The sequence below is a fragment of the Agelaius phoeniceus genome, chromosome 2 (genome assembly GCF_051311805.1).
Source record: "Agelaius phoeniceus isolate bAgePho1 chromosome 2, bAgePho1.hap1, whole genome shotgun sequence".
Taxonomy (NCBI): Eukaryota; Metazoa; Chordata; class Aves; order Passeriformes; family Icteridae; genus Agelaius; species Agelaius phoeniceus.
In genome coordinates, this window is record NC_135266.1 from 109,939,864 (window position 1) to 110,004,808 (window position 64,945).

General features: G+C 37.0%; 1 long non-coding RNA gene across 1 annotated transcript; it reads right to left on the reverse strand.

Moving 5' to 3' along the window:
* Positions 1-3,118: 3,118 nt before the first annotated feature.
* LOC143693487 (uncharacterized) lies at positions 3,119-33,078 on the reverse strand. Its single transcript, XR_013181191.1, has 2 exons — positions 33,041-33,078; positions 3,119-3,246 (listed from the first exon to the last, which is right to left on the reverse strand). It is a non-coding gene; the product is annotated as an uncharacterized LOC143693487 (long non-coding RNA).
* Positions 33,079-64,945: the final 31,867 nt, after the last annotated feature.

Genomic DNA, 64,945 nt, shown 5'->3' on the forward strand with positions numbered 1-64,945 from the left:
CATGCTTTGTTTAACTAGAAATAAGGACCGGCATGTCAGAGGCACTGAGGGTTCTGGCTTTCAGAATATATTCACAGTCTACAAGCAAAAAAATTAAAAAGGAGTAACTTCTTGAGTCATGAATATGTGCAACTCTTTTTGTGACAATTGTTTTTTATTTGTCTCAAAGAAGAACAAACTGGACCTTTTGCATAACTAGAGGTAAATGAAAGGAATAACAAATCCAGAAATAGACTTTTTAAAATTTTGTACATTTTTTTACATTTCTTTTGAAAATAGCACTTAAAGTCTTTTTTTGAGTTCATATTCATCCTGAGATATGTTTGCACAAGAGCCCTTCTTCTCAACTAAATTCAGTGTTCTTGTCATCCTTCATACTTCATTCCATTTATATTTTAATATATTTATGGTTAAAAAGCAAAGTCTATTCAAGACAGAGCTTCTACCTTTAACCACCTTACCTCAGAATCCCCATTTTTTCTGCAGAGTGCAAACACCTGTAATTTGTGTCTCCATACAAAGAGGCGAGGATCTCGAATTCAAAATCCATGACATAAAGGACAAACGAAACAAACCCATCCTTCTGTCTCAACCAAACTAATTTAAATTTCCTAATATAACAAAGCAGCTGTGAATCTACTGCCTGGAGGCACAGGCACTGTGGCACACTTAACAAATGGCCAAGCAGATGCCCCTGGTATGGATCCTCAAGAGACAGGAGGTGTTGTTTTTGTGCAACACATTGGTATTACCTTTGGTGCCTCAGAAAATTACCACTGAGATCCCCCTGCATAATAGCCAAAGCTGCTTAGGTATTCACACCAAGAGCCACAAAGTTTTATGTATTCTAGTCTGGAGCACAGCTGCCTACTTTTCTTAGTGTTCACCATTTTTGTGAGGTCTTAAATCACCCCAAAATTGCTGCTTACTTCAGGATTTGCCATTCCTGAGGCTTCAATCTGATTTCCTGCCAGCATCAGAACAGGCAGCCATTTGAAAATGGCTGTAACACTTGTTGGGCTGGCTGAAAATGTTTTCTCAGGTGTGATATTTCCTGCTCCAGAAGTTTAAAGCATCTTAATGATGGAGGAGTGCTGGGGGAGTTCTCACTGGCAGCTTCCCTGGTGCCATTTTGAAAAGGCCTCTGTGATCTATTTTCTAAGAAAAGCTGGCGATCTATTTTCTAAGAAAAGCTACTCACAGCATGAGAGTGACCATTTTTTACTGCCAGGTCAATAAGAAGGGTAAGGTCCATTATCACATCTAAAAGAAAGGCTCAGGGAAACCTAGTTCAATACAATGAACTTCCTCTGTAAACTGGGTAGGAGCATTCTGTGTCCTGTTCTGTGAATTTATGAACAGTGTGACCAAATAAACCTGCAGGACACATTGATGACTCCCTCACTGGTGTACTGTTTCCTTTCTCATATATATATATATAGGACATATATATATATATATATATATGCCCTATCCAGTACTCTAGTCCATATTCCATGTTCTATCAGAAATGTAAGACTTTTTTTTCTGTTAATAAATCTCTGTCCACTTTTCTCTGCATTGTTTTTCCACCCTTTTTCACAAAATGATCCTTATCTTAAATACATCTTCCATGGCTATATATGCAGTTCACCTTTCTTATTCAGAACCCTGCTTAACCATTATTGGACACATGGACTGAACCATTGTTCTTTCAAAATATATTTTGAAATATATTCCTTTGCACTGTTGTTGTTCTTGAGAGCTGCACTTATTGGATGTGGGGCTTGGTGGTTTGGGCAAATTATTGACTCCTTTATTACTGCATCATAAAATCTGTAACTACACTCTCCTAAATGCTCTCACACTTCTCTCACTGCCCAATACATGGTTAAATACATGAGGCAAGCTGTGATGACAGAAAAAGAGGTGTGTGAAGGACCAGAACTAGAAATCTCATTAGGAGTCCTACAGTTGAAGGACACAGCACTCAGTTTATCATTTCTTTCAGAACACAAAAATCAAGATACCGTGTTTCTTCTGAATAGAAATTGAGTATTTTAGAGTTCTGGGAGGCTTAGGGGAAGGGGGTTGTTTTTGTAGGTGTTTTGAGGGGGCAGGGGACAACATAAGAGAATTTCAACCTGTTGGATCTTCAATGAGCAAGGAAGTCAGTCAATTTTGGATCATTACAAACAGAGAACCATTATGCACTTTTCTTTTGCAAGCCAGGATTACATTCTTGTCCCCTAGCTCATTAAAATGATGAAAAATTAAACCAGCCAAAGGAAAAAAAAATAAAAACAAGAAAAAAGAAAAAGTGGATTTTCTGCTGTACCAGCTTTCATAGGGATTAGGTAATAACCAGAATCAGTCTGAGGGTGAGACCAGAAGGTAAAACATTCCTGTTGGATCAGCTCATCTCAGCTGTGAAATCTCACCTGGGAAAAAATCCCACGACACAAACAGAAGTTCTGACAAAAAAAAAAAAAATTACAAAGAAGCAATGGAGCAATAGATAAGAAAGAAACAATATTTTAAACTTTTCATTTCAACCTTCCATGCCCAGCAACTTCTGATCATCTACATGTTAATAAATCTCCCTTAAGAGATCAAAAGTCATTTTGTATGTCTTGCTATTCTATGTAAAGAAAAGCAAAACAAACCAGAACAAAGTGTAATTCTGATCAGCAAAAAATCCATTGCATCCTTCAATTCATTCTAAATTTTATTTCAAGAATGATATTTCAAGAATCATTTTTAGTGCCAAAGATTTTTAGGACATGGACACTGGAACATTGAGGATGTTTAGTCAATCAACATTGAATAGCATGTGTGAATGATTTATCCAGCCAGGTACAGCCCCTCTGTGGAAGTTCCAAATATGCATAATTACAATCAGTCTCCTTCAGCATCCTCAAAATGAAATGATAGTTTTTGAGTTTAAAACAGCAAACATCTCTAAAAGGTAAGGTCCTGTGGAAATGTTGGATCTTGCTAGATCATGGCTGAAAGTTTCTGGAATTGCAGATTTAGATTTGCAAGTGTTGAGCAGATGAGATCAACCCACTGACAAAAAGGCACAGAGCACTTTTCAAGAAGCTGATTTAATCTGAATGATGTTTGGTACAACCAGACCCATGTTTTATTATGCTAAACTTTATTTGTGCAGCAGAATGCCTCATCTTGATAAGTCTTGAATCCTCTTTCTTGAATCTTCTCAGTTTCTGGCTGCTTCACATATTATGACAAACTTCAATTCTCCTTCTGCAAGAAAATAAAATGGAAGTGGAGCTGTAGTATTTAATCTAGTTTTTTGGCTCCAGAAAGTTTAAATCAACTTAAAAACTTTCTTAAAGTAATTGTGTGGAAAACAAAAAACTTTTTAAAAGTAATTGTGTGGAATTTTCACCTATTACTCTTCTGGCATGAATTTAATATAAAGAATTTCTTTTTTTGCAGCGATGGGAAACTAAGCAATAACTAGTGATAACTTAAGCTAGCACAAGCCAAAAAAGTTTATCTGGTAATATGAAGACTTCAGGGGAATAAAAAAGCTGTCAGGATATTTCTACAATTTACTGAATGGGCTTAGAGAAAAAAAAAAAGAGAGAAATGCAATGATCAGAATGTCTGTATGTGAATTTTGAAGCAGAAAGAATACAAAACATGCCAGATATCAAGTTCAGACACCTGACCTTATTTACAGATCAAATTTTGTAAACCCAGCATGAAAGCTGTGGTTACAAATCAGTTTGGAGAAATTTGCTTTGACACTCTTCAGCTGGAATGATGATGCAAGTGGGAAGCACACACTGTACTGCATGACAAACAAAATTTGTCTTTTTTGAAGCACACAGCCGTGCTCAAATATTGTGAAACATCCAAGGCCATACCCACTGAGATTTAAAGAGTGTGATACTTGCTATTGCACTAATTTATACAAGCCTCAAACTGAACTTCAGAGGAGTCTCTGTCTCAGAGGTAGCACAGCAGACTCTGTGTTTCCTTGTCAAATGCTTTTAGCTAACAGTGGTGATTTAAAAATATCTAACTCCTGGTATGAACTGAAAACTAACCTTCCTTTCAGAAGGAATATAAAAGTAATTGTACTCCTTGTGGTATACCTAAGATGGTTTCTTTTAGAAGAAATTAGCTTTTCTTTCATTTTTCAGAGCTCAGCTAAACAAACCCTCCAGCTAAAATTCCTCCTCTTCCTTAAGATTTCATTTCTTATAGAAAATTAAATTCTAGTATAACTTAATGAGTACAAACCTAAATATACTTTTTTTTTATGAATGTTTTTAAGGTTTGCCACAACTGCTGCTGTCATTAGGTGAATGAAAATTTCCTGCATGTGTCATAGCCTACCCCAGTTCATCTGACAATCACCTGCAAGCAAGTGACTGAACATTTAATCCTAATAAACTGCTAGTGGTGAAATCTTTTGGTTTCACTGCTCACAAGGGTTCTCTGGGTAGTGAGGCCACTTCCAGCTATCCTGCTGTGAAATGCACTGCTATTAAATCTTTCACATGAAAATCAGGAAAACACAATGACAATTATTTTTCTTTTATATTTTTAAAGCTTTGAGCTAGTTAAGACTTTTTCTTCTTTCTATTTATCACTTACTGTAGCTATAAAAATGTTCATATTTTACAAAACAAATTAAAGCACTTAGCTGCTTGTTTTCTCATCATCCTGAGTGACCATCAACCACAGCCCTTGTTTATTCTCCTGTACAATATTAATGATTTTACTTTTTGCTCTCAAAAAGCTGTTCCTTCACATTTGTGCAGATAAAGAATCCCAAAACATAAACATGTGCCTTTTTCTTTTTTTTTTTTTTTTATTATCCATATCTCCCTCCTACTGAGTGAAATACACTTCCCATGAAAGAAGTTAACATTAACCAGCACACTCTCAGAAGGAAAAACTTTGGGGGTTGTTTTGATGTTCTGGATAAAGAGTTTTAAATGGTACACTTTTATCCATACCACTCCAAACATCACTGAGAAAAACTGCTAGGATTTAAGTATTTTATGACACGTCTACTTTAAACTAGGAAGTGAAAAAAACCTTGAAATTTATCACTCTTTTCAAGCCTTCAGGTTTAGTTATTTTATGTCTCAGGTTTTGAGTGTTCTGAAGTCTGCATCAGTTTAATCACTTGTCAAAACTTCTCCTGAAAGTTTTAAAAATGTGTAAGATATTGTTGAGTTTGGCACTTTAGAAACTGTGCAACTTAGGCAATTTGACAATTTTTAGCTTGAGCTTTCTGCTGAAGACACAAATATAACAGACACTCTTACTAAAAAAAAAGGCTGATTTGCCACAAATAATAAATTTTGCTGAACTATTTCATTTTTATTGTCTTCTTAGTTGCCCCACCATAAGTCAAAAGCAACCCTCACAAAATTCCTGTCTTTCAATAGAGAGAGGAGAATCAGGTCCCAGCAGTTACACAAAATCAATTGCTGAAGTAAATAATAAATTAATAAAAAACAAAAATACACAACACCTTCTGCAGACAAAGGAAGTTTTGCCTTAATAAAGTTTGGACTAGTCAAAATTTGAACTTGTAAAAAAGTTACAATGGTGTTTTCTTACTTTTCACCTAATTGCTGAGTGATTGGCCGTTTTGTTGGTTTTTTTTTTTTCAAGAGGTTTGCAGAACAAAGGCCATTACAGATATTAGGGAAAAAAATAACAAAAGTATCTTCTCACACAGATTTTCCATCCAGAAACATCCCTGTTTGTAGTTAGAAAGTGAAATGTGAGAAGGCAGAGGAGAAAGAGGCACAGGGAAAGGACTGAAGTGGTATCAGCCCTAGAACAAAGGACATGAAAGTTTGGAAAAGACACATCAGAGTAATCCAGGAGATCCTAAAATCTGGAGTCTGTTGCTAAAATAAAGCAGTGTTCATTTGCAAGAAGGATGAAGAAGAAGGCAACCAAACCTACAGAGCCACTAATCAAAACAGCAAATATGTTACTGACAGAGACCAAGGATGAGATTTGGGAGAATATTGTCAAATTAACTTTAATTATACAAACAGAGTCATGACTTAGTTACACCAATTGTGGTGATTTTTTATTTGGTTTGGTTTGGGTTTTTTTCCTTGTTTGTTTTTTGTTTGTTTTTGATTTTGTTTTGGTTTTGGTTTGGTTTGGTTTGGTTGGTTGGCTTTTTTATGGTTTTTTTGTGGTTTTTTGGTGTTGTTGTTTTGTTGTGTTTTTTGGGGATTTTTGGATTTTTTTTTTGGTTGGTTGTTTTTTTGGTTTTTTGGGGTTTTGGGGGAGTATCCTCTAGTAAGAAATTTACTTAGTCTTAATGGCATGTGATGTTAAACCAATGACTGTATTTTACAGGCATTCATCTCACCAGGCCATTGGAGAAGAACTTGGATTTCAGGGGGAAGGAAAAGACAGAGAGCAAATGTTGTGATTGGTATTTTAATGAATACAGCAAGCTTCCACTGGCACTTGTGATTTACAGTCCTTAGGTCATGAGCATCTTTTCCTGTGCATTCTCAAAGGGAGATTTTGCTGTGGGAACAGCCAAAAGAGAAAAGCTCTCCAAGTCACACCACACATGATGCAGAAGTCATTCCCAGCTGAGTAACTCTCTTCTCCTGTGGGCACAAATATTGATATACTGTGTACATGAGTATGCCTATTTGACTTAATACAAATATTGCATGCAGTGTACTCAGCCTTTTCAATTTTTCATTTTCAGGCTCTGGCAGGATCATTTCAGTTGGGAAAAACTTCCAAGACCACTGAGTCCAAACTTTGAGCAATAAATGCTTTTCTAATTAGCTAGATGTTCTTAAATAAGTATTTATGCTCCATTACAATAAAACTAATTTATAAGTATACAAATTTTTTTTTTTTCCAAAGCATGTGCAGTTAAAGAAGGAACATTTCCAGTTTGGACATCGGAATGCTGAATAGATATGAAAGTTAAATTGTTTAATGAAAGAAGGCACTGTCCTAAAGCAGCAGAATAATTATTGTGTTAGGAAAACTACCAGGCAAAAAGTCTGGTCCTAAAAATGAAAGTTAGAATTTCATGTATATTCTATGCAACAGATGGCTGAAACCCAGGCTAAAAAAGATAATTAAGAAAGGAGATCTCAAGATTTTGGTAAATTGGTTCTTTTCTTCCTGTTGGATATGCACCATTTCTGATACTTTGGGAAACTGATGAGCACCTCCTACAATGAAGATGCTCAAAAACCTAATTTTCTCTACTGCTTCATGAGACACTGAGTTCTGTCTGTCTGGAACTGGCAGGTAAACACAAATGAAGCCATCAGACCCAGTCTGTGAGCTTGGCCACATTAAAATCCATTTGAATGTAAAGGTGAACTAAGGTTAATATTGATTAGAATGGGACAAAAGCACTAAAAGAATAAGAAAAGAAAGGATAATCCTATTTGACTTCCATGTTACAGATCACATGTTTTATCCTGTATGTGTACTTTTTTCTTTAAAGATGAGGAAGGAGGAAAGAATATAGGAATTAGATAACAAATTGCAAAATAGAAAAGGAAATACACCTGAATATAGATGAAAAAACAAAGTAAAACTTTTTTACACTAAAACTGTGAAAACAAAGTGATAGGATCCAAACCTCATTATTTTGGAAAAGACTCAGACATTTGGATCCTGAAAATCACCTAAGCTGTTTATTAGAATATATATCTCTTTTCTGCAGCTTGCTTTGTCAAAATGTTTTATATGCTGTATTCTGGAGCAATTTATGGTTAGATATGTTTTGACTTCTTATTACTAGAAAAGCAGGAAGGAGAAATAATTGATTGTCAGAGCATTCAGAAAGTAGTTTCTATTCTTATTGCAATACATACAGAATTCTCAGGTTAAAAATAAAAAGATGAAGCACAGACAATTTTTAAGCTGATAAATGATCTATGTGATGCTTCAATTGTTTTTCTATCATGCAGTGTTTTGACAAATTATGATGCTTTGAGACCAGTACAGTGCAATTAATGGAAATCTGGGTATCAGAAAGGTGCAAGTACTCAATGTATCACTTAAAATGATAGTATTTCTTCAAACAGCTTATAATGGAGGCTCAGTTCCTGGTTTTCATGTGTTCTTACTAATGAACATATAGATGTATTCACATAATGTTTGCTCTGCTGCTGACATTTGTAATAATGCCCACTATTCTTCAAGTACATTTTTAAAAGCACCTCTTTGCATTCTGGAGCTTGCCAAAGACCGTGGTGTTTGTTTCCCCCAACTCAGGACACAATCTTTTACTTGAAACAAGATTTTGGTTCAAACAGACATAATGCTCTTTTCTAGGATTTATTTTCATAGCAGTTCAATAACCACATACCATATTCAGTCTCTCTGTGTGTCTGGAGACTATATTATTCCTACCTAAATGGATTTTAAATTATTTCTTAGTCATTGTTTAGCTTGCCAGTGGTAAATAAAGAGCAAAGAAATTACCATGGAAATTGTGACACCAGTTTTTGTATGAAGTGCCTTGCACTGCAAAGGAGGTGTTGGTTTCTCTGATTCTCAGGAGGAACAAGAACTAAGAGCTCTGCAGGTACTAAGTGAGAGTGACACAAACACCATGAGGGGCTGGGACTTGTACCTCAAGTCAACTTGTACATCCAGTCAACTTGTACCTCACTGCCAGCTGTCCTGCTCCATTACAGCCTGGAAGCCTTTAATAAAACTGGCATCTTTCTAAATGTATCTTAGCAGCTTCAAAGAAGTTGTGCAATTCTTCCTTGACGATGGCATTGTAGGCATTTGTCTTTCCTCCTGCTGTGCCCCTGACTAAGTTTGATGTTACCTCTACCTGTGTCAAGCTATAAGATAGCTCTCCCATAGCTACAGTTGCCTAGTTCATCATCCTGGGTCTCATTGTGTTAGTCCAATTTAATTGCCAGTATTCTTTTTAAGAATCGTTTTCCTAATGTGTTTATACAGTGATTATAATCTGGTCAATTATTCAATTAAAAAAAAAAACAACAAAAAAAACAACAAAAACAACCCACAAACAAGAAAACCCACTCAATCTGAAAGATACCTCCCATACTTTCCAAATATTTCTTTCCAGTTCTAGTAAGAAAAACTACTGAAACTCATTCTTTTGCAAGACAGGAAAAACTGTCAAGGAAACATCTTAGTAGTTCCAAAAGAAAGCTTCACTGCTCTATCAGCAATTACAACCACCAAACAATGATTTTGATAAATAAACAATGGAAAAGTGATTACTTTAAAATTAAAATTAATTTACTTAACACAGGCTGAGTTAGGCATCTACCATGACTTTTGTGTATCCAGCTTCACAAAAACTGGATGCAATTGCTGACACACCTAGCAAATTTCTACCAAGGGAACTCAAAAAAAGGACCTGAAGATGGGTTATGAAACTGTCATGAGCAAGCTCGCATGTTACAGAAAACATATTTTTCAGGTAAGTTGAATATATATAAAGCAATTCTTAATTCTTCAAAGTTTAGTTTTTAAAACATCTCGTTCTTGTATTGCCTCTGGCTGATGCAGTTTTCCCTTTGTAAAATCCAATCCCCAAAACAACATCACATCTGACTTGTAAGAGCATGAAAATAACAACCTTGGCAACTAGTTTGGAGGCTGAAACCCTTCACAGCCTAATCCTCACTTTAACAAATGTTTCTTAGGGGTTTGCTCTCTGAAACAAAACCATTGCTATTCCAGCTGCCTTTCCACTTTTATCAGTACAAAACTAAAAAAAAAATTTACTTCCAAAGATTTTTTGTTTTGTATAATTCTATGCCCACGTTACATCACTTTGAAAACTTACATAAGAAAGTAAAGTTACTGTCTACTGAAGTTATTGTCTACTGAAAATCCAAAACTCTTCTTTACAAGTTAGAAAACCATTATCAGAAATCTATCAGTGAAACATCAGTCATAGAAATTATGTATCATAAAACTCAAGAAAGGTGCACAAACACCATCACTTGCTTTTGCTGTTCCTTTTCATAGCTCATAACATCCCTTCAGCTCAACAAGATGCATGACTATATGCTAAGGACAGGAGTCTGTGCTGCAGCTCCTCACAGTGTGCATGACAAGGCCAGCCAGAGATTTCAGCTTTGCATGGAAAGCAAAGGCATTTTTTTTTTTTCCAAAATATGCACTAGCAGTATCATTACAGTCTGGAATGGCAGTGATCTTGATTTCATGTGAGAAAAAAATTAGTCTTTGAATTTTTAGGCAGACTTTGGGGAAGGATATAGATCTTAAAGAGATGTCCTGCATCTCTGAGGAAGGAGGAGCGAGAGGAGGGGAGTGAAGCAGAGCCTGTAAAGAAGGGAAGGGTGGGGGGAAGGATTTTTACGATTTGGTTTTATGTCTAATTACTCCACTCTGATTTGGCTGGTAATTAAACTCTTGTCCCAGAGCTGAGTCTGTTTTGTTGGTGGCAATAATTGCTGAGTGATCTCTCCCTGCCCTTACCCTGACTCACTCACAAGTCTTTTGTTGCATTTTCTCTCCCTGGTGCAGCTGAGGAGAGCAGTGACAGAGCAGCTTTGGTGGGCACCAGGGCATTCAGCCAGATCAACCCAACCCAACACTGCCTGCTCTTGATAATCTCTTTTCTTCCCCAGGGGAAACAGAGACCTTTCTGAGGGGGAGAGAGTGAAGGATGCAAAAGGGAAGGTAAAAATATATTTATTTCTTGTCATGTACTCACACACATTTAAAATACGTCACTTTTGAGTGTCAGAGGAACACTGGTCAGTAATACTCACTTTTTATTCCCCCTCAAATTCAAAATTCTTTGGCTGTTGAGTTTTGCTCTCTTAAATCATAGGCTGGAGCAAAGTTTGTTTTAAGTCTTTAACCATAAGAACCCTGAAGCACTTTTAGCAATATCACTGATAATAATTGATTTTTTTTCCTGAATTGATCAATAGAATAATAGTCAACCACGTTCAGATCAACAGATTTAATATCAAACTAACTGGTTGCTATTGGCAAGGTATTCTTGCAGGTTTTATTTCTAGTTGAAGATAAGGACTCAAATATCTGAACTCTATTTACCTACATTTCATAGTGAGAAAGAAGGCTCATAAAAATAATAAGGAAAGAAATTAATGGTTGCTTTGTTTTTGAAGGGAGAAGTCTTAAATCTGAAGGACAATTATACAGCTCATAGAGCTGAATGATCACACCACACAAAATGCATTATGTATTTTGCTCTGATGCCTTTTTTCAGAGCAAAAACTAAATTTGTTTCTCTGATGCCTTATGATTTAAGAGGGATGAAATCACAGAGTATGACAGTTTTCTATGCACCAGGAGAAATCTTCTTGGACAATGCAAAAACTTACCAGTTTTTGACAAGAACAGAGATTCTGCCTGCACAGGAAATACAATAAAACATTTCTATTTGTCTCAATGCAGGATAGATTTTTTTTTCACCATGCTACAATTTAAAATCCAAACAGTCTTTGGTTTACTTATGGAGAAGGTGCAAAGGGAAGGATATTATCCATAGCATATCAACCTTCTGCCCCTTGTCTGTGCCATGTTTACTGCCTTGCATGTGCTCTTACCTTTTTGGTAAATGCAAATTCTATCATCACTACTCTGAACTACAGGTTAATATACTTGCATTGTATTTTCAAAAACAACAATGACCTGTGTATTGCTGGCAAATATTTATTTTCTGATGTATTCTTAGCATAAAGTCTGGTAACAAATAATCAACTCAAACTTTCAAATTGCTGGGAGTTGAGAACAAGGATGGTTTTCTTCCTTGTTTTGGGAAATACCTGGTAGGATTACAAGTCACTGCTTGAGGGTATTATTCACAGTAGCAAACTTTATACATCATTGAATAGACTTCATTTTAGTATCTGTTTTAAGCCCAGGAAATATACCATAAAGCCAAGTGTTTTAAAATACAAATATTTTTATTGTTATTATTTCAGATGATTTCTCATAATTTGTGCTGAAGCTCTTCTAAAATTGGGCAAGAAAAGTAATTGAAATAGGTCATAGTGGTTGCAGGAAAAGCTATACAGGGCTTGTTTTGATTTGCTTGGGTTAGTTAGCTGATGGCAAGTTCCCTGGGAATGAAAACAAGGAAAGGAAGAGAAAGCAAGAGTGAACACCAGAAAAAATGCTGATTTTAAAGCCAAAGACAAAACATTTAGGTACTATTCAGTTTGGAGATATGGGTTATTGCTTTAGTACACAGCCAGTTATCATGCAAACTCAAGCTTTAGAAGGTACATTTTGAGGTGAGATATCCAGAAAATAACTGAATATAATCAGCATCAAACTGAACAATTAATCTCATGAAATTATGAGACTTATTACTTCTTCCTGTGGGATTCATTTATCACTTGTGTCTGGTCATGTCAGGCTGCACCAGTCTGACTGCTGGGATGCACTGAATGGTGTGGAGTTCATGTGCCACTCACACCAAACAGGCACCTGCTGAAATGTGTTTTTCTGGAAGGGAACCACAGGATCATCTCCAAAGAAATCAGGCAAGAGGATAAAAATTGAGGGTGATGATGATGACTGACCAAATCTCAACCCAAAACTGGAATTAGAAGAGAGGCACAGCTGCTAATACAGATGTACACCTTCTTTCAAGGATGGATAGCAGCTGAGGGATGATTTACCAATTTTCAGTCAACTCTGAACAGCAGATTTTGTACTTTCCCTTAATAATCAAATGCATTAATACACATTCTTAAAACAATCTTTTGTTTCATTTAATAATGTACAGATAATAATAAATACTGCAAAGCTCAGCTTCCATAGGGTGTTACCACAGCCATATGCCAGTTTTGTATAAAAATTAAGATTTTAATGTCATAATCAGTTTAAAATCTCTTGGACAACTAGAGTAAATTTACACTGTTTAAAAAAAAGGAACCCAAGGAAAAGTCTGAGGACCATACTCATGACTGTCCATATTGTTTGCTTTTTTAGCTCAATTTCTCACACATTTTTAAACTCCTCTAACTCTTAAGACCAATCTCCTACAGGTAAAACTAGCCATAAACTTTCTAGAGCAAACTAACCTATGTTAACTAGTTTCAAAACCAGTGACTGGTACTTGGAGCCTCCTGTCCAAAAAAAATTACTTAAACCAAGCCAGAGAACACAAAACCCCAACTTTGAACCATGCATGTGTTTAGACAGATATTGTGCATATATATATATATATATATATATATATATATATAAGCATTTTCCTCTTTATAAAGTCATATTTTAATTTTAAAATAAAATAATAACTGCCAGATCTACCTCTCTTTTATTCAACAATAATCAGAGATGCCAACTGACTAGCACTGTAAAATTTCAATCGTTTTTAAAGCTTTTCTCTTCTTCCAATTATATTGCGATTAAATAAAATTTAAATATGACACATCTCAGAAAGCAAAAGAAAAAGGCTAAGAGGTTTTATTTTTTCCCCCATCCTACTTATTTTTTTTCTTTCAAAGTGCTTTTTCTTTTCTCCATTTCTTATTTGCAATAAATGCCAAGCATGGCATGTTCTGCATGCTGCCACATCAGTTGGTTCTGTTAATTTTCAGAGGGGCCAAATAGGCTAATGGTTAAAGGGGTAAATATGAGAGATATTTGCAGGACTGATGCCTCAACAAGCAAGCTTTAGAAAAACTGCAGAGCCATGCAATACACTAATAAGAGGCCACCTGCCTGACTCCTGTGGGCCAGCTGCATGCTCCAGTGATTTTCCAGGGTGGGTATGATGTTAACTACATGGCAAGAGAGCATGCTGGGGCCATCACACAGAGACCACTGATCCATGTAGCAGGAGGAAAAACAAAACAAGAAAAATGACATTTCAAGTCTGTGAGTGCCCATTCTCACCCTTGACACAATGCTTGGTGCACTGCTCTAAACAGCATTTTGGAGCTAATGGAGTTCTCTGAATCCTATTTGCAAATTTACTTTAAGAAAGAAAAATTGCAGGAGCCTGGTCATAGTTGGATGAGTGGGACAAAGCAATATAGCATTCAGACTGCATTTTAATGCTTGAATTTCATGCTTTTGAAGGTGTTAGACATCTGATGCTTCATCAATGTTTTAAAATGCAAAAGAAGGGGAAATAGCATATTTTAGTCTGTTAGGTGGCTACTGATGTTGTTCACCTTAGTAGCAATTTCTCCATTTGCATCAGTAGATAATTATTTGGGGAATCATCTTTTTTAGAATTCTCTCATTTGAAAGCAAAACCAAGGCATTTACTTTCCAAATGAAACACGAAATGTTTTGCCGTGTAGTTTGGCTGCAAAGTCTTACAGAGGAAGTAATTAGTGTTACAAACAGGCAATTCAAGGCAGTTTTTTGTTGGAATAAACTTTGGAAAATAGCTGTGCTATACTTCAGGGGATCTGCTTCTGATTGATGGAAGGACTGTGTTTTGATGTTTCTACTGCCTGTGATGGAGGTTGTGGAAATGTCCCAGAACCAGAGGCCTACATGAGAAGTGTCCCCAGGGACAGCTGCTGGGACAACCTCTGGAGGATCTTCTCTCATCTCTGATCCTGGCTAATTGTTATAATCCTTTATAATCCCCCCTCACAATTTCCCCCTACCAGCAGAAGACAATAGGGAAGAATATTCCAGTATCTAAAGTAGTTGTATTGCATCAGCAAAAATTAGGTTATACAGAACTCTGAGCAATTCTTCCTTTTATAAGAATGCTTACAGACCGTCCCTGAATCCCTCTGGCAGGTGGGGCTTTTGTGCAGCTTGAAAATCCAGTACTTATTCCAGTCCAGTACTTATTCATCTGGTAATCAGGTGATTATTAAAATGTGAAATGCCAGTAGGACTATGGAAGTACTGGGATAAATTCAGACATCTGTACAAGGGACAAACTGCCTGGCAAAGAGAACAATTCCTCAGCTGGCTACAACCTCCTCCCAGGCAGTTTTAGAGAGCCATAAGGTTTCCTCTGAGATTCTTTTTCTCCCCCCATCTCCCTCAGCTGTCCCTCATGCTCCAGACAATTCACCAGCTCTGTTGTCCTCTCTGGAGCTGCATCAGTCAGTAACACAGCCTCATCCAAGAGGTCATTCAACTAACCCCCTTCCTAAAAAAACATAAAACCACTCCAAACTGAACCAAAAACCACCAAACAAAAAAAAAAAAAAACAAACCAAACCCCAACACAAATACACACACTGCCCTGTGCCTCTTTTAGCCTGTCCTTTAAGTGAAGAACCAAGTGTTTTTGTGAGGTATGTCTAGAAATCTTGGTCAAGTTTAGCACCCCTTCCTGACAGGGCTTTTCCTCACCCTTTTTATGTAATGAACAGCATTTCCTCTGTGCAATTCATAGAGATGAGATTCAGAGATATGGCAGGGGAAAAAAAAAAGTGAAATCTCTACAGAGAGCAGAAACTTGTGGAGATTTACTTCATGTTCTCTAGGAAATCTGTTTGGGAAATGGGCAAAGATCACAAAGTTTCAATGCAGTGTTTTTAACATGAGATGATAAATTCTTGTTTGTGTACACTATATTTCAAACCTTAAATATTTCAAGTTCCAGACCACTTCTTTCAAAGAATAAAAAGTACCGAGCAAACTGCAAAAGCAGATATTCCAAAGATTTAGGGTACTTCAAAAGTGGTACATCCACTTTTACAGTAGTTTTTACAGCAATTAGCCTGACATTTCAGCCGGGTTTAAAATACAGGAATTCGATTCAGGACACTCATCAATACAAAACTGAAAGCTAAAATGCAAGTGTAGTTCGGCAACATGATATAATGGAACCATGCCTATCAAATTATCTGAACAGAACAGATCTTTCTACTGTAGTTGCAGTTTCCTCAAGGCCTTTGGCATAAAACCATGATTCAGAACAAAAGGAGCACTTATAAAATTTGGCCACAACAGTAATTTAACCACTTATCAAGTCTAAACTTTGAATGAAAAAAGGGGAAAAAAAAAAAAAAAAAGAAAGAGATATATGTTGAAGGGAGCTAAGAGAATCCTGCAGAGTCCAGTCTGTTCACCAAGTTTAAAGGAAAATTGAGAAATGATTGAGAGCTTAGCTGCAGGACACCATTGGAATGAGATTGTAAAGTCAAGGAGAGAGTGCTGGAGAAGATGAGAAGATCTTTGAGAAAAGACTTAGGGTCTTCTTAAAAGACTGAAATTGAAAAGTCATGGTTATGACTTGTGAATCCTCTGGGTCTATTTTTGTTTGATATTATCCGTACTGTATCTTCAGTATTTAATAGTACTTTTACCTGTACTGTAAGACAATATTTTAAAACTCATGTTTCTGGTCTTCCATTAGTTGATATTGCTCCTTTCTTGTGGTTGATTAGAAATGTTTTCAGTTAAAAGAAAAACCAAGTACACACACAAAAAAAGTAATACCAAGGCCCTTGCCATTAAAACAAGAGACTTTGGATATGAAATACCTGTAGGAAAAGTGCATTTAGTCCTCATTGATCACGAGATTCAGACCCAGAAGAGGTGAAGATTTGTGGGGAGCAGATGAGGTTTCTCTCTGATGCCCAGTGAGAGGAGGGAATGGCCTGAAATGATGTTAGGGCAGGTTTAGGTTGGATATCAGGGAAAGGTTCTTCACCCAGAGCATGGCTGGGGACTGGAAAAGAGGCCCCAGGGCAGTGGCCACAGCACCAATCCTGCTGGAGTTTGTGTTTGGAAAGCACTCTTGGGCACATGGTATGACTCTTGAGGAGGTTCTGTGCAGGGCCAGGAGCTGCCCTGAGTGATCCTTGTGGGTCCCTTCCAACTCTGGATATTCTGTGGTTCTGTGGAAAGAGTCACTTTGCATGAGCATGATTTGAAGGGCTGGGGTTTGCATCAAGTCATGTTGAATAATTAACAGGCCCCTTAAGCTCTCTTACATCTCACACATAATTCAGTTACACACAAATATAACTGAAAAAAAAAATCAAAGTCCAGGGCATCTTTAAACATTTTAAGAATTTCAGATTTCTGATAGACAGGCTTGCAACTCTCACTGATATTTAAAACTCAATAATATAGTTCATCACATCTTTAAATTACACTCATGAATAAACCACATTTATAAAACTGATTAGATAAATGATCAATTAACAGATTATTATCATGCAAAAAAACCCTACAGATTTGAATGTCAAATGTACAATAGTAGAAGGCTGTCACAGGACTAATGAGGGGTAACTAATGGAAATATTTTGCTAGTCTTGGTTAACAGCTTTTCCTTTATATCTGTTTCAAGACTAGACATCACTGACACACTGACTTCTCCTTTACCCAAAGTCCACATCTCCCTGAATTTTGCAGCAAGTTTTAGAGATAACATTTAGAGTCATTCGTTAAGCTTTCTTCCTTCAAGGGACACAGACTATTTTTACAAATCCCAGGAGAGTTTAGTAATGATATTTTTTAGTCCTGTGATAAGGTAGGGTTAAACTGTTTTCCTCACTGTTTCTTCCCAGAGTGTATCAGCTTTAAGTGCACAGTAATAGAAAAAGGGTTGTATTTCTCAGGCTAGGAAGCAGGGCCACAGACATATCCATCATTCTTAAGCCAAAGGCTGAGAGACACAAGAATTAGTCTCTCATTTTCCCAGGACTAGCAGGAAAGAAATAATGCTCAAGGTTTTTTTCCTTCTAATTTTGCAGTGAAATTTTCTACGAAGCTTCATTCAGAGTCCATAAGTATGGACATGAAATTGAATGTCCCTTAATTTAAAATGGGATGCAACTTATACCAGCAGATACTGGCTGTGGACAACAAGTGAAACATGCTCTACATTCTGATATGTGGTGGGAGAGGAGGGTGGCAGCAAATAGGGTAAGAATTTACACTGTGACAAAGAGCCAGCAGCACATTCTGCTCACAGCTTGGGAAACCATGGAGAGAGATGCACAGCACAGTTTACCTATAACACCATTTGCTTTCTCCTTTTCACAGAGAAGAGAGTTTTTTCTTTTTTAAAGCAAAAAAGCACATTTAAATTGGATCAAGAATGAAAGTTATTGTCATTTATTTGGGTTTTGTTTTAAATGCAAAAGAATTTAGGATGCAGAGAGTTATTTCTCGACATCTTGCTATTAACTTTGTCTGACAGTGTGTACAGTCCAGGCAAAGCACCAAACTTAAATGGCTACTGGTAGTAGTGACTTTCCCACTGGAAAAGGGTAAATCTATTGATTTGCCTTTTTAAGAGTTTTCATTCTTCCTAGAAATTTAAGAAGGATAAACATACTTTCTACTTCACAGCTCTGGAAAAAAATATGAACACGGTACACTTTAGCACCATGTAGGGAGATAAGATCAGTGCAGTAAATTAATTTTTCTCTTTTCATAGTAAAAAGAGCATAAACCCTGCAGAGAGTGTTTGAGAGCTGACATGATGGATCACAGTGCAGCAGCTCTATTATGACTGCATTATGCAAATGTTTTTATGCAGTCTTTTAAAATGTGTATGACAAAACCATTTTTGATGATTCACTGTACATAAAGACAGATTCTTGACTTCATGCAATGCCAATGACTTCTGTAAAGATGTGTGGGTTTATTAAGTAAATAAATACTTCTAACTACCTTTATTACAAAAAGAGAATTACCATTTGTAAAAATATAAGAAAAGGGGATGCAACAAAACAACAGGAGGTAGTCTGGAACACTAATAGCAGAGTTTATACTACTATTGCTCATTCTTATGTTTGCATAAGTAAATACAAAATTAGGAGTAAATAATACAGAAATGGGATCAGCTACATACAAATCTCCAGAATTATCTTCAGCTTGTGTCTCAACACAATCTCACAATCAGCAAAGCCCTTTTGAAAAACTGATCAGGTAACTCAATCCAGAACTCATTTGTCTCTCCTAGACTTAAAAATCCACTCTTGGGAAGACAATAGTTACACATGTTAACATACTCAAAGAAACCTTACTGGGAAATGAAGTTGTATCAGACCTAATTTGTGTTATTAACTTTTAATCTCCATCAGCTAAATTGGGGAACAGCATGTGCATTCTCAGAGCACCTTAAAAATATTTGAGACACAAATCTGGAAGACAAATCCAGAATCTCTTTGGAGACATTCAAGGAAGAGAATTCTGCACTCCACTACTGAAAAAAATTGATCAAAAGTTCTTTAGAATTTGAGGAAGTTTTGAAGCTCAAAATGCCAAAGTTGAATCAAATATGCTGAAGGAAATAAAGGGAAGCAAAACTACTAAACTGTCTACATGGTTGTTCAAGAAACTGGATGGAACAGAGGACTCGGAATTAATGCAGAAACCCTGAGAGTGCTCAGGGTAGTGATGGACAGTGGCTCTTACAAAGATGGAGTAACAGATTTCTCACTTGCTCCCTGAACCCAAACTAAACTGTATCCTCACCCCTTTTAGCTGTGAAGGGGAATATTTTGAAGGTCCTGCACAAGGGTCAGGGCAATCCCAAGCACAAGTACAGGCCCGCTGAAGAACTGGTGGAGAGCAGCCCTTAAGGAGAATTTGGGGCTGCTGGTGGAAGGGGAGCTCCACATGAGCTGACAGTGTGCACTTGCAGCCCAGCAAGTCAAATCTATCCTGGGCTCATCCAGAGCCCTGTGGGCAGCAGGGCAGGGAGGGCATTCTGCCCCTCTGCCCCCTCTGCTGAGACCCCACCTGCAGGGCTGCATCAGCTCTGGGCTCCAGCACAGCAAGGACAGGGACCTGCTGGAGTCAGTCCAAAAAGATGCTCAGAGGGATGGAGTGCCCCTCCTATGAAGATAGGATGAAAGATCTGGGGCTGCTCATCCTGGAGAAGAGAAGGTTCTGGAGAGACCTTACAGAGGCCTTTCAGTACCTACAGGGGGCCTACAAGAAAGTAAGTAAGGGACTTTTAAGGAGAGCATGTAATGATGGGAAAGGGGGGATGGTTTTAAACTGAAACAGTGTATGTTCAGAGGAGAAATTAGGAAGAAATTTTTTACTGTGAGGGTGATGAAGATCTGTAACAGGTTACTCTGAGAAGCTGTGGATGCCCCACCCCAACGCCAGGTTTGGTGGGCTCTGAGCAACCTATAATGAAATATGTCTGTGCCATGACAGGGGGTCTGGAATGAGAAGATCTTTTAGGTCTCTTCAAATCCAGACCACTTTATAATTCTATGACTATTTGTGCTTCTTAAGTCCAACTCTAAACAGGCATTGCCCAGTTCCCAGACACTTAGGAGCTCCCTGAACTGAAAGGGTAGGAAAAATACCATTTTAGCTAACATCCCTTATAGTTAGCCAAGTAATGGTAATCATAAAATAACTGAATTTAATGAAATCTTTTTGAACTTCTGAGTATGGTGCAGGAAAAAAAAAACAAAGAAGAAAAACCCTTTGCCCAAATATCTGCACTTATTCACAATACAGGTGGTAATGAATTTTCTGTCACTATCAAACTGAAATAGATTTAAGTAGTTGAAAGGCACCAAATTCCATTACCAAGTCTCCCAGCCCATTGTAAAAAGCAATCTGCCATGTACTAAATTGAAAATACTGTCTGATTTGCTGAGACATCAAAACTTCACAATTCCAAAAAGTTCTCAGAGTGACAGCTGTGATGAGCTGTTTTCTGCAGTGATCTATTGCTGCAGAGAGGACGGTGAGGAGCAGGAAAAACAAGACAAAAAGAAGGTCACTAAGCCAGGAGCTAAAGAAATATTTGGAAAAACAAAAATTTCCTTTGACGCTTCAGTTTACTGACACCAACCATGAGAGAAAATATTTAACAAGACATGGCCATAATGCAGCTGGTCAGTTCTTCTATGCCCAAGCAGTGTGTGCATGTTGCCCTAAGCTGTTACAGATAATTTCAGCTGAAAAATATGATTTTCCGACCATTTGCTGAAGGAAACGAACATATCTAAATTGCTGAGTCTAAGAGATGCATTCAAAAGTCTCAGCTTTTTTTTTCATAATCAGAGGTGGACATTTTTAGAAAGTGAACATGTAAATAAGTATAAGACAGATGTACCTATTTGTATTTCCTATTTGTATTCTTTAAATTAGATGAGGAATTTCCAGGCTATTTCTTTTGTGAAGCCCTATCCTAGACACAAAACAGGAAAATAATCCTTGAAGGGGATTTGGAGGCCTGTGGATCACACTGGGTGAGACAAAGATTGGTGCTTCAGTCAAAAAGGTGGTGTGTGGTTTGTTTTGGGGCTTTTTGGTTGGCTGTTTTTATTTGTTGGGTTTTGTTGGGCTTTTCCCCCTTTGGTCTGAATAAGTAAAGCCATGAAATTAGTTGCAATATTTTAGATTATTTTGTCACAGAAACACGAAGAAAGCTATTTACGACATGAGAGGAAAAGATCTTCCTCAACATATAGGAAGATTTGCCAGTGAACAGGCAAACTGAGCAAAGGGGATTCTCTATAAAGGGCAGGGGTAGTCAGCCATATGGCTTTTAATGAGGTGTGTAAAAATAAGGAATGACCTTCAGGGAGCTGGAGGAAGCATTTTTGTACATGTACTTGAAAATTCCTAGGGATGAGATCAGGGTTAGCTCTACGTCTTCAGGCTATATATTGGTGTCCCTGCCCTCATTTATTCCTTTTTTTCCTTTCCTTCAGATTAGGAAGAAACTAAGGTTCCTACCCTTCATCAGCAGAATAAGGAACTATAAAAATGTATTAGGTTGTGTTTGTATTCAGTATATGGAAATATATGTCTATATATAGACACATATACAGACATACATACAATATGTATATAAGAGTAAAAATCACTGCAGTACTTAACTGGAAGGGACTTGCATTAAAGGACAATCCTTCTCCTCACTGTGGCTTTGATTTTAATTATGTAAAGCTAAGCTCCAGTTTTCTTACCTACAAATTTCTGCAATATTACTGATATTCAATATCATTGATACTGATTTTTGCTGTCCCAGCAAGGTGTCATGACAGTAACTGTGATCTCTAGAATTGCCTGTTTCAGCCTGAGAGTGAGCTCAACAAAATATTATGCTGGAATAATAATTACCTCCTACACTGTAAACAAGGCATAATTTTCCATTTTTCCTTCAGCTTCATAAAATCAAAAAATTACACATTCTCATAAAAATGCCTCTGGAGGGAGACACAGCCCAAAAAGTAGCTCATACCTGACATAAAAATAACAGAATTAAAGCGTTCACAAAAATATGAGGATATCTACTTTAAAACATACATAAAAATAGTCACAATAATCCATGCTGGCTGGGTCTGAATTCTGCAGAATTTTTTTAACTCTTTCTCTTACACTTCATAAAAAAAAAAAAAAAAAAAATTGCTGCATTGAGTTAGTCAAATGCTGCATTTAAAATCAGAATAATGATCAAAAGCATTAGGTTGCTTGCCACCTACTTTTGTAGAAGTCTTTTGTAGTTTTCTCATAATGGGCTTTGGACATGTAAAAGATCCCTGTTTTGCTTATTACCTTCATTCCTGTGTACCCTGCCACTGGTCATATAGAATCTGATATCCACTCTGTGTGAGACCAGCCTCTTACTGATACAAAGGCACTGAAGATCAGTCTCTTTTGCTATATTCATTAGTGCATACATGCTTTAAAATATAATAAGTCAGTACAGATTTTTGTAGGCACATGCAAATTACTGAATGTGCTTATAAACCTTATGTTGTGAAACAGATCACTGGATTTTGGGTTGGGTTTGTTGGGTTGTTTTCAAGATGACTGTTTAGAGCTTTCCTACTATAACTAGAAGATTTTTGTCCTATACCATGAATTTATACAATGACAATGCCAGGATTTTTCCTATCTTGTTAGGTACATTGTGTCCTTTCTTTCTGCATCAGTACAAAGCATATATTGACTGAAGAAGAACAAAGAGAGATCATCTATAGACAGGCAACATTTCCTAAGTGAAAATAGCATGAAAAGGAACAGTTTACACAGTGATTCATTTGGTCTGGAAGAACTTATGTATTAACATTTTCACATATGTAGTAATTATCCCAAGTAGATTCCACACTGAAGCCCTCCTTTTCCCCTCAAACAACCAAGACCACATGCAAATAATTCCCATGTCATTTGGATGATTTGATACCACTGAAGCGCAGTAATAGAACAGCAAAGAACAGTTGCATTATCATGCAAGTAAGGTGCATAAAGGTGTTCCCAAGACATCTCCCTTGAGGTGAGCTCACTTTTACTGGCTGCCAAACCACCCAGCTGCTTTCTTACTCCCCCTCCTCAAAGGGGGGAGAAAAATTAAGATTGAAAAGCTTGTGTTTGCAACAGACTCGACTTGAAGGCTGTGGTCAGTCCATGGCAACCCCTATCTGCAGTTCCTTCATCCTCACACTTTTTCCCTACTCCAATGTGGTTACAGATGAGCCATGGCCACCCCTCACAGCCCCCACCAGACCAAGACCACCTACAATCAATACCTCAGATTTCCACATTTTTCTGACAGCCTTAAAATCCACCAAGATCAAATTAATCTTTTTTTTTTAAAGTGGCTTTACTTTTTCAAACCAGGATGATGGGAAAGGTGGTACATTTCTAACCTAGAAAGATACATTTGCATCATAAGCAATAAAGACAAAACATTCCTGAGAAGTCAAGTCGTTCACCAAAAAGAAAAGGGGTTCTTGTCCAATGTAGCCAAATTTGTGCTTTCCTACAGAGGTGTCTTACAGAGCAAGATGATGAGAGCACCATGGGTGAGGAATCCCAGTGTGTACAACTCTCTCAGGACAAATACAGGATTCAGACTAGGATTCCTGTCCCACTACCCTGCTCCTTTTTGAACCAGCATTAAACATTTCCAACCTCTGCCTGTGGCTGGAGCACACTGGGCACAGTGACAAGGCACATGTGAGCACGTGTGAGCTGGAAACTCCTGGGAACTACAGTGATTTACCCTTTTTGAAGAACCCTAGGGGACTGAGAGAACTGCCACAGTCCTCTGGACCAAACCATTCCACAAAAACAAACATTCTCCCTGTGGAGGTGATGCTGACGTCGCATGGTATCCATACATCAGGAATTAATTCCTCCTACAGTTCCCAGCCAGAGTTCAGAGAGATCACGATCACAAAAGCAAGAAAAAACTATAAATTTCTATTTAATATTTAATACAAGGCACTGGGCTTCTTTGAGAGGGATTCATAGCTTGACTTCCTAAATGCAGAAATTATGCAGAACTAGTCAGTCCTGAAAAACAGAAACCAAGTGGGCACTTTTAGATAGCTATGAAATAGGCACTGCATGATTCCACACACTACAAGGCAAAGAGCTGCTGATTATTTATCACCATGCTTTGTAAAGCAAGTGTAAAATGTTAATCCTTTATGTAATACTTCATTACACTTCCTTTGCAAAAATGAAATAGCTTCATAGCGCACAAAGTTCATCTCATAAAAAAAAAAATAAATTAGAAGATCTAAGATCAAAGGGATCAATTCCTCGCTATCTGTGTATAAATGTTTAATATGTTTATGGTAAAAGTGGGAAAAAATAAATTACTTCAGACCCTAGGAATAATGCTTCACCGGTAGGCTGCACAAACCCAGAGTAAGAAAATTACAAGGCAACTCAGAGAAAGAAAATTACAAGGCAAAGGGCAGCAGAGCATCAAATGTGTTCAAGAAAACAAAACCAAATGAATCAAACAATAAACCCCCAGCCAAAACAACAAAACTAAATAAAATCCAAGGTACTTACCCTCCAAAGCCCAAACACAGAGGGAAATTGAATTTTGACCTTGTTTACAACTTTACACTAGTACATTTCAACAAAATTGCGTGGTATCAGGCTTAAAAATTAAAGACATTAACTCCAAATGCTCTGTCTGTGTTTGTTTTGGTTTTTTTTTTTGGTTTTTTTGCTTTTTTTTTTTTGAATTGCAGCTATTACACAGGTCCCCACAGGAGCAGAGGTTCATGTGCAATACATGGAATGAAGTTCAGCTATAAAATCTACCAAAGAGAACAATGTCCTTTTTGCAATCAAAAGGGTTTTCCAGGCAAGGATAACAGATTCAGTGTATGAAAAATATTGTTTTTCAAGATGGTCACGTTCAGGAGAGGAAGGAGTAGGTAAATGTACAGTCAATACCCTCAAGTATCATAGGGAAATTTTCCTAGTGCAGCCGAGCAGCAGCTGCCTTGATCCTGTACCATGGGGCACACAGGATCACAGTGTTTGGAACTGAGCCCCGTCATTATCTCAGCACTGCCAGGCCCACCACCAAACCTTATCTCTTGGTCTTTTTGAACACTTTGAGGGCCAGTGGTTGCACCATTCCCTGTGCTGCATGTCCAAAAGCCTTACCACCTCTGCAGTGCAGAAATTTTCCCTAATTTCACATCTAAACTTCCCCTGGTGCAACCTGAGGCCATGTCCTCCTGTCCTGCCATTTGTTAGCCAGTATAAGGTGCCAACCCCACCTGGCTACAAACTCCTTTCAGGTCTCCTCTGAGCCTCCTTTTCTCCAGGCTGAACATCCCCAGTTCCCTCAGCCACTTCTCTCAGCCTTGTCCTCCAGACCCTTCCCCAGCTCTGCTGCCCTTCTAGGGACAAGCTCCAGCCCCTCAGTGTCTTCTCGTGGTGAGAAGCCCAAAACTGAGCACAGGATGCAAAATGTGCCCTCATCAGTGCCCAGCACAGGGCACAATCACTGCCCTGGTCCTGCTGCCACACCACAGCTGATCCAAGCCAGGTGCCATTGGATTTCTTGGCCACCTGGGCACAGCTGGCTCATGTTCAGTCACTGCTGACCAGCACCCCCAGGTCCTTTCCTGCTGGGAAGTCTTACAGCCACTCTCCCCAGGCTGTAGCCCTGCCTGGGGTGGCTGGAAGTGAGGACCTGGCCTTGTTAGGTGGCTGGTGGTGACCCAAGTGAGGACCTGGCCTTGTTAGACCTCATGCCATATGCAACCCACCACACCAAGCAGATCTTTACCAGAACCAGGCCACTGGCTAAGAACCTGTTCTATTGACAAAACCTCTCTGCAAGTTTTCTGTAAACGTGGTAAATGAGGCTCTCACAGCCTAATTTACATGGATTTCATATGATCTTCCTCTAATATGGATAAATGAGAAACAATTAACTGTGTGATGGAGCCAGAAGATTAAAATCAGCCAAGGAGGAAGGTTAGCACAGTGATACTTGTACTAACCAGCGGGGCTTCAGTTCGTTAAGCAGTGGGATATCTTTGTGCACATTTGCTCCAGATCAATTAGAAGGTGCTTGGAGGAGGCCCAGTGTGCATTCATCAGCTGCTGAATAGTCACATGAGGCTGTGCAGGTACATCCTTGATCCTGGCAGAGAAGCATTTGCAGCAAAGAGTTCTGCTGTGATCTGTGACACACACACACCACTCCCCTCCCTCCCCCCCTGCCACCTTCCCAGTGAAACACCTGCAGGGTTCTTGTCACATGGAGTTATTAGGAATGAAGAGTAGAGAAAAGAGTATTTAGAGAGGGACCCTGATGTACTGGAGATTCTGTGAGCATATATTATATTAAACTCATAGCCTAATCATAGCATAGTCAAAATATATAGATAAGGGGAGGAAGGGAGGAAGCAAGGAAGTGGGAAGATGGGAAAGGAACATGCAAGAGTCAGCAATGCAATAGCTCTGTCAGTATCTGCAGAGGAAATGCTGTTTCCTGCTCTAAACCTCTACTTTTTAGGCTAAGAGAATTTCACTGGTGAGACTGTAGCTCTGAGAAATTCACCAAACCTTTCAGAATTTGCATTAATTATTTTATTCATTTCATCATCTCTGGAATACTTGCTATTGCAAATGACATGCTGAACTTTCTCACTCTAATATAATGCAGTATTTACTTTGCATGTATACACATTACCAAATGTGCCTGCAATAACTTCTGAGGTAATTTTGTGTTTCCTAAATCTTTGTTTGCATTTCTTATTCAGTATATGAAATCCACCTTTTCTCTTCCTACTCTGACCTTATCTTATCCCCAAATATATCAGCTGACAGATGAAACTCTCATACAAATTCCCTGTGCAGGAACAGAAGCCTGGCAGTTATTGCGAGAGGAATTCAATATCTACAGAGAGGAAGATTTCAAAAGGATGAATGAGAATTTATACCTCAAATTGCATTTTCTATTAAATACAGCCGCTCCCTAAAAATAGAATGGTTCCAAATACAGGACAACCTCTGATTTTTGCATGCATTTATTTTACTACATGAAGAGTACTTCTTCTTCTCACCACACCCTACCATTCTCCTCTCTCATCTACCCCCTACACATTGCATCCCTAGCCAAGATTTCCATCTCAGATCTCTTGACCTTTCCTCCCTTCTATTGAACATCTCCACTCATCCCAGTTTTAGATGAAATGTGTTCTGTCTCACACCTATCCTATGCCTTAAGCTGTGGAGTGTTAGATTCCCCACACTAATTTTCTGACTGTGTTGTGGAGGAGGTGTTGGAACCATTATCACTGTCAAAAGCTTTGTCTGCTGGCTTTCCTGAGCTTGAGTCACCATCTCCCAAATCACCTCTTCCCGACTCTCTCAGCAGTGTGGGATTTTTTAACCATGTTCAAAATAGATGGGGCAGGAAAAAGAAGAACAGACTGAACCAATAAGTAAAGGAAGGACTGAAATCCACTGCTTCATTTATCATATGGTCATTTGATAAAAGAATCTGCTTCTGCATCTCTCATTAATCATTTTGTAACATAATTTGAATGGGAGGAGTGAAGAAGTCCTATCTCAGACTGTTACTCTGTTGAATACTAGGAGATGTGAAGTGAATTCTTGGAAGGACAGTATTTGATAAATACAAATTAAACAGCAGCAGAGAACAGCATCCCTTCTTGGAACCCCATTTTTCAAGAACCTAGGTCTTGCTGTAAGAGTTTCAGCCCCTCTGAAAACAGTTTTCAATAATTTTCCCTTCCTCTTCTGTTGGACAGTTTTACTGGAGTGCAGTGAGAAGTTATCCTTTCTTAATCACAAAAATAACTTTCAGTTGACTGGGAAGAGAAGTTGGTTGTGGATCTACAACATCTCAGGCTGTTCCTTGTAAACTCCAGCATTTACAGGCTTAAAGGTTTTGTAGAAGCTGCATTTGGCTCTGAAGATCTATGTCTATTCAGATTGATAATAATGAGAATGCTAAGGGTTATTACAATCTCTAAATAATATATCTGCTGTGGCTAACAAATAGCTTCACTGCAGTCTAATAGCTATTTATTAACATAACTAAAATTAATTAGGAGGTGGCTTATTCATGCAATCAAAAAAAATCAGTTAGGATGAGAAAGATGAATAGAATTTATGTTTTACCTATTTTGTTGAGAGATAAACAGATACATCATGACAATTAATGTGACTGTTGCTAATTAAAAAACAGTCTTCTCAATGGTAATTTCTGTTGTAATTTTACATTTGGGTGGCTCATACTAGACCAGGCAGGCTTTCATCTCTGTGAGCTAATTTTTGATTACCTTGTTTTTCTCTCCTCCTCCTTTATGTTTATGATTCCTATCATCATCATTACCATGAGCTATTTGCCACGTAGCACTACTTTTTACCATAAAAAGACTTATTTTTAAAAAGCACTTTGCTGTATAATGCTCTATCCCACATTACTCTACAATGTAATTTCACTCAACAATACCAAAGCTACACAGCATGAAGGAAGGAAAACAGTGAATTACTGCATTTTCTGCATCTCACTGAAGAAGTAGAAGGATTAGGCTGGATGCTAGCAGGAAAAAGAAAAAAAAAGTTAAAGCTACAGACTAAGGAAAAAAGGTTTGCTTTCTGATCCTTTGCTGCATAGCAAGTCACAAAAAAAAAAAAAAAAAAAGTAGGAGTAGGTCTTCTTAAGTCTTCTTTAACAATTTGCTGCACCTAAATTTGGGCAATTTACACTACCTCCAAAAAGCCTCCAGTTTGCTCATTCAAAGGTTGATCTGCAGGTCTGAGATATCAAGAGACACTAAACTGGGGATTGTCAACCCTAGCCAGTGTGGAGTGGTTTTTAAAATAATATTATTCCTACTTAGACTATATATTTTCTCAGTAGATGATGTCAGAAGCAAAAAAGAAAGAAAAGGATTAGGGAGAAATCTTCTGGGTAAAGGGGAATGCTATTGAACACTCAAAGAAATACCAAGGAGGGAAGAAATCTGACACTTCAAGGAATTTTTCAGTCCCAGATTTTTCTTCATAGAGATGGAGGCAGATGGATTTTGTCTAGGTCTGATTGTATGTAAGTTTAGCCTATGCAAAAATTAATAACTTATAGAGGACTGATGCAAAGCATGTTAAAATGTTTAGGGAAGATTTCATTGACTTTAATTGGCTTGGATCAACTTTTAAAAGCTCAGCAGTATTTCCCAGCTGACAAGCAAATGGTACATTACCCTTTGCCACACAGTATATTTCCCTGCTTAGCCTCTCCTCTTCTGTTTCTCTTTCATGGTAAAAGATATTTGCTGTTGAGACTCAGACCACAAAGCTTGCAGTCCACCAGAGGAGGGAGGAAGGAAACTCCTCTGCAGAGCTCTGCCCTTCAATCTCTTTAGTGACACTCATGACAGCTTTGCTAACATCATGGGCAGAAACTGGGCAGAAACTTCACCATGGAAAATTGTAAATGGAATGATGTAGTGTCTGAAATGGTACAAACTCAATTCTCAGAGACCACGCCCTGTGCTTGTGTTTCCTTGGCAAATTGGCTGATTGTAGATAATAGTAACACATAAAAGATGAACCTGGACCCAGTTCAATCTTTTCCTACTCCCAGACCTTTTCAGGAGATGGGGCTGCACTGGGTGGCACAACATCTTAGATTCCATGATTCTATAAATATTGCTAGTGGTCAGTAAGGACGGGCAGTAATTCCCTTACCTTACTTGAAATTCAAATTAAACTGGAGGAAATAAGTCCCTTCTCTTTCCCTGAAGGGGGAATATGACTATCCATCATACATTCCAAGAATCATGGAATGTTTTTCCTTGGAATGGACCTTAAAGATCATCTTTTTGCAAACCCCTTTTATTAGATCACATTGGTCAAAGCCCCATCCCACCTGTTGAACACTTCCAGGCATGGGGCATCCACAGTACCTCCAGGCAGCCCCTTCCAGAGTCTCGCCAACATTTGTTAACTCTTCTATATTCATATTTTACACAAGAAATACTTCATACCAAGTCTGATAGCTTACTTGAGCAGGAAGCCTAAAGCTAAAACTATGGCTCTTAGGTAGCATAAGCAATTTTTTTAACCTTCATTTTTGAAAATTCCAAATAGTTTTCTCCAATAAAAAAGGAATGGAGGACACCAAATCTCTCTGGAACAATGGTGACTTTGAGATTCAAAAGAACAGCAGCCCTGGGACTGCAGACTGTCAGAAAAAACCATGACTGTATAATCTCCTGAGAAATAGAATAACCTCAGTCTGCCATAGTTCTGACCTCTTTTCTGGCCCTCAGAACCCTTTCATTTTTTATTTAATTTTTTATATTTATTTAAATCTCCCATGCTTCCCTTTCAAACATTTATTTTAATAAAATTTTCCAGTTCTCTGAGTTTTTCAAATGCTCTCAGCTTAGACTTAATATTAAAATGGAAGTACTGGCTGAACACTGAACTCCAGCAGTCTGAAGGGTGACGAGGATAAATATGGAACTTAATGATGGATAACTGACTTTGATGCAGTTTCATCAATCAGAAAGAGATAAACTACTTTCTCCTCTTGCAGTAACCCTTTTTAAGAAAAATGTATTGATTTTTTTTTTTTTCATCAGATAGACATATTAACCAGCAAGGCACACAATGCATTCTCCTGTCTTCAGGGGCATTTTGAGCAGAGATTGATTTTTTTTGGCTCTATGGGAAAACAGTCACTATTGAGTGATAAACTCCAAAAAAAACTGTCCTTCCTCTTGCACTGCTGCCAGAAGCACAGAATTAACATTCACAAAATTTAATTTATGAAAGGCAAGAAAAAGTATCCTTTTCCCCCCCACACCCCTCCCAGTAAAACTTTTGATTTGTGGGCACAGGAATCCATGGTAGGAGAATAGATATGCTAGTAAAATTAAAGAGATGCATATTTGATTGCTGTAATCTTCCATTAATGAGCCTATCTGTACAGTAATTGGGTGATACAGCCCACTCAGGCCCCTTTGTGACTGATCATTAAAGATCCCATGGCACTCTTCACAAGGGTAGACTTATCCTCCCTGTCCTTGCCAACTTCAATCACAAGTGATAATTTTGTTCTGCCTATCTATATTTTCCCTGCAGTTCTATCTGGATAAGACTTTGCTTTTCATTTCCCGTACAAAAACTGTTGTAAAATGCTTCTGTGTGCTATTAGAGAGCTGCAGTTTTCTATTCTGAAGATTACAATATCAGATGAAATTATTTCTCTATTATGGATATGACAAAATATTACAATGGTCTTTTGGAAGTCCATGCTGGTTACTTAGGTGAATAAGAATAGGTCTATTTAATTCTCAGCTGAAAAGTGGGGCTACAATAGGACAACTGCTTTTGATGGCTCCAATTTAGAAACTCTGCAGAAAAGAGCAGGATTTGACCTGTGGAATCAGCATAATTTGAGAATGTGCTTGGGCAGAGGGAAACAAAATTCAAAACCAAAACCAGTGGTTGCACAGGAATTGCAGTGCTGCCAAGTGATCTGAGCACCATGGATGCATGAATTTTTAATGCACATGTACACTTGCAAAAAGACATACTTGTTATATTGACTTCTATAAGTTGAATGCATAATGAAAATGTCGTCTAAAAAAGTTAATTATGTTGTATAATAAAATTGTAATTGGTGCAATGGTAGTTCCTAATGCAAGCCATGTGGTTTTCCTGGAGGAAAGACTGGAAACTGGACTCTAGTCCTGACTCCCAGTAAAGCCTGGTTGTTGAGAAGTCCTTGACTTCAGTAAACTTCATAAACCATGGTAGCTGTTCTGGTAGCAAGGTTGCAACTAAGTAATGTGTTGGTTTTTTTTTTCTTATGGTCACTCACCCGCTGAAGGAAGGCAGAAATTTAAGTTCAGCTTTTAAATAAAATAACGTCTGATAATTTCTCAAGTAGTATATCTATCTATATCTATCACAATTTGTGGTGTGATAGGCAACCCTGTTTGTTTCTCTTTGCAAGGATTTAGCTAAAAGCATATGATGAAATATGAAACTGTTTAGAATTTTTTTCCCCTGTGTTTTCAGGCAAGTTATCCCTTAACTTTCTATCTGGTCCTCTTTTCTTCATGAATATTCACTTCATACCCTCTTATTAATGAAAATATCTCTGAAAATTTTGTCTTGAGCAATCACTATGGTGCTATAGAGATGTCTTAGATTTACATACCAAAACCTCATCCCAGTCAGGAAATGGCATCACTTGAACAGTTGTACAACACAGCTGTGAAGGCAGTGCAGAAACTAAAAGCAGGAACAGCTTGCATTAACATTCCCACCAAAGAAATGCTGTCAAGTGGTGTGACAATTAAAGGGCCAGGTTATGAACAGCAGCCCTTGAAGCACTGGGAGATGTGGGATGCTGAAGAGAAGGAGCACAGAAAAGCAGAAGTGCTGTTGTGGCTCCTCTCTTTTGGATTTTTGGAAAGGAAGGCAGGTCCAAAGGCCAGGCTCATGAGACTCTGTCCCCCAAGGGACATATGGCAAGCTCCTCTGCATTATCAAAACTTCTTTTGCACTTTTTTTCCCCCTTACTTTCATCCTAATTCCACTTTCACATGAGCAGGCTCCAATAGCAAGATTTGCCAGATACATTGGAATCAAAGCGACAGAGGATGGAGAAGCAGAAGGAAGGGAGGATTTCTCAGAGACCCTTCAACCTGTCAGAGAGATTTAGAGGACCACAGTTCCCTTCTTCATTAAATCTCCTTTTCCACAAATCATTGCATAATAAGTCAAATATTTGTAGCAATGAGAATCTTCCCTAGATTTTGTGAAAATTTAAGAGATAAGGGCTCAAAGTACATTTTGGAGAATCAGAAAAATTGCTCAGTACCTTGGTATTGCAGAGATCAACTTGAGGAGCATTTTTGAAATTTCCAAATCACCTGTGAATAAACCACAAATCAGAAAAAAAGTAAGTTTTGAGAACAGCATTTTCTCATAGGTTTTTTGCTTCCTTTTACAGGCAGGACAACATAAGGGAAGGAAGTCTTGGATAAGAACAAAATGTAGAGAGTTTTGAATAGAAAAGAAGTCATCTGCTCATATCTCAGTGGATTATTCAACTCTAATTAGGATATCATTTAAGTCATTAGCAAGACAAATGTTCAATTGAAATGGAAAATAGCTTATGTTTATACAATGAAGTTTTAATATTAAAGGTTCTTAGAAATGAAATACCTGAATTCTCAACTGGGAAATAGCTTTTTGTTGTTGTTGGACTGTGATCAGTTTTCTAATTTCTTAAAGATCATACAAGTTTAATCAATTCCTGACCTTATTAGAAAGCCATGAGATCATGACATTTCAAATCTGAAACTAAAACTGTACATTTGTTTGCAAATTAAACAAAGAATTCCCACTCTCAAATATTAATCTCCAAACATGGATTTAAATCAAATGATGCCTAATTCCTTTGATATTCAGCCTATAACAAATTGCTAAAATTTTAATAAGTGAGATTTAATGTCTGGGGCACTTTTTCATAGCAAACTGTATTAAAAAATGTAACAGTAGTCATATACTTAGACTTTGAAATAGACATTTTCAGAAGTAAATATCCAAAGGTCTTTTCCTTTCCTATAATTTTCTACTCAGGGAAAAGTTTAGGGTTTCTTTATAGCTATACCTCTCTCTCAAGACTATATTTTCTGTACTTCAGCATTTTCTTAGCTGTAGTTCAAGCTATAATTTTGTTTGAATGAAGCTTTACCACTTGTGCACAGTGTCTCTATGTGGTTTTTAGTTCCATCTCCTCTAAATATCTCAGCACAGACTATGGTGATGGTCTCAAATTAGCCTGAAATTTTTTGAAACTGAGGGAGGCAGACTCTCACCTTGCATGCACCATAAAGGAACCACGTTTCAGGGGAGTAATACAAAATTATTTCCTTGTTCTTCAGTAATAAAATTACTTTCAGGAAGGAAGTTCTTTAAAAAAAATCTACCAGGAATATTTACCTCTTCTCGTCCCTAACCCCTGATATGATTCATGTCTAGAGAAAAAAAAAGGAAACCAAAGAAACCCTCCTACCACAAACCAAAAAAACCATTGATTTCTTAATTTTTAGGTAATTAGATTTCTTAATTTCTTAAAACTTCCCAGGACCATAAGTCATAGGGATAAAGCTATAATTTAGTGATACATACCAGTTCATTAGTTACATACAATTCTGTTGGCCACAAGTCAAGAACTCCTTTCCTGTCCCTTCTTCTCTTTGTTTCCAAAGGGGACAATCCAGATGGTCTCCCACACAGAAAAGAGTCTTGACAAAATTTCTGTCTGATTTTTTGCTTAAAGTGAAAGATGTATTTGAGCAAAAAAACCTCATTGTGCATGGTCTTGGATGAAGGTAAATAATCCATAGGTAATAGAAAAAATCTGCATGAAAATCATAGTCATATTAAAAAGCTGTAAATGCAGTCATTTATTTTAGGATTTTCAGAGTCTGTTACAGATTCTGGGAAGTTCAGCCAGCATCACTTTCTCTGTAGAAATAAAGGGCCTGAGAAGTGTTGGGCAGGGGCTGTGGCTTCACATGAAGCTTCCAGCAGGGACCATGCCTTGCTCAGAGGAAGCTCCTGTCCATGTGCAGCTGCCCATACACTGCACTGGTGACACTGGGGTGTAATACTGGAATAAATGTTTTCTTGAGATGCTTCTCATAAACTGTTAATGAGAATAACTTACCTTTTTTTCACTCTTGATAAAGAAAATTCAGGATCTGAACTGTATTTCCCACAGAAGGTCTTGAATAAATTTTTATTTATGGATTGAGTGGGTTGGAGAAGGCCATGGTGTTTCAGTCAAATACATATTTGAGTTAAAGTTAAGTTTGGATATATACTGTGGGATCTTATAGCTCAAGGTCAGTCCTTGTTGGGATGGTTTTTGTTGGTTTGGTTTATTTGGTTGTGGGTTTTGGTGCCTTTTTAAACTGTACACAGGATTATACAACTTTTTCTTTGGCTCCTGCAGCATCTTTATAAGTAGCATTAACATGTGAAGGTAAACAAGACAAGTTTATGCACACAGATCTTCCTGCTTGCTCTGCAGTGCTCTGATGTACTGCACATGGCAACAGAAAGGTATTGCATAGTTCAGTAACTGAGTTTTCACTTGGATCATCATTGCTATTCATATGGTATCAGCAATGGCTAGGAAAGCCTGCCTGTGGGGTCCATCCTGCAGCTACTGGACTGGCAGTGCTGTGTGGCAGCAGTTTGAATTTCAGTGGAGTCCAATAAATGATGCCAAAAGTGCATTTGCCCATCTCCTTGCAAATGAGACCCACTTAGGGCTGTTATTTCTGCCTTTTGTTCTCAGGGGCTGGTGTTTGAATTCCTTGAGACAGATGTGGTTAACTCCCCAATTCACTTTTGAAGACAGATATTGAATGGCCTTTAAGGGCTACCCTTGCTGCCATGTGCACGTTAGGAGAGGATTAATGCTCAAAACTCACCTGCTGACCTACAGAGGCAATCCCTACAACAGCACCTGCAATGGTCTCTGTAGCTGGCCAGCATCACTGGAACTCTGATACTCTAGCAGAATTTCCCCTGCTTCTAATTTATAAGCCATACTAAGTGGTTTTAGATGCTAACAAAAAGAAGAAGCAGAAAAAATAGAATAAGTTCCCTAAAAGCCCCTGTAATTCAAAACTGCTTTCCAAAAATCACTGGGGTTTGTATATATACACTTCAATAGGAAAACAAATAGTCTGAGATAACTGCCTTGCTCTGCTGTGCAATTCTGACATTCTAGCTAGAGAAGACAAAATAAGTGAGACATGAAAACCTTTTATTGTTATGTTACTCTGTAGGAGAAGAGAAGCATTGGATTTTTTTTTTCCCCATCCTTGCTGAAATGCAATTCATCAGTCTAAAATCCAAACACTTGTCAGAAAGGATAGCTTTTGCATTTTTGTGTCTGGGAAGCACTGAAGCTATTGATTTTTAAATTTAAGAGTCTTGTCTTTTTTGGGGACACATTTGGAAGGGTATCAAGGCTGCTGGAACTTAATATTTTCAGCTTAAGCAGAGAGAGGGTTGTAGTTTAATAATTTTATTTAATTTTGGAAAACAACAATTTCAGAACCTGCCATGTATAAATCACATTTCATAACTATAAGAGAAAAAAAAAATAACCTCTACTTCCCAAGAGTTCAATTCACCAGTTCCACTGAGATTCTTCCCTAAATTATTAACGTGCTCAACAGAGATGAGTTGAGGAAAGGAATTCCAATATTTTATTGCTTTTCAGAATCTTTAGGAAGAGGCAAATGCCTCTTTTGGAGGTTCTTAAGATACTCAGGAAACCTTCCCTCACCCTGAAAGTCCACTCTGTATCACGGGTGGGTTTTTTCCCTCCAGTAAGCCCAGATTTCCACAGTCACAACTTTCCACTCCCAGCAGAGGGTTAACACCATGCAGACCCCGGTGCAGTAATTGTGAAGCATTTCCTGGTAATTACTACACGGTTTTTGTGGTTCCACTTAAATAAGATCATCTCCAGAAGCTTTCCACGAAAGATCAAGCTCCCCAAGGAGCTTAACCTAAGATTAACATGCAGTCACAAATAGAAGCCATTAAACTGGGGCTGAGAAGATAAGATCAAATCTTCTGTTTGTAGTGAAAGGGAAGGCACTGAGAGGTCAGATTTGCACTACATGTTGGCTGGCTTCCCCCCTCAATCTGTCATAAGAAAATAAATCAAGTGTCACTAAAAAAGATTCAATTTACATTATATTGTCCTTGTAAAACAGTAAATTTGCAAACTAATTATTTGGCTGGAAAGGGAAAATGTTGAATAAACTACAGCAGGCAGTTTTGCTACTCAGACCTGGATTTAATCACTAAAGCAAGAATTTAACACAGCAAAGGCATCCTTCCTGCACCTGTGCAAATCTGTGGCATAGATATCTGCAGAGTCAATCAGGAATCTGAATTCTTTCCTTGAACAGACACAACTTTGGAAAATGTTTCAAATGAGGAAGCATCACAGAATTGATTTGCTTGCCCACTAACAAGATGGAAAATTCCATTTCTTTTGTGCAGGAGTCAGCAGCGCCTGTCTAAAGTTCAAATCAGCTTTAGAGGGTAAGGATAATTTCCAGCACATCAGATTCCCTTGATTAGTCTAATTAGTTCCATCTGTAACTGACTTTAAACAATACCAATTTCTAACTGATTCAGACATGAAAATTAGACATCTGGCAATGAGGACTTAGGAGACATACATCACTCTTCTGGAGAAAGATGTGAGAATCAGGAAAACAAGGGGAAAAAGGTTATTATTTCTTGTGTTTAAGGTTGTGTAATTGTTCAACATGGCATAAATTAGAACTTATGAAGAAAAGGTAAATCCTCATAATGCTGGAAGGGTTTGACAGTGGAATTCAATTTAGGACTTAACAGTTTGGGAGTTGAATAATAGGTTTGTCAAATATGTGGTTTGTGGTCAATAAAAATAACTTGTTCGTTTTATGGTGAATTAAGCAAATGATGAGAAAATGAAAAATTAAAGTGTTTTGGTTTGATGCTATTAAAACCTATTTAAATATCTGAAAATCTACACCAGTTTGATGTACAAGAAGAAAGCAACAGTAACAAAAACATTTTCAAAAAAAATGGCTTACATTAATTTATTTAGATATTAAAAAAATGCTTTTTCCAGTTTAAATAGTTCCACATGGATTTTTTAATTTGTAGATTTTTTTCTGGCTAACAGCTAAAAATATCAGCTTTTTGAATACCTCTTATCCCAATGCATCTTTTAGGCCAATATGTACTTTTCCCATATTAAAGAGTCCCATGAGCAGCAACACTAATAAATCTGGGGGTATACTAACCTGATGATTAAATTTCTGTAAATTACTCCAGTCTAGCCCACCCAGCTGTCCATTTCTTAATGCTGGAAATTTCAGCCAGTAGCATCATCAGCTAGACACAAATCCCTGGTCCCCTCTTCCCTTTGTTACCTTGCTCCAAAAAGGGGATGGGGAAAAGAGCACTACACAAAGTCAGTGATTTCTGATACAAAAACTTACGTCTGCATTATAAATTATGAGAGAACTTCAGTTTGCAAAATATCACATAAGAAAACACACAGATGACAAACAGTATTAGAAATGAAATTAAAGCAACACTCCCCTTTGCAGAACACTTCCCAAAACTGGCTGGCAGAATGAAATTTCATTGCATAGGTTGTTCAACATATACTGCTGATCACTGTCAGATTGGCAATATACTGCTCAATTCATACCTGCAATACTTTATTCAACCAACATACACCTGCTGAACAGTGAAAAAGAACCCACATGGTTTCTAAATGTATTTTTAAATGAAATTCAGAATTGTAAGTCATAACATATTCAAAACACGCTGCCTAACTGTGTGGCAGTTGTGTGTGAACTAGCTCTCCTATAGATGCAAATATTTATTTATATTCCAGATACCTACAGTTTTTGTTTCCTGAGAGGAATTTTCAGAAACCAACCTTCAAGGTAATGTCATGTTAATTATTATCAAAAGATTGTAAATTTTAGTCCATTTTGAAACAAATTCACAAAAACCCCCACAACAAAGAAATGCTCAAAAGCAAAGAATCCCACAACAACAACAACAACAGAAAAAAAACAACAATGGCAGCAACAAACCAAAAGCCAAAGAAATTAAACCCCCCAAAAAAACAAACATGCAAACAAACCCCCAAAACCCAAAAAAGCTATGGAACACAAACCACAGAAGTGAAATGGAACTTTCTGACTGCTTTGGACACGGACAAATCTCATCTGAGATACCTTAATGCTGTGTAAGTGCTTTTAATAATGACTAAAACTTTGGTGTGTTATTAACACTGTGACAGCCAAAAATCTGGAACAATACAAGAACAAAATGGGCTGCTTTGAGCAAAGTTGCCTTGCACTTAGCCAAATTTATATATTTGAATCCAGTTATCTCCTGATAAATGCTAAGGTTAGTGCAAAATCCAGGCTGACATGTTAAAACAAATATCACAACAACGAGAGGCAAATAACAAGGTTAAAATGCTGGTGGTCTGTTGACCTTACAGTTATGACTTTTAACAAACCACCTGGATTTTGTAAAGCTCAGGACTGCAAAGAAAGCATTTGGAGGAATCAAACAGTACACAGAAAATCTGGAAAGGAAAAAAAAAACCAAAAAAATCTTTAGACTTATGGTTTTCTTTCCACAAGGCCCCTCCAGCCCTGCTTAGTCCTTACTTTGTTGTTTGAGTAGCAAGGACAAAATTAAAACTCATTCGAGCAGCCTGAACCCCCAGGTGATATCAGGACTTAGGTTACTGCTGCAAAGGAGCCTTTGAGCTGAGCACTACTTTGATGAGACAATTTCAATAATAATCTGACCTAAATGTAGTCCATGGGAGTTTTACCACTGATTTCAGCAGAGACAGGATTTCATGCAGTGACTTACTGTAATTTAGATTAGTCTTGCAACTTGCTCAGAAGCTGATTCAAAATACAGCGAAGCCAAAGGGAGCTGTATTTAATCAGGTTTAATCCAATTAGTTAATTGAACTTAATAGTATTTAAAAATGTTAATCAAAGCTAAGCAGATTTCTAGGGTTTTTCTAGGGGGCAAAACCTGTTCCATTCTAAATAATGTATCCTGGAAGTTTGATGAGTTTATGAGATACCTTTTAGCTTTTTAGTATATAAGTTTATGACCAGAGGCTAATTTGGGTTTTTAATTTTTTTTTTATTTTTCCATTATTAAAATGAGAAAAAAGCCCAACAACCCTAATTATTAAATCATAGAAACTTTGTTGGGTTAAATGGGAAGGATTTCCAAGACTTCAGTCTTCCCATATTGATTAAGGCAGCTGAACCAGAAACAGCTTGAAATAATCTTACAATATTTGCCCTTTATTAGAGTGGGATGTCCCTTCCAGGTCTAATATCTATTTTATTAAAGTTCAGCAGTAATTAGCTAGGTAGACAATCTAGTTTTCAGTTACTGGACTTATATATTGTATTGCTCTATCTTCTGTATTGTATTCCTGTGCAAAGCAAGTTTTTGGTTTTTTTAGTTGTTTTTTTTTTTGAGGTATTGTAAATTTAACCATTTGGCTAATCATGTCAGAAAGCAGACTATTCTAAAGGTTTATTGAAAAATGTGCTTCCTATAAATATGTTATAGAACATATTATTATATAACATAACATATATTATATGTTATATAAGTATGTTATAGAAATCATGCCATAGGATAAAATTAAATGCAACTCATTTAAAACCACCTGATACCTGATAAAATATTCTCAGCTAAAAAAAAAAATATTGGAATCTGTGTTCCACAGAGAAGGCTCTGACTGGACAATATGACTGAACTCTAATTAACAATTTAGTGAGGGTATTTAAGATGCAACAGCTCAGTATCACCATGGATGTAGAGGAATTAGAGAACACTCCCAAATCAGAAATCAGAAATACCTTTTGCCTATTTGCCCCTTCCTGTGCATGCCCAGAATCTGATTTTGCCATTATTACTTCAGGACAGGGGACATCAAAGCACAAAGCAGAAGAGTTTTGTCCTGGTGTACAGATTTCTGCTTTCCTTCCTCCCTGTGTGCATTATGAGCTCAGCACCAGGGACATCAGTCATTTCTGGAGCCTTTGAGGCTCTGTTGCACTGAAAGCATTAAGCAGTAATAGAGATGATAATATCAGCTATGTACTCTGGATATCCACATACTATTAATTCAGAAAGTAAATAAAGCCATATAAATTAAATAGGCTTTTATGATTAATAAAACATGTGCATATGGCAATCTTATTAGGGTTGTGAAAGGCAGAATTTAAATTTCACAGGGAATGAAATCAGAGAGATTTATTTTCAGATTGGAAGTAAACAAATGGGTTTGATTTTTCTCTGCTCATCTAAATTGAAGTTGCTCTTCCTGAGCTGTTCAAAAATTAAGTTAACATCTGAGTCAGCAAATTTCCAAATCAATTCTGGAACTTGCTGGTATCTTTCAGGCCCTGGAAATGTTATACCTGGAGTTCCTTGGGCATTTTTGCTTTTCTGCAGCACTCAAGGTGTTATTCACTGTTTCAAGAGTTCCTTCATCCCTCCTCAGAGGTCTCCTCTGATCTTTGTCACTACAGGATTTTCCTTCCCGTTTGAAGCCCAACTGGCGAGGAAGCTGCTTTCGGAAGGAATAAAAGGAATAAAATAAAATAAAGGATAAAAGTCCTGTGCAGTCTCATTTGGGGAGAGCTGTGTCAGCATGATGGGAAGAAACTGAGCATCTCCTGGCATTGTTTTCTTCAAGTCTCAAAAATTAACATCACTTAGTAGGAAGTAAAGTGTTCTCTTCATCTGCCACTACAGCATAACCAATAAATGTATTTCTGTCCTGAGCCACTAAATTCCTTGTACAGAAGTACTGAAAAATCAGATTCCAAACACAAAATGTCCCTGGATATCTGAGTAGAGAAAAATCCCCAAAGCTGAATGGTTGCTTTTTTACAAAGCTTCATTTGCATGACATTGAAAAGGGAAAAAAATGCCAAGTTTATCAGTATTAAATAACAGTTATGGTTATGAATTAAATTTTGCTTTTTTACTAGCATTGACATAGGATGCCATGTGTCTCTCTTCTGACTTTAAAGATTACTATCCTTTTATCACATTTTTATTACTATTTAAGAAATAATGTCTTTTTTAGGAAGTATCAAAATGCTATTTAGTCTATAGAAAAATTAATTGTTCTTGGAAAGATGTAAATTCAGTAATGAATTTCGAACATTTCTGCATTCACATATTCATATTAACTCGTATTTCATATTTCATATTCACATTAATTCCAGGACTTTCCTCAGCTTTTCTAAAATACAACAGGAAAAGAGAGTAGGGGAGAGCACTTCCTTAAGCAAGACTGACTTTGAAGCTTGTTATGATTTGATAATTGATGTAAATTATTTTATTCTGTCCATGTGAATAGAACAAATGTGAGTTTAAATTAATATTCAGAAGAAATAATTTTAATATTGGTCAGGACATGTGGAAGCAGTACATGCAGTATTATTATTAGTGTCATGCAGTATTATTATTAGTGTCTTAGTATGGTAAAATGGATGTAAAAGAACATGATCAAACCTGGTTAAAAGAGTGGAAAGTTAACTGCACCATGTGAGTAAGTGCTTGCCTGAGTTAGTAACTAATGTAACAGATCCACCTATGAATTTTAAGCAATTTGATAATAGTTTTCTCTTAATATTACTGAAAGATGGGTAGGAACATCCCCATCAATAATAAAATAGAAAGTAAAACAATTTACACCACCTAAAGTTTTAAAATCTATCATTTATATCTTAAAAACTTATTTATAAATGTTTCCATAAAGTACAAGCTATAAATGCATTTTCCCATAATTATATCTCAGTAATGAAGCAGACATGGAAATATAATTGATATTATCCAAGAGAGGATGGAAGGTTTCTTGAAAGATTTACTTTAGTAAGGTCAGCCACAGACTTCACTTATGATCTTTACACTGTAATTAGATCCAAATCTCAGAAATTACTCAGGCAGCTGGCGGTTGGTAAAATCAATGTGAGACAGTTGCCTAAAAAAGGAGCTGAAAGTTTAAATACCATCATGTTTCTGACCCTTAATCTCTATGAGAATGTTCATCTAAAAATTACACATTCAGTTTAATCTAATTACCAAGGCTCCTTTTTTAGCTCAGAATAAAAAGGCAGATGAAGCAGCTCCCTCATTGGAATTTCTATCCATCCAACCCATGAATAAAAAATAAAAAAAAAAAAAAAAACTGGTCCATTCTTTTTGAGTGTTTTTGGGGAAAGGCAGGATGAACCTCACCCTCTGTGATTTCTTTTTCTGTCCTTACCCCAGAGCAGCCCTCTTTACTCCAAATGGAGAAGTGCTTGGAAAATTTGGGAGATCCATGTACTAAAAGCAGGGAGGGTTTTATCCAGGATCTCCAAACCATTTTGCATCAACAAAATTTTCTAGGGTAGTCTGCCTGTGGAGGACAGATTAAAACAGTGGTCTCCAGAATATTAGATGAGGAAGACACAACTTGTTCCCTCACATCCTCTCTGGTACTCAGCTCATATTTTAAAGTGTCAGTGGGGCATGACCCCTATAAAAGCTGTGACACCCCATAATGCTGTGCTTATGGGGTCCAGGTGTTGTGATCATTTTTAGTGTATTCTGTGCCACTTATCATAAAATTGTAGCAGCTGCTTTCTGATAAGGAGCTCCTCCTGTCCATTTTATGACCAGCTGGTCCTTCATGACTCTTTTCCTTAAAATGGTTTTTCTCCTAGGCAGGTCACCCAGGATGGGTATGCACCCTCCAACCTGAGAAAAAAATCAGCTTTTAACTGTGTATGACTTGAGACTTTCTTCTAAATTCAAAGCCAGCTCTGCCCTGAGTGGGAGCTGGCACCAGGTGACCTCCAAAAATCCTTTCATTCATTGCTGTTTTAGAGTTATATGTATCTGTCTTTGTCAATTGTTGGTCTGTTATCCAGCTCAGCTCCTATTTTTATTTATCAATTAAAAAGTGATGAGAGCTGTTGACATTTGAAATTGATCCAGAATCAAATAACACGAAAGCCATCAAGCCTGAACTCTAAAGCACATAAACCTTAACTCATACACAGCTGATGGGGCTGTTTCAGAAAGGAACACATGATTCTTTCTTTCTTTCTCCCAGTTCCTGCCCATTTATGCATTCAGTTGATCCCTGTGGTGACTTGCATAGGGGTTCTGCCACTGAATTCTTTCAGAATCTCTCCATCATATGAAGAAAGTCACCTATATTCTTTATTTAAAATGTATCAAAACAATCGAGTTTTTACTCCCTTACAAACCAAAGAATTCTCAGTAACTTAAACTCTTGCAGAATAAAGTCTGTAATTTGAAATGAAAATGCTTTGTTGGAATTTGTGCTGAGTTTTATCTTAATTTTTTTAAAGATAATTTTTTCCTGGCTAGCAGAACATATAAAGTGAATGAAAGCTTAAATAGACTTTAGTTATCACAAAGACAGAGCACTTGACTTTCAGGGATTACTAATCAATGACAATTTTAAATCTGCTTAGGTCCTTCAGGTGTTTAGGAATTCTGAGTTTTTTCCGAGGTTACTGATTAGAAGTATTAATAGGCTTTAAAGAATTTTTTATTTCATATGAAATTGTTGCTAAATTGAAACAATAGGCAAGTCTCAAAGTTAAAAAGAAAAGAAAAAAAACATTTTACATCTTGTAAATTCAGTATACAGCCAAAAAGGAACTGAATTTAATCCAGGAAAAGAGAGATCTCTTTTACTTAGAACACTGATTAAGCTTCCATTTAAAATATCAAGGAATTTATTCTTGGTCATTAAATATTGACAAAGATATGATAAATTTTGTGATTGCAATTTGGAGATTAGCAATGCAAAATTATGACTCCAGAGACAAAATCATTTGAAAACAAGTTCTGATAGGGATTTATCCAAGGAAATATGTATTTTCCCTCTACAGAGCTCTTGAGATACTCCTGAATAGTAGATACTGTAGGACTGAAAACCTAAAATAAATGAGACTGAAGTTCTTTAAAAGGACCAAATTATATATCCATTAAGCTACAATTCAAATAAAAATATGATAGCCAAGACTGAAATTCCATCTCCATTTCACAACAGAACTCATAAATAAAAAGTAACAGAGAAAAAAAGGAAAAAATAAAAGCAGTAGGTCCAAACATTTTATTTATATTGATTTTAGCTTATGAAGCATCTAGCTAAGCTAAGGAAAGTCAAAAGCACAGAAAATACACCACTGGCAGAGTGAGGAGGATTTAAGAAAGAGTTATTCTCACAATTATATGTTGTATGGAACCATAACTAGATAGAAATAAAAACCTGTTAATGTGGATACCAGAATGACATGAATTTTAATCATATATATTTTCTGTACTCTTTATCACTGATAATGATTTTATAATTTCCAATTCATTTTAAACCTCAGAGAATGTTAAATAATGTGTATAAGGGGAAAAAAGTGCGGTTTTGTATTCACAATCAGCCAAAAGATTTTAGCTACGAAGATTTAAATATACTATCTAAGGTACCTGTCTATCTCTTTGACATATTAAGAGATATTTCTGAAAACTTGAACAATATCTTTAATGTTGTTCAAAAGAGAAAAGAAGGTTGATTATCTTACTATAAAAGAAAACGTTGATATTTGAATAATGTGATTAATTACAGACATGAACTTGAGATGATTTTTTACCTTGCAATTTTTGTCAAAGTTAACATGAAGAATTATAATTATAATATCTTCTGTCCTTCCACTTCTCACTGAATGCTTCCTTTCTATTTATTTAACCCCTTTTTCTTTCACTTGATTGTGAGGTCCCTGTGAACTGTATCACATATATAGAGGAAGTCCAATTCTGTGGAAGCCAGCATGGCAAAAAAAGCATAATCTCAATGTCACATGATGCTCCACTTAGCAGTACCAAATGGATTAAAATAGCATTAAAGGCCATGTAAAAGATTTATGAATTGACTGACAGATCATGCAAAAAGCTTTTAAATGAAGAAATCAAAGAAACCTCCATTCCCACTCCACATCTTTAGTTGAGCTTTGTGGATCTGATATCTTTTTCTTCCTTTGGTGATCTGGATGAACAAGATTAATAACCAGTAAAAGCTGTCTGTAACAAAGGTAAATTGGAAATAATTGAGAGGATATGACAGGTATATAAGATGTGGCTTCAAACAGAGATGGATGCTGTCCTGGGAAGCAATTACTCTGGGAAGGATTTAAGGGCTGGGAGGGGAGGCAGTAGCTAACACCAGTTCCCAGTGGAATAAGGCTGCACAAAGGGCCAGAGATGGATGGATATACAAACCAAGTAATGAGAGGGATGGAGGAATAATTTTCCCTCAGTCTGTGGCATCAGTAAGACAGATGCTGTAACACTACACACCACTCTTTGATCCCCATAAATAGTGACTATTGAGTAATAACCATGAGAACAACTCAGGGCCAGGGGAAAAAAGGCTGCTTAGTGAGAGGCTGAAAGACTTCAGTCTGTATAATTTCTAACAAAAAATTAATCTACCATTGTTGTATAAGTGTCTGCACACATATACACACAGAGACAAAATTGATGGATGTTTATGACCTTTTAAACCTCCATAACAAGCATAATTTATAAATTATGTGCTAAAATAAATGACAGTGCTAATAACTAACAAGTGAAAGGTCTGGAGCCTTCATCCTTCAATAGTTTCATAACCACACAGGACCTTCCTGAAATGTATGATTTAGTAAAACATATTCTATTGGATTTCAGATAAAGATGATTTTCAATGGCCTAAGCATACAAGAATAAGAGAAAAATAGTCCAGGTCACCTCTTGTTCTTTTCTGTGCTTAGCCACTATGCAGCTGAATACCTTTACACATTCAGAACATTTTAACACTTGCCATAGACTTTGTTAGAAAAGGCCTGCCTTAAAAGAAAGAAAAAAGTAAAACATGGACCACAGGTAACTGAATAGTTGAGGTAGAGTGAGACTCCTAATGACAGGCCTGACAGGTATTTTCTGGGGGAAAAGTGGGCACCATTGAAAAGTCTGTATTAACAGCCATGAAAAAACCTGCAGCACTGAGGCATGTGATCCACTGAGGAGGAGATTTCCTCCCCAGGGCTCCCTGAGGCCACTGGAGGCTGGGATTGCATGGGCTCCATGGCACCTCTAGCCAACATTAGGGAAAGGGGGATCCCTAGGATTTGTCCTTCTCCCATTCCGCCTACCTGGCAACCGCACTCACACAGCACAGAAGGAAAACACGGCTCAAGAATTTAATGGGACTTTTGTTTTGATTTCATACATATTGGAAGTCAAGTTCAAGGAACTTGCAAACACCATCATCCATCCTGGAAGGTAAAGGTTTCTTTGAACCATTGTTTAGAAAAAAAACTCTCCGCTTCCCCCTGTAATTCTTTTTTCTCTTTTCATAGAAGCTCAAAAAGCCTCTCTGGTTTTACATGCTGAGACACAATCTGTTGTTTCCCCAATAAAGAGGCCTGACACAATGACTCATAGCTGAGCCAAGCAGTCAACAGGACTCATGAACAGCTTTGATTTAAGAATAATTATTACTTTTCTCCTTCCCTTTCTTTTTTTTTTTAATCTTTTTTTTTTCTCTGCACATTTTAAGTGATACCTTTCATTCAGATAATTTCCATGGTCTTGTTCTTTCTACAATGAAGAGATGCAGAGGGCTTTCTAGGTCAGTCACTCTGCTGAAATTACTTACAAAGGAATGATTGCCTGGCAAGAAGAAAAAAAAAAGCAAATTAACTGATACCTGCTGTAAGGCTTATTTGAAAGGTCATGGCCTAGTGATTCTATTATTTCCCAAAAAAATCAAATGGGAGAAATGTAGCTAAGATGTTCACTGTGGAAACATTGTGGAGTTCCAGTCCTTGAAATAACAGAACAATTCATGAAAGGAGGCATAGTGTTAATGACTAAAGCCAAGAATCAAGGCACGTTCAAAGCATGCAGAAAAAAGGAAAACAAACAAAAAAAAATATATTTCTCTGTCCTTTGTCTCAATAACTTTTTCCACAGTGATTTAGGATTTAGGCTTTTGCATCCTTAATCCACCTTTCCCTGAATTAGCATTAGTGTTGGGCTTCATAATTAGCCCTGGCTCTATCTCCTTTTCTCTGACTGTACATTTATTTTCTTCTGTTTCTTTTTCCATCTATTTCTTCTTTTTTCTTCTCTATTTTTCTACTTTAAAAAAAAACAAACCCAACAACTTGTACCAGAGGTTGCTCCCAGAATCCCTCTCCTCTATTAAATATTCAGCGCTCATACAAATGTTTTATTTTTCTGCATCTACAGGAACTTACTCAGCTTCAGGACAGAGGCAAACCAGAACAGAACAGAAAACAGTCTGCTAAATTCTGTGCAATGCTTTTCCCTTCTCCCCACTTATCCAGGACCCTAGAATGTAACTACAGATTTTTGTCCCTGAAAGATCAGTGTAGCTTTCCCTACATAGAAGGAGTAAGACCCCTTTTTTGAGGAACAGCAAAATTGTGGTGAGTTAGGCAGTGCAGTTGGATTATGCAGTGTCCCTTTCCATCTGCACTGTATCCAGGCTGTTCACCACAGCAGCCAAGAAGAATTCCTGAGGAGCACCAACACATCTTCTGCCTTGCTCCAGCTCTGACACTCTCAAGTCTTTCCTCACTGACTCACTGACCAAGCAGAAATCTACCCAGTTGTGCCAATAAGTAGATTTTCCAATGGGCTAATTGAATTAGCTGATGGAGAGGTCCCATGGGCATAAGAACCAGTACAAAGTAATTGTCACCTGCTCATAGCTGGGATGAATGGTGGCACAATCAGGACCCTCCCTTCCATAGGAAAATTGTCACTCTGCATCTCAGTGAATTATATCACAAACACATTTTTCTTTATTTTCTTTATTTTTCTTTCTGCAATCTTAAGTAGTATTTTTTTATTCAGATCATTTAATTGATCTGAAACAATCACTGACTCATGGCAGTAGTCATGCCAGCAGATCCCTTTCCCTGGTGCTCTTGCCTGTACCCTTGCCATCATCTTCTCATTTAAACAAATAAAATTGCTTTTTCAGCCACAAAATAAGAAACAGACCCGGATTAAAAAAATAATCTATCATAAATTTAGAAAATTGTTACCTCTTAGTCATTCTTTTCTTTGGCAGGGAAGAGAAGTGTCACTGATAAAGGATATGTAACAGAATGAAAACAAGGGTGGTTAAATTAATTTGTATCATTGCGGCCTTTTTAATATTGATTACCCTGAAACTTGATTCTTACTGGACTGATCCCAAGGGTTTCAGAAACACTGGAGGAGGTGAAGGTGGTAGGGAGGGTGGGAAAAAGAGGTAGAGGTGTCCAAAGCTCATGATTTTTTTTAATTTTAACAGTGAGAATACTAGAGCTTAAAGAAAAAGGTTTTGATCCTGGTGTAGTATACAATAAAAGTCATCTTAAAGTTAGTTCTCTTCTGAAGTCATGGATGCAGACAAAAAATGTACCCAAATTATATTCCTTAAAATTAACACCACATTCATATAATATTTTCTTGTTGATTAATAAACTACACAAATAAAAAGCCTTGGTTGAGTTCTGATAACCAGAGATTAATGACTAAATTAGGTTTCAGCACATCAGGGCATAATGAAAAGCCTTAGAAATGTAAAGACTGTTTTAATTAATTCAGACAGCATTTTTCCAGTTTCTGGTTCTGACTGGAGTATGTATGCACGTGGATGTGAACATCTGTGTGTATGAGAAGGAAAAGGGGAAATGGAGTCACTTTACACTGTCCTGTGAACTGTGAAAAGTTTCCTGCTGAGGTTCAGTGCCAACAGCAGACCTCCAAGAGCTCAGTATGCCAAAATAGCCCTAACTGAGCAAAGCACAATTTTATCACTCACCCATTCATTTTTCAACTCCTACTTCCCACCTTCAATTGATTAAAAAAAAAAAAAAAGAAAAGCTACAGTTTTATCTTCCTGTTAATTCTGTTAATTTTCCTTTCTTAGAGAAGCAGGAACTAAAAGTCCTGATGATGACATCAGTAGCCCCATGGTTTAGCTGATTGTCCAAGAAAAAAACCACAATGCATTTGCTTCATCTGAACAGCCAAAATAATGAAAGCCAGTTGTGAAGCCTGACAGATAAAAACAATAAATTGTGGAAGCAATAAAATTGTCACAAGGGAAAGACAAGGAGCAAGATTTAATGAGACAGAATAGACAAGTAAGTAAATTATTTATTTGAAGTCTCCATTCAGACATGACATGCTTCTCTATCTTTCATTAACTCATGCATAGGTCTGACCTGCTGCACTGGATGTAGTCACTGTTCTGTCTTCTTTCCTAAATGCACAACATTTATTGCAGACTAACCATGAACAGTTGTTTCACTAATAATTTATAGTTTCCATAGTGTTGGCCAATACTGATAGAGTCAGCCTACACTCAACAGATAATTACCTAATGAAAAAGCACTCTATAAAAATGATAAAGGGATTTTTTTTTCCTGCATAGACACCTGAGGCCTTCAAACAGCATGGTTCAGCTGGTAGGCATACAGTCAGAAGATATTATACTAGATTTCAATTATTTTCACTGGAATTATTTATTCTTGGGTAAAAATATATCCACCTGGATTTGATGAGCCAAATGCATGCCAGCAGTTCCACAAGCATAGGGAAGCATACAAATGGTTCATACTTGGGTTACTGAGAAGTCATGGAATATATGTGTTTATGGACTTTTTGGCTATCCAGATGGATAGAGGTTGGTACTCCAGATGTAATCAAAACAGTAATCTTCAGCCTCTGTTTCCATTTCATTTGGTTCAGATACAGGATGGGCAACCTTTCATTAGCAAAAGGCTGGAGTGACGAGCTAGGCTTTAGTATATTCTTTTAACTAAAGAATTCATTCCCCAAAATTAAATTCCCAAGCACTGCAATGTTTTTTCCATCTAGCCTACTGGAGTGTGAGAGAGAAAATGTGGTAAATGATTTTACAGGCAGGGAATAATTTAAATGGACTATAACTTATTGCACGGTGAGTGTTCCAGTCACCAGGATTGAGGGGACAAGCCAGAGAGAAATTTGCTGCTTCATTTGATGATTGCCTGGCTCCAGGAGCTACTCTGTGAGACAACTTCCCAGTGGTTTGAAGGAGAGTTGGGAGCATGAAATCTACTGAAGAGACTGAATCCTCATTTCAAGCACCTCATGGAAAACTAGTGACCATTTTATTTCTGCAGTGCTTCTTCTCACAATGACTTTGCTTTGCTTTTTCTTCTCACAGTGACTTTGCTTTTATGAATTAAAGCAATTCTAAGCAATTTCCTTAGGCTGGGAGCACAGTGAGCTGCCAAAACAGAATACATGACAAATTTTACATAGCACGTTGCTGGTCTTTAGTGAACCAACTCTCAAATCAATTACGTCTGCTGGCAAGGAAGCCTTAACACTCTAAATAATTTAAAGTGTAAACCGTGTGGCATGCAATTCCTTTCATCAGCAGCAAGATTGATTTCACCTTGTGGTATCTCTGCCCTACAGAAATGGCCTTTTTTAGTTAAGTTTTCAAAGTTATCACAATAAAGCAGTAAAGCCTGCAACGTGCAACACAAGTTACATCTGTTCTTCTCAGATCAGAGAGACAGTCATTAGTCAAAGTAAAAAATTACTAAAAAGGCAGCATTGAACATTCTTTTCCATTCCCCGTTATAGTCTTTCAAGAAGAGTTTACAGAAAATAGCTTATTTTAAGCATTGATAAAGTTTAGCACTTATTGAGGATGACATTCAGAAGGAAAAGCAGATTATTTCAGAGTGCATGTAGAGTTTAGTCACAGTACATTCATTCCATGTAATTTTGTTAATTTCTTGCCCAACTAACCTAAGCAAAGCTGATGTGTCAAACAGATCTGTTTTGGTCAGCTACACAGATGTGCCCTTCTTGAACTAAGGGAGGACTGTGAGCTCTGTATCTGAACCCAGAAACCTCAGGATGGTTTTGCTTTCAATGGTTGTGAAAAATCCTCCATTGTCTTTTCCAGAACCATATATCAGATAAGACCTTAAACTACGAATGCCTTTGCCAGTGCTGTTTCTCTGTGGCTTCAATTGGCACCCAAGTGTTAGGAAAGAAAAGTTCCATGGCTACTATTTATTTATTTAGAATATTCTTTTAGATTAAAGTCAACTTTCTTTGGCTACTTTGACAAAATACTGCAGTAGCAGGAAATCTGCTTCCTACAACAATCTAAACAGATTTAAGAAAAAAAAAATCCCATTCTCTAAGACAAATGAAAAACTGCTGCTTCTTATTAAGCCTATAAAAATTAAACTCCCTTTGCAGTAATAGAATATTCAATTGGTTTCAGCAAATAAAGTACAAATTTAAAAAATGTAAAAGAGAAAAAAAAAGAAAAGATTAGTTTACCTGCTTAGCTTTAGGATTACAGTCAAGGGCACTCTAATAAAGTACACATTTCTCTGCTTATGGAATAGCCTTTGAAAGCTGAATGGTGAATATGTTTTACAAACATGATGTGTGAGTTCAGAAAGAAAAAGGTTTCGTACAATTGAATCTGTATGGTTTCCCATTCCATTACTGACATTGTGTATGCATAGAGATGGTTGTTTTATGTTGTTTTTTTTTAAATAAGGGTTTTTGCAAACCTTGCAGCTGTAAAAAGAAGTCACTGGACAAAGTGAGACAGGAATTTTAGCAGAAAGAACCTTACCTGTGCTATATAGAGTGGTCTTAATTTCTAGACCAGCTGGCCTGCGGAATAGCATCATTACAATCAAATCTGAGTTATCACATTGTAGATGACCATTTTTCCATTGACTTCAGTCTTTGAATTAGGACTTTTTTCAGTAACTTAAGAGTAGTTCAAAAGAAAGAAAACCTGAATGTTTCACAAAACATCCCCAAATCAAAAAGGTTATTCAGTCACTTCTTCCAGGCGTTCTATGAATACTTGGGAATTACTCAAAACTCAAAGCCCAAGTACAAGCCAATGCTTTCATCAAACCATGTATACCAAAGCTGTGCTGCAGGATTTCCAGCCCTACTCACTGTGTCAGCTGAACTGTGTTGTCTGAAGATCCATGACCTCTATTTATTCACCAGAACTACACAGACATCCCCTTTATCATTCCGTGTAAAGGGCCAAAACAAACCACTGATAGATGATAGAAAATATGGCACTGTACATACTCACAGTTTTAACTTTTGAATAGACAAACCACTTAGAGAAATGCTTTGCTATGCTGCCACAGCAAGCCAGAGCACAAGTTAGAATGCAGCTTCATATTCAAACTTGATTTTAATCATCTGTAGCCTTGGGATTGCAGAAGGCAGACCAGTTCAAATTTGCTGCGAGCCTCATAAAATTCTTGTTACTCTCTTTTGATTTTCTGAGAAAAAAAGGAGACAGCCAAACCATAAAAGGATCTGACACATTCAAGAGATTATAAACCTTTTCAATTGCATTTTGGATTTTACTTAAATATATACTTACCAAGAAAAAATTAATGCCTTGTTCCAAGTACTCAGTTGCTCTAAGGCAAAAGACAATATTTTTAGCCAGTTTATAAAAATACAGTAATTTTAAGAGATTCAATTTGATAATTTAGGTACAAATTTTCCTCTTCTTGCTGTGTATATAATTCTGCTATGAAGAAACTGATTTAGCTAAATAGATTTTTTTAAAAGTCTATTTAAATTAAGCAAGTGATAAGAGTAGATTATAGTTGATTTCTTTTCCCTTTGTTAGAGTAAAAAATTTATCAGAAATTCTGTAGTGGACAACAACGGCAGGGGAAAATTTAGTTCTATTTTTTATTTCCTCACTATCTTCTTAAGCAGTTGAAATTACCCTCTTTCAATAATTTCTAGCATATATTTTTTCCATATCCATTCAAATTTTCTCTTTATGATAACCTCCTTAAATTCTGTAATAACCTTTCACAGCAGTAAATTTGACAGGCTAATTAAACATTTTGCACAATAGATCTTTTTTACAATTAGAATTGTTTTCTGTTTCAGTTTCATTGATTGTTCTGGTGGTGTATAAAGCACCATTTGATTTATCTACTTTATCTCACACTCCTTTAAATTTATTTTCATACAAAGCCTGACCTACCCTCCAGTTGCAGTAATTAGAAGGAACTGCATTCTAAAAATCCTATGGATTAAATTTGTTCACACCATGGATTTAGCAAGTCTCACATGCAGTCTGTCTTATTTTGTTTCATACTCATGAGCATTTTCCTGGAGGTTTAACTCCTGTGACACTATCACTATCCATAGGAAGAAGATGGTGGATTGTGTCACCAACATTTTCAAACAGACAGTTTCTCAAAATGTCAGTTTGCAGTCAAATCCTTCTGCTTGTTTGCTTTCAGTGTAAACAGCGTGCTCCCATAATCATAACACACATGACTCAATCAGTAAATACTGTTTGCTTCATTCACTCTTCTGCTAATTAAAAATATATCTATTTCTTTTAAACTTTATTACTTAAGCAAATGATACAGATATTACTGAGAGCCTTTTTCACTCTTAACAATGGAGGAAAAATGTCAGGTGCAGCAGCCAACAGGGGAAACAAGATCCTTGTTTGAAGAGGCAAGACCAAATCAAAATAAACTCTCATGTCAGTTATTCATCAATTTCTTTGGAGCTTTGCTGGTTTTACATTTATAGCCTGTGCTTTTCTCACTGGGGATTCACATGAGGTTGTCAGAAGAAGGCTGTAAATGCAAACCGACCAAACACCTGTGGTCTGACCTCAGACATATTAGTAAAATTAAGTTTCACAGGAATAAGTTCCCCTTTAAATGGGAGCTCTCTCTATCTTTTAAGTCAATAAACTCCCTCAGGCTATCACCTCCTCTTCTCTTAGCCTTCAATTTTTGTCTTGAACTTCAGAGACCAGGGTTGTGAATTACTGCACCGATGAACGATGATTATTCACCACAGCTGTCTTTGCTAAAAAAACAAGTTGTCTCACTGGGCAGGACATAAATATTAATAAAAGCCATCATTGCAGGAATCAGTGGCAAGATCAGAGAAGTGAGAAGTATCCACAAGCTCTGTAGTAGTGCTTGCCTAAGGGGAAATGATACTACCTGGTCCTTGATGAATCTGTGTATTTACAATGAAGGTAGAAAGAGAATCTCAGAATTCAAAGAGGAATAATTTATAAAGGTTGTATAGTTTGCATGTGTGGGGCAACCATTTACCACCTCCTCCCTTAAAAAAGTACAATGGAGTTTTAAACAAACAGAAAAATCAACAATCCTTTTTGTTCAGTTTGTTGGAGTGGGAGAGGACTTCCACTCTAAAGGCCAGGGTGTGTTTAAATTTAGCACAGGACACACCTTGCAGTGTGCCCAGATTGCACCAGAAGAAGCATTACTGGGTGGCTCTCCATTGCCTTTCAGCTTCTCTCATCACATCCTTCTCTAAGCTCTGCATCCTGGGAAATATTTGGAGCCTTCTCAAACTGTGTTACAAGTGAGAAATTCCCTCAACTGCACCAAATATCTTCTCCTACCCCTTCTCATAAAAATGTTTAAGGATATGCTGGATACTCTTAGGGGTTTCCCCACAGAAAAAAAATAAACCAAAAAAACCCAAAAACAAACTCCAGAAGGAGCCTCTACTGAATACTAAAAATCTGATTGATAAAGTATTCTTCAGGCAAGTGAAAGAGCCAAGTTCAAATCTTCTGTCTTTGTTGCTCCAGGAACTTCATCCCAAACTTTGTAACCTGAATCAGTTCTGGGACTGAAACTTCCCTTCTCTACAGCTGGAGCAGTGTGACACACTGTACAACTGGAACAACTCTGGATAATTTTTGAAAAATAAATTAAATACCAGGTACCAAAACATTAAAAAATTTGCACCTGGAATCACAGGGATAGGATCATGCCATATATTCATGCTGTTGTGTAACTCCTTTAGCCCCACCAACTAATAATTTATGGGGAAAAAATTTGCACTAATGCCTGTCAACAGAGAGCCACAGTAAAAATGTAAGGTGTTTGTTTTTTCTTTTTCACTGTTCAAAGTTTTCCGTAGACAGAATCAAAAGTTTTAGATTTTGGACCCATAGTTTGCCAACATTTCATTTATGAGAATTTTCTCTAATTGCCTTTCAGAGACCAAGGCAGCAAAACCAAGTGTTAGAAGAAAAATGGCAGAATGAGACCTAACACCGAGTATTGACAAGAGAGGTTGGAACAGATGAATTACTGAAGTTAATCTGAGATACACTTCTAAACCTGAAACAAGTTTTAGTGACAGGGGAACAAAAAGGGCTTGAGAAGAAATTGTATTAAAAATCTATTGCTTCTTGGGAGAGTTTTGAAAGGGTTTAAAGGAAGGAAAGTAGGAGCAAAACAGCATCAAGCATGAAATAATAACATTTTTCTGAGGCATTTTAACAATGCCAAATAAATTTACCTATTGTTTTCTCCTTTCAGTTGTCTTTATGTTTTCCTGTGAAATGTTGGATGTTGTGTAGGCAATTAACCTTTTTGATAGATCTCTAATTTTGCAGTCAAATTTAGTTCTACAATTCCCCATTCATAATAGTTAATATCACTTTTTCTTCTCCTCATTTTTGTTATATTTTATATGAAACTGTAGTCAACTTAGTGTACCAGAAGGCCTTTAATTTCCATAATATTTTTGCAGATGCTGATGCCAGGTATAATGTAAACTAAAATATAGATTCAATTCACTTCTATGGATCTACTATCTACTCTTTATTTACTTATGTATCTACTCTCTATGTTCTTAGATATGCATTTGCTGTGAGGATAAAAGAGAGATTGATCCAAATGTTTTGTTTTTGTGTTGAATTTTCCATATATTCACACAACTACTCCCACTGACTTACCTGGATTTATTTCTTCGTAATCCATGGTTACTATTTCTTGACCTGTTTACTATTTAAAATGAGGAAACATTATTAGGGTTGCTTGTAGTTCTTGTCTCCTAGCAACAGAATTTCTTCTTAAATTGACCCTTGCATTTTCTGTGGGTTGTGTAAAGCTCACATAGGCTTTTTACAGAATTCAGATAAATCTTAGCACTAACTCAATTTGTGTGTTTGAATTTTTATCAAAAGATTAATTTACTTCCTGAATTGGCCAAGTGACGATAGCATTAGGTTTAATAAAAAACTTAGCTCTTTACCATATTAACATTTTAATAAACTATTTTAACCAAGAAATGAGGAAGAAAAAAGGTATTCCTTTGAAACATTACTAAAATATAATTTTTTCAATGTGTTTTTAAGCATGCTTCCGAGTACCTTTTTACAGGATGGTGGAAATTATTTTTTCCCTCCAATTTCCTGTAAGATCAGGTCAGCTTAATTTAAGGCTCTTATTCTTGGTCTGGAATAACATCTTGTTAATAAAGCAACATATGTACAACTAATGAGTACAAATGGTGCAAGGAACACACTGTTTCCAGAAAAAAAGAGCCTTGACAGACCCTGCTGGCAGCCATTGCACAGGAAATTCACAGAAATCTTCATCTGGACCCATCCCAAGGTGCACAGTGCAGGCTAAGCAGAGCTCTCCTTCCTTGCTGCATAAAATCCTACATTTTAGTGAAATAAAATTACAGAAAATTAAGGGTATCAGCCTCTGATATTAATGTATGGTTTTGATATATGGAAATTTTTAATCTATACTATGGTACAGTGAATTCCAACAGGTATTCATTGACAGCGAGAGGTTAAAGAGTTAGAAACAAGGTGTTAGTGAGTTCAGGTTAAATGTATACTAGACCATGTCTCCACCTTACATGAAAAACACTGAGACATGAAACACAGATTTTCTTTTTTAACTGACACTTATGTAAAAAAATTGAGACACTTGAGCTAAATACATTCAAGTCTTTCCATTCTTAACTGAATTTCTCTCAAAATATATACTTTGGTTTATGTGTTTGCTTTTTTCCCATTGTTCCTTTTTGATCTAATAGAACACATTACTGCTATCTAATTTGACTGTGTTTTAACTGTGCTTAGCATGAATGCTTCTTTTCTTTAAACATATCCTTAGACCATCCATAAGCTTAGACCTCTTCTGACAAATAACTCACAAAACTCTAACTGACCACCAATCTTCTTACTCAGTTTTGTGCTATTGTATCACAATAAATTTGAAGAAATCTAAGCCCATAAAATATAATGAACATTTTTCAGGATGGGTCTGATATACAAAAAAAGCCCAGGGACCATTCCAGAAGACAAGTATGTTGGTACTCCTCTCTCTGTCAAAATGTATTTTGTTTCATTTCATCTTGGGGAGGTCTCTCAGTACAAAGGTAGAGTACCTGTTAAAGTGCTTTTGGTGACCTGTGTGATTTTTCCACATTACACATATATATCAGCATTTAATGACTGTTTTTTAAAGGAAGAAACAAACAAACAAGCAAAGACATATACAGAGATCCACAGGCAAAAAAGGAAAAGAAAAAGGAAAAAGGGAAAAGGAAAGAAAAAAAGGAAAGGGAAAAGGAAAGGGAAAGGGAAAGGGAAAGGGAAAGGGAAAGGGAAAGGGAAAGGGAAAGGGAAGGAAGGCATGGCAAGTAGCTGGATTACAAATGATGTATGAAATATCTTTCTTTCATGACTCCACCTTTTCTTCCATAGAGGTCTAAGGGCAAACCCAAACCAATGCCAAGCATTAAAGATCATATTGGCTAAAAAGCTGCTGATAGCTGGATAGTTATAAACAACAAGCTGCTAAATGCCTCCAAGCTGAGGAGTAGACTGACTGGAGGTTCCAGTTTTGACATACAGCTGTGTTGAAAAACAGACTCACAAGTGTAGGAATGGAAGAGAAAATTCAAGAGGTGTTCCTGGTCTCTTGTTTCTTATGAGACCATCCACATTTTCTGAGCATCTGTCTTATTCTCTGTCTGCTTGAAAGGAAACATTAAGAATTTTGACAGAAAAAATGAAAAGAATAGGATAAAAGAAAATAGAGCAGATTTCTTAAAATGTAATTTAGGTGTTGACCAATGCCCTCTGCTCTCATTTTTCTTCTACCTTCAGTACTAATAAACACACACACATGCAATGTAATATAGATATTTATCCATGTTACAGCTGGATGGGTTTGCATCAGTGTGATCCTCCAACTTGTGGTGAAAACAATTGGAAAACATTAATTCAAATCTATTTCAATTCACAGGATTTATTGCCATCATACACAAGCAACAAAATTTCTACATAAGCTGTCAGCCTGAAATATGGTGTGGTGATTAGACTTCAGAATGTACGTGTGTTACATGACACGTTTCACAGTTTGTTTGATTTTGCCCATTTTCCTCTCTAATAGGCAATACAGATAATTTACCCACAGGTGTAGCACAACCCATGGAGTCACAAGGCAAGGAAAAGAAAGAAGCAGACATGCTTTCTTTGGCCCTGACTGCAGATAACTGGTAATAGAGCCAATATAGGAAAGTAAGTGCTTTAAAATTTTAATTTGACAACATGATCACTATTATTACTTATCTTATATTCTCTTAGTTGTATCTTCCATTTTTTCAGGGATGGGTCAATATTTCATGCTTTCAGTTCACAGTAGTCTTTACTCTCAATTTACTCTCAAATTAGGAGCTGAAGGGCATTTCTTTAGGTTACATGTTTTCTAATAAACCTAAATGGCATGGTTCTATTCTTAGTAGATGAGGGAAATGGTGAGCACAGACAGGATTTCTCATGAATAATCCTATGATTAAAAACCTAAATAAACAAGACTGTTTGCTTGAAATTTATTCATAACCCACTTGCATACTAAGCTTTCTGCAGCATATGCTTTTCTGAACTACTGTGCACAGAATACACCAAAGATTCAGTTCAATTGTTTTCTGGAGTTTGAAAAAGCCCAGACAAATGATATCCTTTGTAAAACTCCTTTTGAATCTCAAATAGTGTGGAGCTGGATAGCACTGTTCTGGGGGACCAGACAAGGGTGGCCTACTTAAAAATTCCATAGAAATGAACAGCCTTGGATCTTTTCTCAAACACTCTTTTTCTTTCAGATCATAAACAAAGGAGCCTGGGCTGGGGTTTTCCTTGTTTTTTTTTTTTTTTGTTATGTTGGTTGGGTTTGGCTTTGCTTTGTTTTGTTTTCAAATTCGCTATAAAGTGCTCCATCAATAATTACTGCTGCTTCTGGAAAGGGTTTATGTTGGTTATGGATGAACAGCCTGGCCAGTGGGACAGAAAGATTGTAGAATTGTAGGATAGTTTGTGCGGGAAGGGACCTCTAAAGGTCATCAAGTTCAACCCTGATAAAATGAGCAGGGGCATTTTCAGCATGAACATGTTCATCTACAAGCTGAATGAACAGGGGAGGGCCCAGACAACAGCCACAGCCACAGGGTCTGGGGCACACGCTGGAAATAGTGACTTTGCTTAGTGTGAGGAAGGAAAAGCCAACAGAGTGTCTCAACAGCCTCTCACCACCCAACGGGAGGTGATGGAGCCAGACTCTTCCCAAGGGTGCACAGCAAAGAGGCAGCAGGCCCAACTCAGCACTGACACAATGTAAAAAGACAATTTTCCTTATGGCCTCCAGCAGAGCAGTAGAACAGGTTGGCTAGAGACTCTGTGTGTTCTCCACCCTTGGAGATTTTCACAACTCAACTGGACAAGGCTTGGACCTCTCTCTCTAACTTCTGTGTGAAGTTTCAGTTTGAAATTGGCCGTGTTCTGCGGAGGGGGATTGACAAAATGACCCCCAGTGGCCACCTACAAACTCAATTATGCAATGATTCTGTTGAAACTGTTTAAATTTAGAACACAGTCTTTTGGTATATGATAAGTTAGACAGATCAGGGATTTGAATTTCATTTCACATATGCCAGATAACAACCTTGTACCACTGAGAACAGAGTTGCTCAAGGTAATTATATGTAAATGAATTTTTAAGCAGCCTGAATTACCTGCTTTAACTGCTCAGCCTGGAAAAAGCCAACAAGAGAGATTAGCCTATTTTCAAAAATTTTTCTGCTCCCACAGCAAATTGAGATAGGTTTATAAGAAGACTAACTGAAGTCCTCATAAAGTTTACCTCTTTTGACTCTGAGAGGAACTCCAAAGTCCAGCTGTATTAGGACTTGACCTTTTAGACCTTTCCACTTGTGAGAAAAGCAGTGTTTACACCTTGATGGCAATGCCTGAGAACACAGCTGTTCATGTTTCTAGTGTAGACATAACCTGAATGATTAGTGAACAGGGAGAAGCCATTGGAGTTTGATGAATACATAAACACTTCAGGTCATGATTAGACTTTCTGAAATGGGCCCAGCCTCAAAGTATTCCTGACCCAGATGTTGGAGTGAATGCCATGCACTGGACCTCAGGGGGCAAACTTTACCAGTGACTAATTGCCCCTTTGCCAACCAAAGTTCCTCACTCATAAAAACTGTGATGTAAAAAAAGGAGGCAGGAAAGCGAATTAATAAAGTTTCACATTCCAAAAGGTAAAAATCTTTGGTTTATATATTTACATTATTATAAATGATTTATACATATTGGTCATACTGCTAAACATCATTAAAATAGCAGACATAATTAGATAACTCTTCCTATAATATTTATGAAGGTTTTTATATTTATATGATGTGACTCTGTGGAATTAATTGTGGTGACTCTCTATGTGCAACACTTTGCACTTCCAGCAAAGATAATAAAGGGAAGATAGGAAATGCACTCCCAAATGCTATTTGCCATGCCCAATTTACAGGAGGATTTTGTATTCTCCTTGTTAACTGTGACTAAAAATAGGAGTGCTGCTGCCTTTCCACTGTGTGGATTTCAAAAGAGGTTTGAATTTTTCTTTTATTGTCTTTATATGAAAGGAACACGTAACAGATAACAGAGGCTAGGATCAAAAGGAGAGCTCTGGGTTTCTTTCTCAGCAATAATAATCACAAGTGCAAAGCAGATGATTGCTGTATAATTCTTTCACCTGTTAAAAACTTGGTTATGGCAGCAAGGCTCTAAGTCCCATTTTTGCTACTTCATTTCACCATAGCAAATTTCAGGAAAAATGGGGAAAATGAAATCCATTAAATTAGGACACGCTACTATTTTTTTTTGTTGTTGTTGAAAATTGCATTTGTAGCTCAGGTTGCTGTTATTCTGAGAAATTACAGGCAAACAAAACCCATGCATACTGAAATAATCATAAAATGGCTTGGGTTGGAAAGGTCATCACCACCCACACAGGAAAGAATTTCTTCCTAATATCTAATCTAAATATCTCCTCTTTTAGTTTAAAACCATTCTCCCTTGTCCTGACACTACATGCCCATGTAAAAAGTCACTCTCCTTCTTTATAACCCCCCTTGATGTACAGGAAAGCTGCTATAAGATCCCAAGCCAGAGCCCTGAGGAGCATCACCAGCCTCTACGTGGGCAGAGAGCCACTGACCACAACTCTGGCTGTGTCCCTCCAGCCAATTCCTTATCCAATGAACACCCCCCAAATCTGTGACTCTGAAGTGGAGATAAGTGTCTATTATATACCATAAACGTTTGATTAAAGAGCATCTAATGTTCCTCCACTATTCTTGCTGTTTAACTATTGACTGGGCTGAGAAACTGCTGTCTGAGCTCAAAGCATCAGCAATAAAGGAAGAGGTGGACATGCACACTAGGCTTGATTATGTTTATGTTGAGGATATGATGTTCAGTCTGAATTTATTACAAGCTGCTCTACTTCCAAGAGTCTCTTAATTTGATATTTTCTTTTCATGATGTTGAATTTTCTGCATATGTGTCATTAGGACCTTATGTGTTTGTTTCCTGGACCTGCAGTAATTTAGTAATTCTCTTGTAAAAGGCCATTCTTATCTTTGGTAGATTGTCCACAAAAGAAAATCTCTTGGTTCTATTTTCCTTGTAGAATTTCTATTTTCTAAATAAACCTTTTAATTGTTAACAGGTAAGCAAAATACTTTTTTTTTTTTTTTTTTGTTTTTTTTTGTCTTGGTTTCCACTTCAAGGTTTGCTCAGCCTACTTTGAGATATCAGCCTACTCAATTTTCCTCATTTCCTCCCTTCCCTTGTCCCTTTCTATGGACTTTCAGACATTACTACACCTGGAATATGCTGAGTATATCTGTTATATATCCTGAAGAAGAGCTTCAGCCATCCTTAGTTCTGATGAGGAGCATTCACTTACAGGAGAACTTGGGGGAATATATGGTGTGAGTCACTGTGAACACTTCAGCCCCTCTGGTAAAAAATCTAGCTCTTAATCTGTTTACTAATTCTCTTAGTTATCACTACAGATTCCTTGGTTTTACAGGCATCTCAGAGAGCTGAAATCTCATGTACCATAGATACAGAAATATGGTTTTGTAATCGCTGAGATATGAATTTAATAGTGCCTTCCCCACTAGATGCAAGAGGCTGATAATTCTTGCAACGTTTAAATCTATTTCAGAGGTAATTTATTTCAGTAGACTTTATTTCTTTTTTTATTAGTCCACAGCAGTTTAATTTAAGATTTAGAAACTGAAAGTGCGCTTTTTGTAAAAATAGAAAACAGCTATCTACTATATATCACAACATAGCCATTAATAAAATAAATGCATATTCACACATAGGAATCCTATTCTAAATTTTATTTATTTTATATTCACAAATTATACATGTGCACAGAGCTGTTATACTGCTATGCAAGACTGTCACAAGAGTGTAAAGTCAGTATCAAAATGGTATATTCAAGTAGATAATTGGTATTTACTGAATTTAGCTGTGCTTGGTTAAAGTCAAATCACACACTTTCTTTGGCTTAAATTTATGTTATTGTTAGCCTTGAAAATTATAGAAATATTCACACAATATTCCTTTGTAAGGAAAAATTTCACAAAACAGGGAGTACATGAATTAACCATAAAAGACATTTCTGTCTCCTCTAACATCTTGTCTTTGTATGGAAGAGGGGAGAGCCTGCATCAGTGCTTAGCATAGCTGGGGGAAAGCTGCCCCAAGGCTAAAATACAAACCAAAAATGTAGGATTTCTATACTAGCAAACTGATGACACTTCACACAATCTTTAAGTGAATTATAATGACAGCCTTTGTCTGCTGCAGCTTCTTTTTTGTTCTATTTGAGTGGGTTGGGTAAACACCATTCAATTGTACTTCCATAAACTAGAGTTTCTCTCCTCACACGTTTAAGTAATTTTCATCTGCAAGCATTTCCTTTGTTCCATGGTTTGAAAACTGTCTGTATTATTGCTGTGATTTTTAAACCATTTTTTTTTCTTGCAATTTTCAAAGCTAAAGTTCAAATACTTAGGCAATATGTCTGAAAAGAAAGACAGACAAAATCACCTAAACCATACTCACAAACATCCCATTTGAAACTTGTTACTCATGCAAATTTCAATAACCAGCCATGTGTTGGTACAAATGCATTTCCTAAATACAGACGTGCAAAATGGATCACCCTTCTCTAAACCAGAGATGTTTATTGAGAATGAAGGGATGCATTTGTTTGTTCTGTTTAGATAATATATATGGAAATCATAGGTAATAAGAATGCTTTTCTAACTCATGCATTATGTCACTTTTGTAACTTCAAGCTTGTGTCCAGAGAGCACCTATCAGCTGAAATACTAGACTGTTCCAGCTGTCACTAGAGGAATCACTCTAGGACACGTTCAAACCAAATAAACTGGAATGTACTGGTACTTGAAAGGGAAAACCTCATAATAAGAGAGAGCACTGAAACCATAGATGTCCCTGTTCCAGCACTGAGCTTTTTTCTAGACTGATTTGAGGGGCAATATGAGGGCAACATCTTTTGAAGGAGCTGTAAGAGTACTTAAGATTACATAATTTCTGAAATTATTGAATTGTTCACGGATTTCCATTTTCAACTATTTGGTTTTTGAAGTCCCTGTATAGCTTCCTCATGCCTGTATTTCTTTTCAAGGGGTCTGAAGTCTACCAACTCATCTACTGATGCCATCTGGATTTTCATCAGAGCAAGGACACTGACACAAACCCTCACATGTAATTATTCAATCTGTACACCCTAGTTTTCCATATACT